The 71,437-nt window shown below is 43.9% G+C and overlaps 2 protein-coding genes across 3 annotated transcripts; both read left to right on the forward strand.

The window, feature by feature from the left end:
- The first annotated feature begins 13,930 nt into the window (after positions 1–13,930).
- PITX2 (paired like homeodomain 2) lies at positions 13,931–33,949 on the forward strand. 2 transcript variants are annotated; one of them, XM_055342473.1, is made up of 4 exons: positions 13,931–14,123; positions 17,956–18,011; positions 30,025–30,230; positions 32,737–33,949. In XM_055342473.1, the coding sequence occupies exons 2-4, from the start codon at positions 17,966–17,968 to the stop codon at positions 33,298–33,300; spliced, it is 816 nt and encodes a 271-aa protein (XP_055198448.1). In that variant the 5' UTR covers positions 13,931–14,123; positions 17,956–17,965; the 3' UTR covers positions 33,301–33,949. The 2 variants fall into 2 exon arrangements, with proteins under 2 accessions (XP_055198448.1, XP_055198447.1); XM_055342472.1 differs by lacking the exons at positions 13,931–14,123; positions 17,956–18,011 and adding an exon at positions 28,611–29,123.
- Positions 33,950–34,793: 844 nt separating this feature from the next.
- On the forward strand, positions 34,794–46,740 carry LOC129521174 (uncharacterized). The gene is made up of 6 exons (XM_055342447.1): positions 34,794–34,868; positions 35,078–35,168; positions 35,337–35,521; positions 36,023–36,150; positions 39,627–40,779; positions 46,231–46,740. Exons 1-5 carry the CDS (start codon positions 34,794–34,796, stop codon positions 40,195–40,197), a joined length of 1,050 nt encoding a protein of 349 aa, XP_055198422.1. The 3' UTR covers positions 40,198–40,779; positions 46,231–46,740.
- Positions 46,741–71,437: the final 24,697 nt, after the last annotated feature.

Below are 71,437 nucleotides of genomic sequence, written 5' to 3' on the forward strand. Positions count from 1 at the left end.
ACAGCTCTTATCCAAGAGTACAACAAATTAGATTTCTTGTTTCTTTTCATATAAATACATTTAAAAACCAAGTGGCAAAAGATACTGAATATAATCCAGGCCAGTTAATGTTTATATGGAACACTGTGTTTATAAGGAGAAAAAAAATCTTCATAAATTCTGAATTTGTTGTAGTTTCAATACAGTTTCAATACAGTAGCATAATTGGCCAGGCCTTTCGACATCAAGTATTAAGATGAATGAAAAGGGATTATTTTTATCTTCCCAGTGCCAAAACATTCTAGTGATTAGAATTGGCACAGGATACGTCATCTAAAAATATTCCAATTTGTCATTTTCTGCTATATAAGACCATGTCACTTTTTTTTAATTGGTCTGAGACAAGGAGGTTTTCATTAACTCTTACCAACATTATTCCAAAGAAGAGTTAGCTTCAGATAAAGCCATATACTTTTTTAATTATGTGTAACTGTGCCAAGATATTCTTGGGGAGAAAAAAAATAAAAAGCTCCCTCACAACCCTTACTAAGAATCTTACCATGGGGACTTTCCTCTTATTTAAATTAAGAGTCAATCCTTTATTAAATATATTCTAACTAGCTATTACTATTATGGGAAAATCACCTCTATGAATGAGGAGATTAGGGGTAGGAGAGGCAGGGAGAGTCTGAACTAAATTGTTTGTTCTTTACAATTCATCAACACTTCAGAGAATGCTTTTGTAAAAACATAAAGCATTACTTTTACATTTTAAGTATTATCCTTTATAGAATGTAGTGTGCTGTTAAACTTTGTGCTAGAGCTTAAGGACTTCATGAGTTCATTAGGGAATGAGAAAACACCTTTGGTAAATAAATTAGAAGTATTTAAAGTATTTATATTTCAGTTCTCTATATGAGTCGGAGAGTTTTCCCATTCTAGTTATTATTTATCCTATTCTTTATTAGTTTTTGTTGTCAAAATTATAAGCAGATAGAAATTATAGGAAATGTTGATATATTGTATATGTATATATGTGTATAAATGTTTATCACACATTTATAAAGGATGACCTATCTGAAATCGTAATGCTTTACATGGACCTCCTATTGGGAATATTTAAATATATATTAATTTTTCTATATATAGACAACAGAATATAGACAGAATATATTCACGATTATGTGACTCTTTTAAACTGTGTTTCTTAATTAAAAAGGGTGAAAAATTAAAACACTATCATAAAGTTTAATGTTACTTCTAACTAGATAGCTCTGATTTAGCTTATGATGACTTATTTGTTATAAGCTTTTTTTTTTTAATAAGTTGGAATTCAAGTATAAAGAATGAAAATCTGGCCAGAACAAAAACCTCAAAAAAAAAAAAACCCATTGTTCAAAATAATAATGACAACCACAATCAATGACTTCCAAAATAATGAGATATTTTTCAGTTCAGCAGTAATATTTATTTTTTTTTAACATTTTATCTGTTTATTCTTGAGAAACACAGACAGAGGCAGACAGAGAGGGAAGCAGGCTCCATGCAGAGAGCCCAATGCAGAACTTGATCCTGGGACTCCAGGACTCCAGGATCATGCCCTGAGCCAAAGGCAGAAGCTCAACTGCTGAGCCACTCAGGTGTCCCAACAGTAATACTTATCAACTAACACCTAACAGTTATTTTTAAAAAGTGACTATTACATCAGAGTCTGCTTGGTTATCAGTTTTGAAGATCTAGATTCACATCAATTTCATAGTTTTCAGATGTCTGGTAGGAAATGAGACATAATAAATCAATTAAAATCAATAAACTTTATCCAGATCAGCAATTCACTGTATTTTAGAGATAATTAAGTTTTTTTCATTTCACAAAAAAAAAATGTTGATTTTTGTTGTTTTCTCCCTATTCCTCAACTCCACATATCATATCTTTGTCTTTCACTATCTATATAGGTCATAGCAGGTTGGCAGGGGCCAATGACCCAGTAATAAATAGAATACAGAAGTAGGGGACACCTGCGTAGCTCAATGGTTGAGTGTCTGCCTTTGGCTCAGGGCGTGATCCCGGATTCCCAGGGTCGAGTCCCTCATCCGGCTCCTTGCATGGAGCCTGTTTCTCCTCCCTCTGCCTATGTTTCTGCCTCTCTCTTTCTGTGTGTCTCTCATGAATAAATAAATAAAATATTTTTTAAAAAAAGAATACAGAAGTAGGATCCTAGGGGGCAGCCTGGACTCTTGCACATGGTAACAGAGGGATAATTCAAGGGCTCCATTGCTTCTACCCCAGCATTATGGCTCAAATACCTCTGTCCTGGCAGACTCCTCATTCTGCATGGGCTGTATGACCACCAAACCTGGAACTTCTGGGGTATAGACTCTTTTGAGGAACTGTCACAGATATCATTACCTGTAGGAGTTTGCTGGTTTGATGGCAAAGCAAAATGATAGCAGCCTTGAACCTGATGGAAATCCTCATCTTTGCATTCCTTCAAATCCTGGGAGCCATCTATAGTCAGAACAAGCTTACTGATTGGCTTACAGATTTCCAATGAATCAGAGGGATCTGGAAATAATGTACTTGCCCAGTGTTTCCAAACCTCCAAAAGATATATTTAAAAGTAAAAACTAAGATAGCAACATTTAAACTAAATCACAGCATCTCATATGATACAAATGATTATAACAAAATGATTGCAGACTGTGAGAAATTAACTTCACCTGTGGATAAAGTAAATTTTCCATCTAAAAATGTAATACTGTTGAAATCCAACCTGGGAGACAAAAGCCTCAAAAAAAAAAAAAAAAACCAGCCTCCTAAAGTCATTTTGCAAACCATCCTACTCTCTACTCTCTCATCTTCCCCAGCCCTGCACCCTACCACACCAACCTAACCATTCCTCTTTTCTTTCCTTTTTCTGCGATCATTTGCATATAATTAAAAGATTTGGTTAGTCATTTTTTAAAAACTCAGTTCATGCCCATTGAAAATCTAGAAATATTGTTTCCATCATCCAGAACTCAGCCTCACAAATTACCACAAATTGAGTCTACTAAATTGAATGTATCATCTGGCTGAACCACAATCCTAAATGGTGAGTCTGCTTTTTTTCCTCATTTTTATTCTGTCATTCCTTTCCCTTTCTTGATTTTTGTCTCCCTACTCAACACATTCTTGTGCAGTTAGCAAAGTGGAGAATGAGGAAAACATACATGATTTGTGTGTACCCTTTTAACACATAAGAAGACAATAAATATTTCAAGATGAAAGGCATTATTTTCATTTTTACCTACTTTTGTAGAACCTACTTGATTTTTGTAAATCAGGAAGCAATAGAATGATATTAATGCTTTGGGAAAAGAGGGATGAGTTGTCCAAAAGATAACTGCGGCAAAAAGAATAAAGAACTATAAGGATACGGCTTTAACTTCTACAATTCTCAGCTGCTCTCCTATAGGAGAGGAAACTAATACTAAATATTCTCCATAAATACATCCCTGAGAGAACAGATATTTCAGGCGAGAGGGCATCCCGGATGGCTCAGCAGTTCAGCACCTGCCTTCAGCCCAGGGCGTGATCCTGGAGACCGGAATCGAGTCCCACGTCAGGCTCCCTACGTGGAGCCTGCTTCTCCCTCTGCCTGTGTCTCTGCCTCTCTCTCTCTCTCTCTCTCTCTCTGATGAATAAATAAAAATATTTTTAAAATCTATAAAAAAAAAGATACTTCAGGGAGAATGAAGAGAGCAAACTTCAAAAAAGAAAACAAGTAAGAATCCTACTGCTTTTGATTTGTACATTACATTCAGGAAAGAGAACTTTTTCACATAGTCCAGCAAAAAATGTTGGAATATGTGGATTTGAAAGAAGAAAGAGCATTTACATGCAGATAAAGATAATGATGAAAAAATCATATTTGTTCCACGATTACTCCAACATTTTCCTTCAGGACATTTAAATATCTTTCAGTGAATCAGTGATTTCAGTTCCTTGAAGTCAGACTTGGGAAACATACTAAACACACCTGTGAGAAAACAAGCTTCTGAACAGAAAGGCAGTTTTTATAACCTCAAGAGTGACACAGACAAAATGATCAATACCCTCCCAAGAGACAGTGTAAATATCCAAAGTGCTAATAAGTGGAGGCGGAGCCCTCATGACAGAAGGTGTGGTATGTGTACAATTTCCAGATAAGAATGAAATCATGGCACTTAAACAGTAGCCGCAGTGTTAGTTACATGTAATATTTGAAAAATATGACAACCATCTCAATCTGCTCAAGTAGCTCTCATGGTAAGGGTGAAATTTTATCAACATTGGTTAACTTATGGTGTGTTAGAAAAATAGCAAGGAGATAAATTGATGGATTAAAAGATAAGCTACTCACAGGCAGACAAACAGAAGGACAGATAGAGTTACAATCAAACATGTACGTTACTCAAAAAGATAATAACTAGCCCCAAGACGTGACGGGTCTGCTAGGAAAGCCTTGAACATAGAATTTTCTTTGTTTTTAATTTAGTTCTCGCAGTGTCATACTGCATAACTGAGGATAATGCTTAAAAGTCTCCAGGACACTGTTTTCCATCTGTTAAGTGAGTCTAATGATACTTTCATATAGTTTTTTGAGGGTAAAAGACTTATGAAATATTTGAAAGACTCTGGAAGAAATGCCCTGTATTAATTGGAGCTATTTCTTTTTAAGATTTTATTTATTTATTCATGAGAGACACAGAGCGAGAGAGAGGCAGAGACACAGGTAAAGGGAGAAGCAGACTCCATACAGGGAGCCCGATGCGGGACTCAATCCCGGGGCTCCAGGATCACGCCCTGGGCTGAAGGCAGGTGCTCAACCGCTGAGCCACCCAGGCGTCCCTAATTGGAGCTATTTGACATGACATTATTTTCTTTAGTAATTGGAGTTCAGCCAATAGACAGAAATGCAGTGTATATATGAAATGATGAAGCATCTGAATGCACTATGAGGGGATCTTAGGGGGTTCTTTGCTGAAAAGGGGACTGGCTATCTTTCTAGGAGTAATTTCGACATAAACCAAGGGAAAGGGTCGCCCTCTAGATCCTTTCCAATTCTGACGTCTATGGATCCTAATTTCTCCTGCTCATTAAAAAAAAAAAATGTTAACAAGAGACCCACAATATAGAGATGGAAAATAAGACTGTGCTTGCCCTCACACTTTACTTTCAAAAATACCATAGAATTTCACAAGAGATAGTCTGTATTACAGCACAGGTGGCGATCCCCTTTAAAATAAATTCAACTACCAGTTTTCATTATATGACCCACTCCTCATGTACCTTTCTCTACACACAGCACAAAGGAATAAGAGCGTTTTTGCCAGGAAACAGGAAACCATATTCTTCTTCCATTTCTTCTTCTCCTGTGCTTCTTAAAATTGGAAGCTTATATTTATCTATCCCTTCTGGAAAAGGTCAAAGTGAGTCCATTTTAAATCATTTTTGACAATGGGACAAACTTGAACTGGGAGCAACCTTTTGGACCAGCATGTGGTCTGCTATGATGAAAAGGACCTTGTAGATGACTCACTGGCATTCTCTCCTGGCTCACATTCCACCACCAACAACCAGTATATGGTCCTGCATTGGTACCCACAGACGACTGTGGGATCATTACCTTTCCCCTTTATTTGTCTCTTGACACCCATCCACTCAAGCTTTCTTTTTCAGTACAGGAAGTCAATTTCCTTCAAATCTCAAATGACTTTACTACAGTAATAAAGGCATTAGACTACAAACTTGACAGGGAGGTAATGATAAGTAAAATCTCATTTCTCCTTTGAGTTTGGCATAGTGTAGCACCAATAACCAGATTCCTAACAGGTTTTTCTACATTTCATTGTCCCACTCCATTTGTATGTTCTTGCAATGTGGATGGCCCTATTACTCAGTCCTTGTTTATATTTCTCTCTGGTTTTAGGATAAAACTACTCAAATTTCAATTTTGACATCTTATTCTCCCTCAGAATATCTAGGAAAGAGTTCTTGTAAACTAGATTCCTGAGATCTTATACCAGGCTTAGGCCAAACCTGACAATCTGAGCACTAAATTTCCTACTGTTCAGAAATATCCTAGAAATATCCCTGAAAGAATATTATCTTTCTCTTTCCTAGAATGACCTGCCCAGGACAAATAGTAGAGATTGGTTTTTCTGTCCTCTCTAATTTAATCATGTCTCTTTTCCTCCTCTCCAGCACGTAAAACTTTTCTAACTTTCTCTGTCCCCCAGGTAATATATTTGCTTTTCTTATCTCTGCGTTTTCCTTCTGTTTTTTCAGATGTTCCACATGGAAGGTCTATATTTCTCTCCTCCAGAGGATTCTAACCCTCCTGTTACGGTCACCATCAGTTCACTGTACTACTAAAGATTTGGGACTTTTGAGCTCGAAAATCCAGACTCAAATTCCCACTGTACCACTTAACACCCATGTGAGGGATCCCTGGGTGGCACAGCGTTTTGGCGCCTGCCTTTGGCCCGGGGCGCGATCCTGGAGACCCAGGATCGAATCCCACGTCGGGCTCCTGGTGCATGGAGCCTGCTTCTCCCTCTGCCTGTGTCTCTGCCTCTCTCTCTCTCTCTCTCTGTGACTATCATAAATTAATAAAAATTTTAAAAAAAAAACACCCATGTGATCCAAGGTAATCTCCCACTGACTCTGCACACCAGTGGCTAAAAGCTAGGTGACCGTGGGCCAATGACATGATCACTCCAAACCTCACTGCCACTATTTACAAAATGACAGTGCCTACCTTACAATGTTGGTGTAAGGAGTAAATGTGATAATCAACACAAAACTGCTCAACATGATTGCTAAACAAACGAAGCACTCTAGAGATACTAGTTATTACCATTATTACTAATGTAGACCCATACTATGTATACTGGGTTTCCTGTCTTCACTTTGTTCTCAAAACAAATGCTATTATTTCTTAAACCTAGGCTTCATCATACCTCATTAGCCATGAGAATTTCCCTCACAGTCCACATGAAGTTTGGAATAGTAAGCTGGGGGAGCTGCAAGCACAGCCAGACTTTTTACATAGTCAGAGCCATTTAAGCATATCTGAATTTGATTTTTGATGAGTCCTCACTTGTTCCACCTCTTCCGTGTGCTACAGCTCATGAACAGGGCAGCTTTCACCTAAATACACCAAAACCTAAACACAGATTATGATAATAAGAGAGCTGCAGCTACAAAACATCAATGAACTAGAGACTTTCCATAAAACCACACAGTGAAGACCACAAGGGAAGAATGGACATACACATCAAGAGCTTCAGGATCCCACAGTTGGGGGAGGTGGGCTCCAATTCAAGAGAAATGCTGGATGGGAGATCTGACCACTGCATCAGTCACTTCACTGACTCTGGGTTTTTTCAGCTACAATTTCCAATGTGTCCTTCCTCCTCCCTCACTCTGAAGGCCATTCCTCCAGACATGAGAGCCTGTCAAAGAGAGTATATTCTGTGAGAGAGCTTGTTCCTGTTGCTGCCAACTTTTGTGAGAAATTCCAAGAAAGTTTACTAGATCCTTTTACAGGATGATGTGAAGTACAGCATTTCAAGTGCCAATTATTAGACAAGAAAGAATTTAGCTTTTCGATTTTGTTGTTTGTGGTGGTGATGATGATGAAACCCAACCCACTTCCCCCAAAGGTAAAGAGAAGACATAGAATACTACAAATTATTACTTGTAACAATCAAAACGGAAGTTCTGAGGTGAAAACTGGGAGCTGCGTAGATTAAACTAACTGTTTTATGTTATTTGAAAACCAAGGTTATGCTGGCAGAAAGGCCAGCTTAAAATCAGACCAGAAGTTGAACTTTCCTAATAACAAATATAGACTCAGACAATAACCAAGTCTGGTAAAGGTGCACAAGCCCTCACAGCTTACCTGACACAAAACCAGAAACAACACTATACTCCTGAACTCACAGGAACAGTCAACTTAAGGGATTTACCCAGTTCAGGGTGCCTCTGCGGATTTATTTTCGGAGGTTGCCATTAGAAATTAAATTCTGTATAGCAACGTTTAATGGAAACTCAGATTAGTCAAAGTACATGAAATAGAGCAGTTTGTGTCTTAATTCCCACTATTATAAACGAAGTTAAACCACTGTAGACTTTGGGGGTCTTCCTTTCACTGATGATCCGGGGGTATTATCCTCCCTAATGCCAATAACCGTGTTGACATATCCTTTCCTGTCTAATTCTGCATGTACTGAAACTAGGTGGTTACAAATAAAACCCTGAGACATAATTTGCATTTGAATGAAATAATCCTGAAATTATTCTGCTTTTTCCTGTGGCATTACTTGTTGTTCCACAGGACAGGTTCCTTTGGGCCTCCCACTTGCCAAGACTCAATGCAGATGACGGCCAGAGCTGATTGAGGAATCCTGAAATTGAGGATTCTGATTCCTGATGCAATCTATATTCCCAGTCTACTACACTAGTTTCTCTTTATTCACAGTTTGGTAAAGAATGCAGGTGGAGATGGTGTGGGCACACTTGCACACATGTTCAAACTGCTTAGAAAAAGGAATGGGCAAGAGAGTGAGTATCCAAGGTTAAAATCAGGCCGGCATTTCAGATTTCAAGAGATAACTGAGAAGGGAACATCTGTTAGATCCCCTGGGTTGGAGGGCAGTCTGTGTAAGTCTTCATATCTCTTGAGTCTGTGCACATTGTGGAGAGGGTGGAGTCTTCCATCTTCAAATCTAAAAAGACTGAGCGATTTCGGAAGGCCCAGATGTGCCAAAGGTCAGAAGGATCAATATTCAGGCCTTACTTGGGGGGGGTGGGGGGGTGGAGGATACGAATAGAAAACCGCTACAAAAGGGAAGCCAATGAGAGGTAAAGAAGTTTCTGAATAATTAAAAAGTTAAGAATAAGCAAACTCAGTTGCCTTGGGGGAAGGAGGTGGGGTGGGGGATAAAAATTAAAAAAAAAAAAAAAAAGCAGTTGATGTGGTAATTAAGAATTTGGTGAGAGCCTGGGCAGGTCACCTCCTTCCTCAGATCAGAGCCCCATCAGAAATTCTTTCAAGTGTCCTTCTGCGTCGCCAAAGATGACAACAGCAAATCAATAAGTGCTTGAAATGAAAGGGGTTGTTGGCGAGCCCCCAGGCTACAGATTTCCCGCCGCCAGCCTTTTCTGAACTCCTAGCGTGCCTTTGCACCGCCTCTCTTAAGAAGAGCTACCTTTTATTCCTATTCTCAGGACGAAGGTAAGTGCTCAGTTAGCATATCTATTAAATGTCCGTTCTAGCTCCTGCTCTCCGAGCGCGCCGAGAGCGCGGCCGCAGCTCGCCCGCCCGCCGGCCCGGCGGCAGGAGTGGGGGCGGACTGGCCAGGCCGTCAGGGGGGCAGCACACCCCCGGGGCTGGCCCGGCGTCTCCCACGCTTTAGCACTGCTGGGTTACAGCCCAAGGGTCCCTGCCTGGCAGAGCAAAGGGCCGGAGCCACCGCGGCCACCAGAGCGCCCCTTGTACTTCACTTATTTACAAGCAAGCACAAAAATCATTAAGAATAGGAAAGAACCAGTGCTCCAAAATTAACGCTCGGGATCACCGGGATCTCCGTCCTGAGTTCCATACTCTGCTCCGTCACCCTTCCAATATTCATCCCTCCCCTAATATGTCTCGATCTAACAATCTTTCCAGAGCCCAACATCCCCGGGACGTTTTAATTAGGTAATTCATTAGTGAGTCAATACAGACATTTATATATTCTTTTAGCTCGAGTGGTTAAGTACTAATTTCGAAATGATTATAAAACACCGGAATAGGCAACGCATAATAATTTTAATTTATATGCAAATCAATTGGTTCATCTTAATGCCTTTTTGGGTTTTTTTAAATTATTGTATTGTAGCATGGGGGTACGGATCAAAGCGCCCGAGTGGACAATTCGGAAACCAGACCTGGACTAGGGAGAAATTTTAGAACAGCCAACAAATCAATAATGTTTGAGGCAGTTAAACATCTCTAGCCATTGGTATTTACATACTCGCTTGTTGTCAGATAAGGAGCTGGGGAAATTGCTTGCCAGGGTTGAGATCATAATCCAGAGTGAAGAAAGTAAATGATAGCACGCACCCCGCCGCAGCGGGCTCTAAAATAATACTGTACCTTTCCCAAATGCTGACTCTTGGGTGAGAGTGGGTTGGTGGAGGTCAGCGCACATTTGTTCTCGGTTTTGCCCCCCTCTGATCACAAAATTGTATATCCTCCCCCAGTTTCACAACTTGATCCTTGCTCTAACAGTTGTCACCTGCTTCAAAATATTAGGGACGGGTATAACTCAGAATCTCACTAAAAATTATATGGACCCATTTAGCCAGCACCCCTCTTCTTATTCTGATGGGGAGGGGGGGGCTGTCTAATTCCGGGTGTCCTCCCACATTATTACATTAGATAACTAAAAAGACAGAAGAAACGGCTGTGGGAAATGATCCAGTGCCCTGGCTTATCGGAGGTTATTATCTTTAGACATAGCTTAGAATTTTGGAAAAGGAAAAAGAATGTAGTCTTCCGGGGAAAACAAAAATTTGAGATATTCTAGAACAGTGAGTCTCACTGGGGATTACTAGAAGATCCACCGGAGTTGTTTACGTAGAAGTGTAACATCCTTGAAATTCACAGATACATAAGGTCAGTGTCTCCCCACCCCCCGGCTCCCAGCCCAGGCGCTCTGGCCCTTAAGGAGCTGGTACCTTTGATGCTACAATCTTGTTTACATCTGCAGGGCAGGGAATTGCTTGCTTTGCTTGGACGCTCCCTCCACCCCCTTCTAATTTGAAGTAATCGGAATCTAAATACAATCGCCACGGCCCCACTCTTCCATTTCTGCTCTGACGAGGGAAAAACCTGAAATCCATGTCTTAAGTCAGCTCGGTGGTTCGTAGCCCCCCCCCCCCAGCACCCTGCCTCTCCGCTGCATGCCTAATGTATTCCCTAGTGGTTCTGGGCATTAATTAGTTGTTTAATAGGAGTATGACTAAAAATGTAAAAGAAGGATTAGGAGCGTGAAACGTATGTCCAGCTCCTTCCACACACTCGAGGAGGGAATGAGAATCATTCTGTATCTTCTATTTCTCCAGGAGCCATTAGCATTTCCCACCAGCTGCTCACTTCAGCTGCACTGGCGCTGGGCGAGGCGAAGACCCAAAAGCTCCGCGCGAGGTCTGAGGCGGCCCGGACTGGGGTTAACCAGCCCCTGGCGGACGAGACTCCAGACAGAAGGTGGGGTGAGGGGAACATGAGCTTCCAGGAGCCCCCTCATCCCAGCCCGGGTTTGCAAACCTCCGAATCTTGAAAGGGGGAGGGGGTTGCACGCCCTTATCTGCGCGTCTCTCCAGCGCCTGCCCCTTTTCTCTTTCCCTCGTCTCTCCGCAAGTCTCTGAATCTTCCTGTCTCTGATTTTTTCACTCTTTTCCCACTTTTCCATGAGATTCCTCATCCTCGCCACCAGACGAAAGGAGGTCGTTCTGCTAGGAGCGTCTCTTAATCTCTATAAAATGAAAAGAAAAAAGGGGGGGGACATTAACCCATTACTCAGGGGATGGGGAGACAGCAAAAATCGTTGATGGATACAGATGAAAAGGTCCTTCTCTGACCGCACTCCCTGGTTTGCTGCGACTTTGGATTGCAGTTGTGGGACTTGTTGAAGAAATTTTATTTCCTTGATTCAGCAGGATTTCAAAAACCAGAAATAAAAATTCTCAGAAACGGAGGGGAAATAAAAATAAAAACAGCGCTTGGGCATTTCTCTCTCATTTCTCTCCCCTTAAATAAAACTGCCTTGAATTTCCAATGGGCAAAGAGAAAAAGTCTGAGTTTTCATGGATGTTAGGTGGAGGTTAGAAATGGCTTCAAAAATGTAGATCTCTCAGTCAGGTTTCTTCGTGGCTGAAGAGGCTAACCCTTTCCATAAAATGAGTCCATCTGTCGACTGTTAGCTATTTCAAAGTGAAGGGATTTAGCACTCAAAACAAATTGAGCAAGTTTGTTTGCCTGTTTTTACTGCTAACTCAAATGAATTCAAAACACGGAGTAATTCAAGAAAACACATAACATGTTCCAGACAGTCCCCAAATGTAGGGAAAGCCCAGCACCTATGTGGTGACCTGGGTTATTTTAAATGCCAGGCTTTTTGTAATGTATACATTTCACACATGTTCTCCCAACAAGTTATTATATTTTCCTAAAATTGAGAGAATTGGTATACTGATTTAGGAAGAGCAATACAACTTTTAGATGGAACTTTATTCTCTGTTGAGGACCAAGGGGGAGGGCTCTTTAATGGAGGGCCTGGGAAAGTGTTGTTCCTATGCAGGAATTAATACTGATGGGAAAACCAAACGGTGTGTGTGTGGGGGGGGGGGTATGATTGCTTTCCTACGCTTTCCAAAAACATTAACAGGATGCCCTTGAAATTCAAAAAAACTTTGTCTAGTGTGCCCGGCAGAAGCCTTCACACCTGGTCTTGCAGACGAATCGTATTTATAGTTCTTACGCCCAAAGGCAGGACAGAGCAAAAATATCCTGTTCGCTACCCAAATACACGCCCTTGCTTCCAGTCAAGAAATCGGAAAATCAGGGTTTAGAAGTAAGGCACACTTTTCGAGTGAAAATGACTCCTATAACTTCACGTGCTTTTCGATTTTTAGGAGCAAATGTGGATTTGAGGGTGGCTTCCCTTCCCACCCCCACCGCCATCCCCTGCAATTCAATACCATGCTCGCCAGGAACCTTAACCTCGTCATTTTAAAAAATGAGATATCCGTGACCCGGGGTGAACTTGTTGAGTGTAGGTACAGCAGAGGAAATTCTAGACTCTATGAACGCCCGAGCCTAGCCCAGCGCAGTGGTTTCGCGTACACTGGTCAGTGCGCGACCGTGCCCACCTGCGCACGGACACCGCGCGCAGCCTGCCCGCTGCACCCGCCTTGACCTCGGGAGCCGGGTCCCCGCCGGCAGCGACGGGCCCCGCATCTGGGCCTTCCCCGGCCGACAAGTCTCGCTCGCTCGGGGCTGTCGCCCTCCCAGTTCTCTTCCCCAGCCTCCCACCACCACCACCACCCACCCCCGCTCGCCCCACTTTTCTAGATTTCCCTTTAGTCATCCTCTCTCACCCCCACTCCACCTACTTTCACCCCAGCCTCCCGCGCGCCCCTCGCTTGCCCACCACCCCCACTCCGCAATCCCTCGCCTCTGTGACCTCTTCCTACAACCCCGCAGGCCTGAAAGGTCACGTACAGGCTCTCTCAGACTCACACGCCACTGCCTCGCCCCAAACCAGCCCAGGCACTCTGTCCTTTGTTCCATTCCTTGGGCCACTTGCCCCGTCCCTTCCTCCTGCTCCGTCCTGGCCTGCTCCCCGGGAGTACGTTCCTGCCTCCCGGACGCCCGGGTCCCCCCTCCCCACCCCTCTGATTTACTAGCGCTCCCGGTTCGGCACAGATTCCCTTTTCTTCTCCTCCATCCCCTCCTCCCCTCCTGTCCTCCTTTTCCGCGGTGGGAGTGCTTTGCGCCCGCTGCTCGTCGGCTCCGGCTCCCGGCCCGGCTCCCTGCCCCTGGTCGCTCGCCGGGCTCGCTCTCCGTCCCGCGCCCAAGTCTCCGGCCCGCCGGCCGGCGCTCCCTGCCCTGCCCCGCTCCGCGTCGCCCCCGGCCGCTCCCCCCCGCGCTCGCCCGAACGCCCCGCTCGCTCCCTGAACGCCCGCGGCGCAGCCGGGCTCGGCCGCCCGCCCGCCCGCCCGCCCGCCACTGTGCAGCGGAGTTTGGTGGAATCTCTGCTGACGTCACGTCACTCCCCACTCGGAGACCGAGCCGAGGGAAGAGAGAGGGATGAGAGCGAGGGAGGGGAGAGAGAGTGCGAGACGGAGCGAGAAAGCTGGAGCGGAGCAGAAAGAAACTGCCAGTGACGGCTAGTTCCCGCGGCCGCCGCGCACCCCTGGACTCCCTCGGAACTTGGCACCCTCGGGAGCCCCGCAGTGCTCTCGGGCTCGGCGTTCAGGCGCTTGCGGTGCAGCCTGCGCCTCGGCTCTCTGGAAACCTCCCCGGGAAGCGGTGGGACGCGGAGACCGCAGCTCGCTCCCGGTAGCCGGTAAGTGGAGGCCGTCTCTTCCGCAGGGATGTGAGATCATGCGAGTTTGGAAATTTGTTCCACTTTGGAGAATCTTCACCGAGGGTGATTTGTGGTTCTTGGGGCTGCCTCTCCCCTCACCGAGGTAAACTCAGTTGGCAAACAGACCTTGCAAAGCCCTGTTCCTCTAGCCCCCAGTCGCTGACACTAACAATCTATGGGTTTGCTGAAGTCGAGTGGGAAGTGAGACCATGGCTGGCATTTAAAACGAGGTATCTTCCCTTAAATCTCGGTGCCAACACTGCAGGGACAAATCCTCAGGCTGAGGATTAGCATTCTCAAGATAAAGGGCCGGGTACAAAGTTTCAGCTACTGGAAGATTAGCCCCCTTCCCATTGTTACCAACTGGAAAAAAAAAAAAAAAAAGATTCCATCTTAACTGGCAGTTAGTGACCTCTCAGGCCCAAGCGAATTACCTGGGAGCCAGGCCTGGATGCCAGGCTCACACAATTACTTTGGATTATAAATCCTTTAAATTGATCACCAGTCAACTCCAATCTTGCACTTGAAGAGATACGTTTTTAAATAGTAAAGAAGAGAGGACTGTTTTCCAAGTGTCGAGTAAGAAAAAATTAGGATTCTAAATCTGGGACTTACCGGTCTCCTTTCATTCCAATTCAATGACTTTACTTTCCCAAGTAATTAGAAATCATAGAGTGGTATGATTTTTACTCTTTTTTTGTGTGAGTACTATAAAGATATAGTAAAACTAAAGTAAAACTAAATGAAAAAAACCCTTACTATTATGAATTAAAATAATACAGGCATGCATACATTCTAAAGTATTTGTATGAAAAAAAATCTGATTTAAAGAGATTCCTTTGCATTTTCTGAGCCATCAATAAGAATTAAACATGGATTTAGAATAATTTTGGAGGAAATTTATCTAAAATCCAAATACCAATTATGTCAAGGAAACAAAGCACGTAAGTAAAATAGATTGAGGATGTTTATTGTTGTAACATAAAATAAGCATACAAGGTTTCAACAATCAAACAGTCTCTAAAAATTAAACAGCTACTTCATTTGCGAATATTTTACTTTACCTCAGCAAAACTACACTTAAATTATTCAGGTGCTTTGTTCCTCAAGTTGAGCATGTTTGTCTTCAAGTGTTCGTAAAGCATCAATATTAATTGGTTTAAAAGAAGGCTTAAACTGGTAAAATACAGAACTGTGTTAAGCAGTATTTTAATTTCCTTAAATGATTACCCACTGCAAATTAATTTACTGGCTAATCTCACCAATTTAGTTCATTTAAAACATATGTTCTTGTGCTGTTTATTTTTAAACTTTCCATTAAAGATTTTGTTATGGGGTAACAAAATAAATGGAAAGGGGAGAAATGAGAAAGGAGCTGGAATTATTAGAACTCTATTTTATCCTGCAATTTCCTCATGTGGCAATCATCAGAAATTATTTTTAAGAAAATTGTTTTATTTTCTTACTGCTTTACTGCCTGCCTTGGCCAGTGTGGTTCAGTGTGCTTCATTAACTATGTGGTGCTTTTTAGCATATTCACAATAGGAAACTCAAGCTGGCCAAAACAAGATTGCCTGGCATATACATTCAAACCAGGACTTGAACTTTTGGGGTGAGAACAACTTCCCATCAAGAAAAGTTGTGCATCTTAATTTGTGAGATTAGCGGCAGAAGCTAGTCCCTAAATCCTACAGCGAAATTTGTCTAGTAAGACTTGTCTTCCTTGACAGGGCAAGTTTAAGGATCAGCAGGCGGGAATTGGAGGTTATTTTTAAAAACTGTCTTCCCTAGTTACTTAGATTCATTTCATCTAGTAGGCCTAGTAATTATATCAAGCAAAAAATAAATAAGTAATGCAGGTCTCAGGGCACATTCTGACTGCAAAATAAATCCCCAAGTCACAAGGACACTTAGAAGTGAGCTAAGGAACACGCCTTGACCTTCTTTTCAGTCCTCAGAACAGAGTTCTTGAAGATTTGTTTTGTATTGCTTTGTTTGGTCTTCAGCACTGAAGCTTGGGAGTAGGGGGAGAATGTGTAATAATTGACTGACTTTACACTCAGCGACCCCATCTTTTTCTTTTGTATATTTCATTCCTCAATAAATAAATAAATAAATAAAAACTATTTGCAGTTACCATCTGCAATGCTTCGGCTACCCGCTAATAATGCAGCCGGTTCAGATGTTTAAAAAAAAAAAAAAGGAAAAAAAAAGATTATCGAGTTGATGATGACATGCAAATTTCCCCTGAAATTATCATAAGTAAACATTTGAAGTCTGGACTAATAAAATCCCATCTGTGTTACTTCATATCGAGTTAGTAGAAAGCTGTGATAATGAATTTTGTAATATCTCACGAACAGACATCTCAATCAGGGACTAATCCTGTGATTTTACTGCAGAATCACTAAATCTGGAGCCGCCAAACTGCTACTACTGGGCCCCCGGGCCTGCAAGGATCCGCAGAGCCCCCGCCCACGTCCCAGCTAGCCTGTGAGGGGAACCCCTGGGTCCCCACGCCGCCGCGCGGGGCAGCCCCTCCGCTAAGCAGCGACCTTGGCCAGAGGCCCCCGAGGCGCAGCTCGTTCCGGGAGAGGCCGAGGAGCCGGGAAATAGGGCCCAGACTAGAGCCAGACTCGCAGCTCCCTGCCCCGCCTCTGCTCTTGGGCCAAAGGGGCAACGCCCGCTCCCACCCTCAGCCCTGGACCCCAGCGAAGCGGGCCCTCCCGCCGCCGGCGTACCCTGGTGAGCGTGGAGAGTGCCAGGCGCCGAGATCCCAGGGCCTGGGGAGCCCGAGACCTTCTTTCCTTTCTTCTGTCTTTAAAGCAGCCGCGGCTCTTCTAACCCACCCCGACTAGGTCTCTCGCCACCCACCTCTCCCGGTTTGCCTGTGGCGGAAAAGGGGGCGCGCGTTAAACGCTTGGCTCGCTGCGCTGCGGTTGGAAATTTGAAAAAGATTTGGTTTGCCGGGGAGAATCGGGGGAGCCGTTCTCGGAGAGTTACTTCTACGTCCTTGGTGGGAAGAAAACCCTCCGGACGTTTGCCCCCGTCCTCCCTCGTCTCACCCAATTCACCCCGTTTACCTCCTCTGCGATCTTAAATCTTCACCTTAGGGTAAATAAATGGCCGGGTGAGTATGTCCAGGGGAAAGTGTGGCTAAATACGGATAAGCGGCTCCCGATGGATGAGAGGCCCGAAGCCAGCTCGCTCCCGGGGCACCCTAGGCCAAGAACCTGAGAGTCCCGTTCATTTCAGAATTACCGAAAATCTAGGGCAACTGCTGTCCAGGACAGTTACAAGTTGGCTCTGATATTCTATAAAGGTTTACTGAGCTCCTACTAAAGGAAAGCACCGTGCTTCATGGTGGCCTTCCACACAACCTCCTAAACAGAAAAGTCCTCCTCATTCACCCCCAAAACGTTGCATCTGCTTAAGTTTGGCCTCGTGTTCGGACGGCCTCTTAACCCTTGACACAAGCATCTTGTGAGTAGACTCCGCAGCCCTAAAGCCTCCCCCACCCCCACCCCAACACGATGCTTTTATCCGTTGAGAGCGCCAGGGCCCATTCACCGCAACCCCAGAGGAGAGGCCCCCCTCGGGCCCATCCAGACGTGCTGGACCAGGGGCTAGGCTGCGCACGAGGCTGGGCAGCCCGAGGCTGCCAGGGCAGAGAAACAGGCCCGACACCCAGCACAGAGTAGGCGCTTAATAGCGACCTTGAAGCCGTCCGCCCCACTGGTGGCCTCGGTTGAGCCCTGCGCACGCTGCGGACCGCCGCCACTCACAGCCCTCCTTGTCTTTTATTTTGCAGGTTACGGGGAATGGAGACCAACTGCCGCAAACTAGTGTCGGCGTGTGTGCAATTAGGTAAGACTCGCTTCTCCAGCCCGGGTCACCCGACGGGAGCCCGCACCACGCGAGGGCGGCAGGAGGGCACCGGCCCCTCGGCGAGGCGGCGGCGAGGGGCTCCTCCAGGAGGGGCCGGCAGGGACAGAAAGGGAATCGGAGCCAGGACGCCGGTGGCCGCTGGTGGCCTCCCCCGGGGGGAGTGGGGGGCGGGGGCTCTGGATGCGGAGCGACCCCCGGCCTCCTCCTCGTCCCGGGGGGTGGGGGGGAGCCGCTGACAGCCGCCCCACGCCGGGTTGCCAGAGGGTCCGGGGGACTGGAGTGCCCTCCGCCCTTTCCTCTAACTGGGTCTTTGCTCTTTGTCCCTCTTTCTCCTCCCGTCTTGCCTCCTCCCCCCGCCTCCCCAACACCCCCGCTTCTTTCTGCGGCGGTCCCGGGCGTCTCTCTCCCCGCCGGTGGGGCGGGCGCGCGTGGCCCAGGCGTGCAGCCGGCGGCCGTTGAATGCCTCTTCTCCAAAGACTCCGAAATCAAAAAGGTCGAGTTCACAGACTCTCCCGAGAGCCGGAAAGAGGCGGCCAGCAGCAAGCTCTTCCCGCGGCAGCATCCCGGCGCCACTGGTAAGGCCGGGAGCGAAGTGCAGGCCGCGCGCAGGGCACCCGCCTCCGGGCCTCTGGCCTTCGGGTAAGGCGCAGGCAGGCCAGGCCGCCAGGGGCGACGTGCCTGCTCCTTGACTTAGACACTTGGCCTCCGGGTGGGACGGGAAGCAGCCGTCCCAGGGACGTTAATTCCTTTCTCCAAATTATACTGCACTCCTGAGACCCAACACCTCTCCCTCTAGCTCTTTCTCGCTCTCTCCGTGTGGCCTGATCTCCTACGCACACCCCAACCTACCTCTGTGCCTCTAGCTGGCGCGGAAAAGTAGTCCAACAGCGACCTCTGTCGCCCGCCGTGTCCCACTGCGCGCAGCTCCGCCAAGGGTCCACCCCGCCCCTGCAGCTCTCAGCCGCGCCCCGCCCAGGCTTGTGGGCGCGGGGTTTACCGCGGAAGGCAAGCAGGGGACGCTGGTGTTGGCAGAGATTCGCCTGGCCGGGAGGGGAAGGAGCTGACTGGAGCCCCGCAGAGCCTGAGGGCAGCGACGGTGCGCCGCAGCCGAGGGTGTAATGGAGTGTGTGTGCCCCTGTCGACGCGAACCTACCTGTTGTGCAGGTTGCAAGGCCTCGGGTCTCGGTGGTGTCGTTGCTTAATTAGCTGGTTTCATTGTGGAAGAGTCAAGGGACACTGTTGCTCAAAGTCTGCAGACTTGTGTAAAAGTGAAATGTCTCCAACCCACTGCACAGGGCTTTGCTGAACTGAAAATTACCCTTTGGGTTTGTGTGCGTGCGTGTGTGTGTGCGTGTGTGTGTGTGTGTGTGTGTGTGTAGGGATGAAGGGACAAGCTTTCCCTTGGGATACATGCAAAACTCAAACTTAATCGTTTTAATATTCTCCGGGTTTTCCAGGTTGCTACAATAACAAGTGCCTAGCCTTAGGAAGTTGTTGACCTTTGATAGTGTGAGGAGATAAAGCCCCCCACCGCCCTCAGCCCCTAACCCCCTCTTTCCGGATTAAAGTGTAAGGACACAAATGTAATGTGTGCCAGAGGGGGGCGAATTGGGACCCCCACCAAGTAAACAAACCATATTACTAAGAAGAAAACAAAGGCTCTGCATTCGAGCTTCCTAGTGAATCTGAGAAAATGATCATTTGTCTAAATAAAACTTCTAAAGTGGTCTGGAGCGGAGCAGTCTCCACACCACAATATCGCGAATCCTCCTGCTGGGCCAGTTAAACGCTCACTTGTCCGGAATTAACCCCATGGGGTTAAATGGGGCCATGCGGAGATAACGTTGGATGATTTCTGTCATTAAGATTGTGTTAAATTCTTCCTCTGTTTGATAATCGGTCGTAAAAATAAATTATTAGACCGGAGAATGTTTGGGATATGGTTAAAAATCAAGAACAGCGATGACTCCCCGGGAAATACTTTGTGCGGGTTCAGCGGTGGCTCTGGCCTGTCGAGGGGAGCTCCCCAGTCTCACTTCCCACGGGTTGGGCTGGAGCCAGCGAGCTGAGGCGCAGAGGGTTCCCGCTGCCCGGGAGCAGGAGCCATACAGAATGTCTTCTGTCCCCACCGCCCCAACCCAGAGCACCTAGACCTTTCTGAGGACAGGTGGTCTCCATCCCAGTTCGGGAGAGCAGGGCCTTTTCTGCTCCTGTCACAGTCCCCACTCGGGCCACCGGGCATCCAGTTTTGGTAATTAGCAGGTAAATGAAGAACTAGAAATAACGAATGATTGTTTTCTTAACCATTACTTCCAAGCCAGGGTTATCTTAGTGCATGTGAAAGGCTCTTCCTCTACGCTGGCAACAATCTGTTTTCTACCTTTTGGAGGGAAGAAGAAAATTGCTGCCTAAACATGTTTGATGCCATTAATTAAGATTAATGTGATAGGGAGAAATGCTGAAAATCTTGATTTTATTGGCTTCTAGGGATGCGGTAGATTAAAAAAAAGAAAAAGCCACACACCAGTAGGCAAAACTACAGTGCCTGGGAAGGGATGTTGCCAGAGCCCCCTCTGCTGAATATAAGTAAATTTAACTTATGTGCTATGCAAACTCCTGGCATACCCTGCTTTTAAAAGAGAGATTTTTCTCCTCTATTTTTATGACCTTTTTTTTTTTTACTTTCAAAAAGAAAAAAATGTTTACAATGACATGCAGTTTTCAGAAGAGATCATGATGCTTTATTATTGGCACTACTCTCTCCTCAGCAACGCCCCCCCCCCAACACTGTGTCCTCTGTTGAAGATCGAAACTGGTCTCTAAGTAGACAAGGTTAACTTCTGGAAACCTCCAACTCTGCATTCCTTCCCAAAAGAACCCTCATCCCTTTGATATCCTTTGGGCCAACCCCACAGCCTGTCTGGAACCCTGAAACTTGAGGGGCCTAGAGGTCGACTGGAGACTCTTAAGGCCAGGGGTTTGAAAGAGGATTGAAAGAGGAATGGCTAGGCATCCAAGTGGAGGGAGGAAGAGTTGGCAAGTTCAACTGTACCCCCCAGAAAGAAGGGGCAGTGGTCTGCTGAGAACGGACCCCTAGACCAGAGATCCTTGACTTCTCCCTTTAGGTTTCCCAAAAGTAGCCTCTTTGCCGAAATCCAAAAGTGCTCCTGACTTTCAGGAAGGGGAGGCCCTGATCGTCCCCTGTCAGTAACCCTTAAAGTTCCGGGGCGGTGGCTCTGGTTTGCGGGTTGCAATCCGACCGAGCTGCCGCCCCACGGTCCAGGTCCGGGCGCCTAGCTTCCGCCACCGGGCTTGGGCAGGTACCTTCCCCGGCCTTCCCCAGAGACGCCATTAATTTTTAAATAGCATTGGCTGAGTGGAAGAGCTGAAAGAGTCTCACCCAGGTCTCCGGTGCGCTCTGACTTCCCTCCCTTGGGAGGGGGACTCCAGGGCCCTGGTGGCGCCCCCAGCCGCGACACACACTGCCTCAAGCAGTCGCTCGCCCCCATCTAGTTCAGAGGACCCGGGCAACCCCCGCCGCCTCGGCAGCAGCAAACCCTTCATTCATTCAATCAGCAAATGTTTGCCGAGCACATACTACGTGGATTCCTAATGTACCCCCTGAAAGCAAATAAGCCGGTTTCCCTTCGCCGTCATGAAGCAGCCTTAATGCTAACAAGGACACCGGCGAGAGCAGTCCAGGCCATCTCTAGCCAAATGCGGAGTGGGGGTACGTGCAGCCAGGGCTTGGGGCCTGGGCGTTTTCAGCAAGAAGGGGCGGGGTGTTTAGAGGGTAGAGGACTCTTAGTGGTGAGGCCCGGGACAAGGGACAGGGGCAAGCAGAAGGGGCATGAAGTTGGAGGGAGAAGCCACCGGGATTACGGAGAGGAGATTGCAATTTTCTTTTCTACTGCCCCCCCCCAACCCCGCCCCGCCAACTCTGTAGCTTATTGGCAGAAGCTGCCTCTGAGATGTGTGGGGGCTTTTTCCCCCGTCGGGGGAAGTCGTACCAGTTGTGCAATAAGTAGCCAGTCCCTGCGGATCCCCGCCCGCAGAGATGGCCTTTACAGGTCGTCGTGTTCCTCGCTACCGACACCAAAGCGCGCTCCAAGTTTTTCGTCTGGCTGGTTGGGCTGTTACTCCGCACCGCCCGCTGTTAATATATGCAGCAGTTGTTAGAGCGACTCGGGAGGGAAAAGGAAATGTATAACGAAAGCTTATTCGTGAGCAGGAATATACTAATGGAACAATCTGATGTCTTCTTAATCCTATGTAAAAAGCTTTGTCGTCTTCCTAATATTGACTGAATGGGTAATTAATGGCTCTTCATCTAGGCGAATACCCTGTAATCCAAAGATAGGCAAAAGACAACAAGCCCAAGGTAGAAGACAAAAGGCCCAACTGTGGCCGGCACCCCCCTCCCCCACCAGGGTCTCCAAAGAGGAAAGTTTCCCCTCAGGGGAAAAAAAAAAGCAAACAGGAGTGGGAGACTATAGGTACCTTTCCTACCTTTCCTAGGCTAGACTTAATGGCAGAAACTGGTGGCTCAGGTCAGTTCACTGCTCCGTGTGCCCACGCCACCCCCGAGTCCTGGTCTCTGCATTTCTTTCTTCTCCATTCCTCTAGGGAGTCCCCCCCATTTGGATCCTGACCACAACCTTTTCTTCCCCTCCTAAGCTCCCATCTTTCGTTCAGGGAAGTGATTGATAACAGAGGACCAACACACAAGATCCTCAGAAACCTCAGGCAAGGATGGAACCCTTTTCTGATCCAGCTGGAGAATCCTTTCTTTTACAACATAAGGCAGTGTCTGAGCGGACTAAGATGGTTGGGAGGGGAGGAAAGAAATTAATATCAGGAGAATGAGCAGCAAAATTGTGTATATGTGTTAAAGAGTGATCGGGAGCGATGGAGTCAACTTCATTGTAAGGATCCGACATGGGGAGTGCCCAGATTCTCCCAGCGTGTTTTTAACAGGCTGACATTTTAATTTAAACCTTTAGAAGTAATATATTACTTGGGTTACTACGATGAGGTGGGTTCCTTTTTTTTCTTTCTTTCTTTTTTTTTTTGTCAGCTGACAGCTTTTAAAATATTATTTCGCTAGGGAAATAAAAGCTTCATCTCAGATTATAGGTGGGTATTTTTGGATTTATGTGATTTATGGTCACCATGACAACTAATGCTGAATGTTAGCTACCAGCATGTCTGGGAGAGTGAAGACAGAAAGAAGGGAGAGCAAGAGAAATAGTAAAGGGAAACGGACAAGAGCTAGAGGGGAGAAATACAGAAAAGAGAAAAAGAGGCGCATTTTAATCCAATTTTTAAATGTGACTTTAGGCAGTCTCTTGCCAGTTCTCCTCTCTGGACCCAGATATTAATGAATCTCATTCTCTTTTATCTCTTTCTCTCTCTGTCTCTCTCTGCCCCTCATCTATCTCTATCTCTCCCCTTTGGCTGACACAAATTTATACCATTCTCTTTATATGACTTTTCCACAGCTCATTGTTTCCCAAGATTCAACTATGGCCTAATAAACCTGTAGTGTTAACAAACTACTGTGAAAAAGCATATAGCACTTGGGTTTCATTGACATCCCCCCTTCAACCGTCCTGCCTCCTCTAATCCCTGATTTTCTCTTCAGGCGCCAGTGTGGGGGTACCTCCTCCTACCACCCCAGCACCCCCGGCCAGTTACTACAAACCTCAGGTGATTGAGTGTGTGGGACTAAAATCTGGGGATCCCTGGGTGGCGCAGCGGTTTGGCGTCTGCCTTTGGCCCAGGGTGCGATCCTGGAGACCCGGGATTGGATCCCACGTCGGGCTCCCGGTGCATGGAGCCTGCTTGTGTCTCTGCCTCTCTCTCTCTCTCTCTCTCTATCATAAATAAATTTTAAAAAATAAATAAAATCTGGATGCCATTTGCAGGGACCCAGAGAATGTGAGTGTTGCTCAGTATATGCACAGATTTTCGATTCAGAGAAGAATCTGCCCCTTTTTACAAACTAGCACTTTTTAAATCCGTTTAGAGAATGGGGATCAGAGGAGTATCAGCCGCAATAAAGTTTTTAATTTCTGGGTGCTTTCAATTCATGACTGGAGCGGGGGATACGGAGGAACAACGAAAGGGGCCTTTACAGCTAGCTGTGTGTGTGAAGAAAGGGCAGGCAGAAGAAGGGGAGGAAAGGCCACTCCTTGGGCAGGGTGCAAGGTCTCCAGCTGACCTCTGCGCTTTACACCATACGCACAGGCACACACACTCACGCTCGCTCGTCACGGGGCTCTGAGCTGAGTCTGGGTGGCCGTGGCCTTGAGCTGGGACCAGAGCAGCTTCTCTCCCCTCTGTGATCTGACAGTGCAGGGGGACATCTAATTGAGCCATCTTTCAGATGAGCTTTGAGGACAGATTTTTTTCCCCAAAAGTTGTGGATCGCTTGGTTGGATAGCAGTTCATACTTGGGCCACCGCACCCGAGGGTTTGGCTGCGCAGTCCAACCAATCTCTCTACGGGGGCCAGAGGGACTTTGCACAACTAACACTAAAGAGTGTGAAATTAAATAAGACCTTAAGACTGGTAATCGGTGGCAAATACCAGCAGCTCAAAACATGCCTGACCCGGTGTCACACATTTCCCTCCTCAAGGGTCTTGCTTTGAAAGAAAGAAAGAAAGAAAAAAAAAAAAAAAAACAAGAAAACCCAAATGAGAATTCTTGAATGTTTTCAGATTCGAAAACCCAAACCTGCACTGGGTTTACTTCCATGGAGGCCTTACAACACTTCCAGTTTCCCTAAACTGACCACCTTGATTTTTTTCTGGACTGGAAATTTCTATGACAGAGGCAGGAAGTCCCTGAAATTTCTAGAGCCAGTCAAAGAAGAGTGTGTGAAGCATGGAGAACACAAGAGGAGTGCTCAATCTGCAAAATACATAGGCTTACTTTCAACTCCTTCCTTATCTATACTACCAATATCTGTGTCCCACAAGTTTTTTGTAGATTGTTTCCAGAGCTGCCCACCACCACCACCACCACCACCACTGTTTTCATTGAAAAGTGTTTCTTCATTGCCCAGCACTCACTTGCCTTTCTCCATGTAGACTTTTCATGTTGGTGTACTCCTACCATCCACGGAGTGAATTCAATTGGGCCTGAGAAGGGGGTCAGCCAAGCTCACCACGGGTAAACTGATCAGGAGAGGTTGAAACTCTGGTTGGAAAAATGCAAAGAATTGCCTAACTGGCTCAGTTGATGATGGGGCATTATATATTATGTATGTATGTGTGTATCTAGAAGGATGATAGATGATAGATAGATAGATAGATAGATAGATAGATAGATATGGTTATATTTTTACTTTAATCAGAGATCTCCAGATAATTGTCTTTATTCCCCACTTGATTTTGCAGTGGATAGATACAATTTAAGATTCCTTATCTTTTTAGGCTTTTAGGCTTCCTGGAGATCACCAGTGCTTCCAACGTCTCCCGCAGTTTTGGCACTATGAGGAGCTGTCACTTACCCTTGGGGGTTTCAACCACTTTGGAAGCAATTCAGAGATTAGATCTTTCATATGTGCATTTGCCATGATGAGGGTTGTGTTAATCAACAGAGACAAGGGGTTTAAATAAAAATTCTGTGGCTTTCGTGAGAGATGGGCTTCCATATCTATATGGTTCTGTGGAGCTTCTCAGCTCTCCTAAGTAGGGAGTTTTGAGAAACACCCAGAGCCTCCACCAAAAATTGCAGCTCAGGGGTTTGAATCTAGAAGAAACTAACACTAAGAAAGTATGCTCACTATGGTGGGGAGTTTTTCATTCTTTCATGTGATGGAGTTTCTTCACGAAATGAAGCTTTATGGGTGTGTTATTTTGGGGATCACGGCTATGCCGAGGTTTAAAAAGAAGAAACTGGAATATGATTAGTAAACACATTGGGCGTAAAAACTCCGGATTCATATTGACTTAGTTATAGGTCATCAGCTGGCAGTGCAATGGGAGGAAATATTTACTTTACACATATACTTTATGATCTTGGGGGAATTAGAGGAAATTCAATAAGAAAACGGCTAGAAACATTTAAAACCCTTATTTAAAAGACTTAAGCAAATTAGAGTCTTATCAGATTAAAAACCACTACAAATGTAAGAGCATTGTCTTCGGTGAAACGCTGTGGGGTCTGAGGAGATTCTCTGCCAAATCTCAGGGATAAAATGCGTCATTTAAGCACCAGATAATGAGCAGAATGTAAATTAATTTAACCTTCTTTACCAACATGCTGCTGGTGTAATATGTATAATTTAGTGATAAGATTGCAGGACCTAATATAGCTGGATGTATGAGCCTTAGCTAATGCAAACCTGTCACATGGGGATGTATTCTGCTCTGAGCAGGTGTGTGTATGCTTGAAATGGGGTGAACTGGAATAAAAGGTTAAAACCAGAAATGCTGATTTAAACCTTAGTATAAAGAAATTTCCTCCTTGCAGCTATATTTTTCTTAAAGTGTGATGATACTTCTGGGGGGAGAGATTGAAGAACAATTCTCATCTGGTTCTTTGGATGGCTCTCAAGCATGTTTAAAATGGGGGAGGAGCTGCAGATAGGGTTTGGCAGGGAGAGCCAGGCAAAGGAGAGACACATGGGTTACAAACATATTTGTAGTCTGCTTCATCAACACTGCCCCAGACTACATAAGTTTCCCAATCTTGTGAACAAGGACAAGGAGGGAGTTTTCTGAAGATACCTCATACTGGTGTTACAAATCATTGACTGTAATGTCAAACAAATACACATTCAGGGATGATAACGCTAACTCCACAATAAAGCAATCACCAATGCAGAAACCCAAAGAGGATTAGTTTGTGCTCTCCCGATGACCTAAGCAGAGGACAAAAGGACTTTCAAAAATTATTTTGAATGATATGTTTGTATTTCTTTATTTGAAAATTAATATTTTTTTGGAAATAGTGTTATAGACTTGGATGTCCCCAAGGTGTTTTTTTTTTCTTTTTAATAAAGTAAATGAATAAGGCTTAGCTCTTCCTAGCTGAGTGTTCTCCTAGGCTTTTGCCCTTCGCCCCCACCCTACTGCCTCTGCCTGCTTGGACTTTGAAGATTCAACAGCCTTGAGCTTCCTAGGAAAAGAAAATGTCTTAAAAATTACCCTTGAAATTGGTTATTTGGCAACACTCATAATTGTATGGAAATTCATTAAAGCATATTTTATATATAATTAGCTCAAGGTTGTTGATTCTGCAGGCTTTATGGATTTGAATCCGATTGATAATAAAGTAAACAAGAGAGTCGAATTTAAAGCGGGCTCTCTCTAGGGTTAGGACAAGCTTAATACAGTGTACAAGGAATTTGAAAGATCTAGGATATGTGTCTTAATCAACGCTAAGTAGAATGGATAAGCTTTCAGCATTTTGAAAATGCTGGGTTAGGGTTTCTATTCTATTGTGTATTTTCTGTCTGGGGACTAATAAGCATTACAGCGAACGTGATCTGAGGCGACTTTTATTCTTGTATAAATCCAGAGTGAACCACCAAACAGTTGTTCGTTTAAAGTCAAGGTAATTTTCTTCTGACGGGTCCATTTGCTTCTCGATTTCTAATTTATTAGCCTGCCCTCTCAGGGCTTTGTCTCCTTTGCAATTAAAGTAAAGCTTCTTCAGATTAGCACAGCATTCACTTGACAGGCTGTTTGGAAAATTTAAGCTCGGAGAGGCGATTTGTTGCTGTTTTCTAAATTTTTTTTTTCTGGTTTTAAGTAGCATGTCTTCTTTCCATCCAAGAAGAGAAAAACATCTCTCGATTGGAAATGGATGTAGTGAGATACAAAAGGAAGGGGTGGGGAGGCTTGTTGATGCTCGTACCTTTCAGCCCTCGACCTTTCCGCTCCTTTCTCCCGAGCCTTTTACTCGCGGCCTCACCGCTCTACCTCCCAGCTGCACTGAAAGCCGGACGGTCTTCGGCCGGGGCAGAGCGGGAGTCCCGGGAGCCGGCCGGCGTAGACCCGGTGGGCGCAGGGAGGTACTAGCCCGGCCCCGCACAGCTGATAGGCGCAGACGGGGCTGTCCCTCCGCCGCGGCTCGGGGTCTCCTGATTGGTGCGGAGCCACGTCACTCCCGCCGGGCGAAGGGTCTGGGAGGAGGCGGAGGCGGAGGCGGGGAGGGTGGGGAGGGTTGGGAGGGCCGCGGCAAAGTGACGTCTGGGCAGCAGGAAGCCCGCCTCTGGTTTTAAGATGTTGGGCCAACAGGGAAGCGCGGAGCCGCAGAGCTGGTCCGTCGCTCGCCTGCGTGCGGGGAGCTGAGCTGCTGCGAGGCCGTGCTCGGGCCCGACGGCCCGAGCGGGTGTGCGTGTGCGCGCCGCGGAGGGTGCGCCCGGAGGCCCGCGCCGCCGCCGCCGCCGCCGCCGCCGCCGCCGCCGCCGGGGATCCAATATCAGCTACCTGTCCCTGTCACTCTTGACACTTCGCTGTCAGGGCGGCCGCGCGGGGGGCGGGCAGATCGCGAACGCCGTTAGCCTTCCTTATTGGAGGGGTACTTGGGGGAGGGAGGGAGGGAAGAAAGGGGGTCCCTGCCACTCTGGTTTCGCTTTGGAGCTCGGAAGCCTGCTGCCCAAAGACGCTCCGAGCTGTGCCCTCCTGCCCACATCCCCATGCCTCCGTTTGCCCGCTGACTTTCCGCCGCTGGACCCTTTCGCTAGAGCCTGCCGGAGGAGACGGGGGCGGCTCGGTTCAGAGACTCAGCAGGGTTTGCCCGCGGCGGCCACGGCGGGGGAACTCCGCGCCCAGAGCGCAGCGCGGAGCAGGCGGCGGCGGCGGCGGCCACCGGGTGTCGGCCGGGAGGCAGCCCCGGACTTGCAGGGCGGCGCGCTCCTTCGTCCATGAACTGCATGAAAGGCCCGCTGCACTTGGAGCACCGAGCAGTAGGGACCAAGCTGTTGGCCACCGCCTCGCCTTCCTCCTGTCACCATCCCCAGCCACTGGCCATGGCTTCAGTGCTGGCTCCCGGTCAGACCCGCTCCCTGGACTCGTCTAAGCACAGGCTGGAGGTGCACACCATCTCTGACACCTCCAGCCCCGAGGCCGCAGGTAAGGCGCCGCGCGGCCCCGCAGACACCCCGGGGCAAGCCGCCCCCGGCCGCTCGGCCCCCCGCGCCCCCAAGGAGGTCGGCCCCTCCTGGGGGAGGCGTGGTGGGAGTGGTCGTCTCGTTTGCTCCCGGCAGAACTTCCGGAGCCAGCGTTCGTTTGGCCCCGCGTTCCTTTCGCCCCACCTCGACCAGGGCCTTAGGTGGCGCGAACGACGCGAGCCAGCCTACTCTTCTCGGTTCCTATCCTGGCCTCCCTGCGTTTCCTGGGTCACAAAAAAGTCCCAGCATCTCCATTCGAAGACGTTCAGAGGCCATCCCCCACCCCCACCCTCCACCCCCACCCCCACCCCCACCCCCACCCCGGTCCCCGTTCTCTCGGCTTCCAGATCCCGAGAAGCTGCGCTCCTTAGAAAAGTGTCTCTGAAACTACTACGCCGCAGAAGCAGCGGCATTTCTAAAAGGGTAGAGGAACTCGGGGTGGGTGGCCGAGTCCCAGAGTCTACCTTTAAGCAGCCTTCCGAAACCGCATCGAGATCCGAGGGGCCTCCGTAAAACGCGCCCGAGCGGGTGTCCGGGGAGATTTGGTGTGTCTGCGCGGAGGCGTATAAATATACTTGAAAGCAGAGGCTATAAAAATGAATGTGCCTTTGCTCTGAGATAAACATGTAAATAAAACGTGCGGCGCTGGGGGAGGGGAGCAGATGGGGCGCTCACACCCACACTCACGTCTGCACACCCTACAGTCGCAGCGCTCCCCGCGGCCCGGAGGGGCCGCTCACACCCTGCTCCCCAGCGTGCTGGCGGCCCAGCTCGATCCCCGGCCTCCGCCGCCCGGGCCCAGCTGGAGTTCGCGGGTAGCAGGTGGACGTGCTGACGGGAACCTTTGTGTGCTTCGCTTTCAGAGAAAGATAAGAGCCAGCAGGGAAAGAATGAGGACGTGGGCACCGAAGACCCGTCCAAGAAGAAGCGGCAACGGCGGCAGCGCACTCACTTCACCAGCCAGCAGTTGCAGGAACTGGAGGCCACTTTCCAGAGGAACCGCTACCCGGACATGTCCACGCGCGAGGAAATCGCCGTGTGGACCAACCTTACGGAAGCCCGAGTTCGGGTAGGACCCCTGGCGGAGCCTGGGAAGGCTGGGAAGGAGGGCACTGCAGACGCGCAGGCCGCGTAGCCCCGGAGGGAGTGGGGAAGGCGGCGTCTCCCGGGGGCGCGGGTGGTGTGGCTTTGCAAAGGCAGAAGGGCCTCTCTCGGCGGCCGGGGCTGCGAGGTTACAGCTCCCCCTTACGAGACCCGCGGTAGGCCCCGCTCGGCTCGGGCGCCCCGAGCGCCCCCGGCTCACTGCCCCGTCGCCCCGAGCCCTGCCGAACTGGGCCGCGTGGCATCCCCCTGCGCAGGGTATTGTGTTCGCGGCTTGCAGTCGCCAGGCGAGCGCTCATAAAATCCCCCCCAGGCCAGGAGGCGAGAGCAGGCTCCAACCTGTGCGCCTTTAACAAGGAATACCCGCCGGAGACAGGCAAGGTTTGGTCCTCCTTGGGGAACTTTCGCGCCCAGCCTAGCCCGGCCTTTTCTCTCCACCCGGCTCATCCTCCTTACATAGGCTTTGAGGTTTTTCGGCCATTCCGGTCTCTCCCACACCCTGTCCCTCGGTTTTGTTATCTACGGAAGCAGTTTTGTTACACACCTACTATCCTGTTAGTTCTCTTAGAAAGAAAAGGAAGAAAAGAAGAGAAAGGCTTTTCGGTTTGGTTTATTTATCTTTTCTCAGGAGATTGTTACTCATATCCTTCTTTCCAATAATAGCTTTTTTTAAGGGGGAGGGGTGGCTTACCTTTGTAGCAAATCGGTACTTTATGGATTGGCAAAAGTGAACATAAATGAATTACCCAGTAGCAACATCCTGGTTTATGCTGGTCAGTGGAAACTCCAAACACGTTAGGATTCTGGAAGCAGAAACATACATAGCAGGATCCAGGGGCTTTGCTGTTAAAAAAGAAAAAAAAAAAGCTCTGGATAGAAAAATAGAGCCCCCAGTTACAGCAGAGAAGAAAGAAGAAAATACTATATACAACAATAACGATGAAAAAATAAAGACCAAAATGCTTTCCCAAAGCAGAGGGAATGAAGGCACTCTCTGGGTGGCATTTGTGTAGGATATGAGGCTATGCTGGTGGATAACAGCCCGGATGAAGCTGAAAATGGTTTTAGTTTAACTGCTCAGAGTTAGAACTCTTGCTCTCAGGCCGCGTGGTTTTAGGCAAGGTCAGTCTTTCATTAGCAATCCTGCGCATCAGGGAACAGGACTTGCACGTACTCTTCTTGCCTGGGCAGAAGTTTAGACAGCGGCCTAGGGTGGAAATAGCAAGTAATTAAAATAACACAATCAGTGGGTTCTCTGGACTCCTTCGGAAAAGATTTCTTCCTATCCCCTGCCTCCAGCCCTGCGGCTTTTCTGCAAGCCCTCCCAAGTTCCCCCGCTACCACCGTGCTGGGCTGTCGCTCCCTCAGGCTGCCTCCTTCCAGGCCCGCCGCAGGTCCAGCCAAGTGGGAGTGGAGCGTGCTTTTTTATAACAGTCCGGCGCAAAGAGGAAGGGGGATAAAAAGGAAATCAAGAATGAAAGGGAAAAGGAAAAAAAGCGGATTAGGCGGCTGGGCCCGGCTGAGACGTGTAATGTGAAACATCACCGATGTCAGCTCTGAAATCTGGGGCCAGGCCTCGCTCCAATACACAAAAGCCGCAGTCTGCGGCGGCAGGCGGGCCGATGTGGATTGAGAGAAGGGTTGCGTCGGGGCCACCGGACGCGGGTGGGGGCTGACCGGGTTAGGCGGCTGCTTGAAAAGCCCAGCAAACTGTCTGGACCCGGCTGGAGCAGCGCCGGGTGAGGGGCCTGGCCTGGAGTGGGTGGAGGGTGAGAACGAGCCGAGAGGAGGGAGGAGGAGGCTGCCGAGCGACCTGGGTTCCCAGAGATTTCCCAGCCAAGCTCGTGGAGTTAGGAGGCTGAAGGAAAGGCGGTCTTTTGCTTTTTAATTCGTTATTTTGCTAGGCGAGGATGGGGGTCGCAGCCTAGCGCCAGTTGCCAGAGCGTGTAGTGTGGAGTGGGGGGGGGCGGCGGGGGAGGTCTGAGACGGGAGGGAGGAGCTGTGTGACAGAGAGCCCCCCTCCGGTGCCCTCTCAGCTCCCTTGTTCTCATCACTGTGTCTATGGGAAACAAGTTTGCAAGGCGGCCTGGTAAGGGTTGGGCAGAAAACCCGCTGAACCGCGTTTATTTTACAGTAAGTGTTTTTGGATCTTGAGGAGGGCCTGGGTTAGTGAACAAGCTGCCCACAGGCCGCCAGGTGTTAGACTGGGGTTTGTGGCACAGTTCAGAGCCTGGGCTCGCAGGCCTCACCTGGCCAGGCCGCCCTCTTTTGGACGAGATTCAGGCAGCCCGGCCAGCGGGGTGGTAGGGGGTTGGAGAAAATGTGGAAGCCTGAGTGAGTGCGTGTCTCCCCCTGCCCCCCACATACGTGTGTATGTGTGTCTTGGTGGCCAATGGCCTCTGGTGTTCTCTGGGATCAAGATTTTACTAATCTGTTCTGTGGCATCTGTTTGCTCCCTTGCCTTCCACCCCCAGGTTTGGTTCAAGAATCGCAGGGCCAAATGGAGAAAGCGGGAGCGCAACCAGCAGGCCGAGCTGTGCAAGAATGGCTTTGGGCCTCAGTTCAATGGCCTTATGCAGCCGTACGACGACATGTACCCCGGCTATTCCTACAACAACTGGGCCGCCAAGGGTCTCACGTCAGCCTCCCTGTCCACCAAGAGCTTCCCTTTCTTCAACTCTATGAATGTCAACCCCCTATCGTCGCAGAGCATGTTCTCCCCACCCAACTCCATCTCCTCCATGAGCATGTCGTCCAGCATGGTGCCCTCAGCTGTGACCGGCGTCCCGGGCTCCAGCCTCAACAGCCTGAATAACTTGAACAACCTGAGCAGCCCGTCGCTGAATTCCGCGGTGCCCACGCCTGCCTGTCCTTACGCGCCGCCGACTCCTCCGTACGTTTACAGGGACACGTGTAACTCGAGCCTGGCCAGCCTGAGACTGAAAGCAAAGCAGCATTCCAGCTTTGGCTACGCCAGCGTGCAGAACCCGGCGTCCAACCTGAGTGCTTGCCAGTACGCCGTGGACCGGCCGGTGTGAGCCTCGCCCACAGCACCCGGATCCTAGGACCGTGCCGGATGGGGCAACTCTGCCCTTGAAAGACTGGGAATTACGCTAGAAGGTCGTGGGCACTAAGGAAAGGAAGAGAAAGAAGATATAAAGAGAAAAGGAAACCACTGAATAAAGAGAGCTCCTTTGATTTCAAAGGAATTTCCTCAATGTCTGACATCTTTCACTAAAAGTATTTCCAACAGTTGCAAGGACACACACAAATGTTTGACTGGATATGACATTTTAACATTACTATAAGCTTGTTATTTTTTAAGTTTAGCATTGTTAACATTAAAATGACTGAAAGGATGTATATATATCGAAATGTCAAATTAATTTTATAAAAAGCAGTTGTTAGTACTATCACAACAGTGTTTTTAAAGGTTAGGCTTTAAAATAAAGCATGTTATACAGAAGCGATTAGGGTTTTTCGCTTGTGAGCAAAGGAATGTATATACTAAATGCCACACTGTATGTTTCTAACATATTATTATTATAAAAATGTGTGAATATCAGTTTTAGAATAGTTTCTCTGGTGGATGCAATGATGTTTCTGAAACTGCTATGTACAACCTACCCTGTGTATAACATTTCGTACAATATTATTGTTTTACTTTTCAGCAAATATGAAAAATGTGTTTTATTTCATGGGAGTAAAATATACTACATACAAATCAGTCTGGATTCTTTCTGCCCTCCTCTGTCGCCTGGCCAGGGTTTCTCAGTCACTGCTTCCTAAACAAACCAGTACCCTCTGCCTGCCTAGTTAAACACACAAGGCAGCAGGACTTATTTAAATTTGGTAGAAATAAATTATAGTCATTCATCAGAAACTAAAAAGAAAAAGAAAAGCCACTCCCAGGGAAAAAAAAGGGGGGGGGCTGCAAAGTCTGGTCTTGTCTCCCTGATTTTTCTTTGGTTTAAACCCAGAGTATTCCATTATTGCTAGCAAATACTATAAGAGAAAAAGAAGAAAGGAGAAAGAAATTTAGAAAGTATGTCAGGTTGGAATGACTCTCAAATATACTTTTTTGGGGGGAAGGTCTCCACATCCAGTAAATTGTTCTGGAGAATTATGTGTGTATGTATACATGTACAGTTTATATACAGTCCTCTCAAGACGAATACATCTATAATAAGTTTACAAGGAAACACCTCCAGTTCAAAATATTTAGGCCTCCACGTTTATCTTTCAGGCTTAAGTAGAGAGATTCTTCATGTTATATTGCATTCTATTTCCAAATCCTTTCGAGACATTAAAAGAAACAAAGGCCATTTCTAATAACTACAGCCCTTTTAGTTTCCCAAAGAGCCCAGGGGTTGAGAGGTTAGAGTGGAGTTTCCTGAGTCTTGTCGAGCAATATGTAGTTGAGGCAAAGGTCATGCTCCCCGTGTTTTGTTTTAAATAATATTGACCCATTAATTCTAAACCTGCTTGTTCCTGAAATTATACAGGATTATGGTTTGCAAACTGCGGGACAATGAAGCAAATCAAGATGAATTACAGCCCTGGCCCTCCCTCCCATCCTCTGACATCTAAACGGGGAAAGAGATCGGTGTGAGTGTTTAAAGGAACTTTAAGCACCCGCTCTTCCTTTGTTGGTGGTTTTCAGCTTTTTTTTTTTTAATGTGAAATTTGATTTCGTAACAAATCGTAGCAAATACGACTTAGTCCGAAGGAATTCATTACTGAGGCTCTGGGGGAGAGGGGGGTGAAGGGTAAATCCTGAGGTCCTTTGCAATTCTGGTCACCTCCTCCCCCCAGTGGGCGAGGACAAACACAACCCTGGGGAATAAGGAGCGAAAAGTAGCCAGCAGTTTTCTGGAGCCGAGAAAACCTGTGTTTTTGCGCTTAGGTTACTTTTATCTGGCTGAAACTTTACCTAGAAGCTTTTGAGGCTCAGACGCGGAGTCTTTGTTCTGCATGGGACTGCTGCTGCCACTTACAGAGATCGCAGATAACGTCCCCGATGTGAGATCAGTGCGCAATGCACATTAACTTTTTTTTTTCTTTCTTTTTTAAGCTCTGCCTCTAACCTACCGAGGGATCACGCGGCAGTGGGGGGCAGATAAAAGCCCTTTGGCCGAGGGTCACCTCCGTCCTTGTTGTTCACTTGAGAGCAGTGGAGAGGAAAACGGTCCCCACGGGCGGACTTTGGCTTCTGGAGCCGCGCAGCCCAGCGGGCCGGGCCGCCCGGAGCTCCGCCCGGTATGGGGGGGAGGGGCGGCGGGGGGCAGGGAGGGAGGGGACGGGGAGAGGGGATTTGGGGATGGGGGCTGGCAAGGCTAACGAGACCTGCTGGGAGGATTTGCGTCTCCTGCAGGTCCCAGAGCGTCTTGGGAGAGCTGGATGCTGAAGGCGGACCTCGGCCTAGTTCGCGGGCTGAAATAGAACTCGATTTCGAGGAAATCAATCAATCTGCAGAAAACAAAACAAAACAAAACAAAAATGGAAGTCGAGGTTTGGGAAGGGTTGTCTCATCCCCATCCCCAACTTGAGTGGTGCGCGCTGGGGGGCGGAGACTCAGGACTGCTCCGAAGCCCTGGCTCCCACCTCAGCTCCTCTCCCTGGACTTCCCGAAGGAAGAATTACCCTCATCACCCCCCAACCCCCCCGCCCCCCACCCCCCGCCTTGATCCTCACACCCATCCCCGCTGGCCCGCTGACCCCTTCCCGCACCTCTTTTCCCTTCAAGTGAGAAAAGCCTAGCTCCCGAGCCGGCGGAGTCGTTCCTCTCGCCCCTCCCGCTCCCACGCGGGCCCCCCTCCAGCCATCGCTCCTGCCACCACCTCGGTTCCACTCAATCGATTTTTGCTGCATGTCAACACTTATTACCGGTGAGTGTGAGGGTATTTTTTCTCCTTCTCCAGGTCTCTTAATGATTTCTGAGCTAGTTGTGTATTAAAGTGCTTAAAGGAACCTTTAAGGTAATCTATAGCGTGAACAGCAGCCTCCTCCGCGGGGGATCAAAGATGGCGAGCGGGAGGTCGGGCCCCCAGGAGCCCAGGCTCGCAGGCCTCAGCCCCCTGCCGCCCTCCTCTGCGCCCCGGGAGGCTGGGGACGCGGTGCAGAGGGCAGAGGCCCCACACCGCCAGGTCGCCCTGCCCTGCCCTCGCCGCGCTTTCTGCTCCCTCCCCCAGCAGCCCCCCTCACCTGTCACTCGAACCCACCCTCCCGCCAGCCCTGGGCTTTTTAAACTTTCCAAACGCCTAAGGCCTCCAACTCCTCATTCCCCGAACAGCGAATTCAGATGGGGCGGGGGGGGGGGGGGGGGGGACCTGGGAAAAGGTGCCTGTGGCCCACGTTTGTCTCCATTGCCTCCCAGTTCCTGAATCTTGAGTTTTCACTGCCCATAAGTTGGTTAGAAATTTAATTTTAAAAACTCTGTTAGGCAACCTGAGCCGCGTGGGCGGTTTGATTAGGAGGCAAATCCTCCCCTTCGCCTCCCGGCCCTGCTCTTTCTTCCACCGCCCACCCTCGGGCCCCGGGAGGTGCTGAACCCCGCGAGTGCCTCTAGGAGCGTAACAACAACAAAAAGAATGGGAGAAAGATGAAGGGCATCTTAAAAGTCCCAGTATTCCTCGAAAGCCCCACAAATTAACCCTGTGAAGAGCAGCGGACCCTTTTAAGGCGAGTCTAGAGAGACCTGGCGGCGCGTTGCCGAAAGATACCACCCGCCCCCCCCCAGCTCCCTCCACCCGCGTCGCGAATGTGACCAAACAAAGGTCCGTCCTGCAATCCACATCCTAATCCACGGGCGCCTTCGCCGCCGTCGCCGGGGCTCCCCAGCCTCCCGCCCGCTGCTGTCCGTCGACGCGGGCTACTCTGGGAGTCCCGGACTCGCCGAGCTACATATATTTTTTTTTTTTTTTTTTTAGAGAGAGGGACCAAAAACAAAAACAAAACAAAAACAAAAAGAAAGAAAGAGAAAAAAGAAAAGAGGGTGAAATCAGATCAGATGTCTTTCTGAATATAGAGTCCGTATTGATTGATTTATTAACACCCCACCCACCCTCCACTCCCGGCAAGCAGCAGTTAATTTAAGCACAGGGAGAAGCAAGATACGCAGCTGATTGAGGTAGGAGAAGTAAACACGAGAAGTTTCTTATAGCAGATTTTCAGAAGGAAATTTTTTTAAAACTACCCTTCCTGGCCCAGCGTCCCTAATCTGACAATTCCATTTTAACTGAATTTGAGAAAGTGATAATTGAAGAAGAGAGTCTTTAAAAATAAGAACATGGTTCCGTAGAAATCTGATTTTAGAGACATAACTAATTTTCTCTTTCAGATTTTAGCAGATGACACCAGGAAGATTTTTACTCTAATCTTAAAAGTTTATTTATCACCCTGCTTCCCAACCCCCCCTTCCCCGCCCCCCACGAAGGGGGGCCTTCTCATTGTTGACATTCTATCTGAAAAGATAGAATTCAGCATTTGTTGTGTTTGAGATGTATAACTTTCATTCACTTCTTGCTGAGTATTTTATGCTCTTATCTTATGTAAATGTAATGTTATAGATTTTGTTTGAAGATTAGAGAAGGCTTGGAAAACGTAAAATATGCCATTGAAGATGTATTTAATTCTACTTAATTGCCTTTAGAAAAAATCATTGCTACTTCTGTTGTAACGTGTATTATAGTTCAGTGGCAACTGTGGAAAACAGGAGATAGTAGGAACTTAAATTACTCAGTAAAAAAAAAGACAAAAAACTATATAAATTCCTTTCTAAAAACTTCAAAAAACATTTAATAAATGTACGGTAAAGGTGTTTATTTTTGGAGGGTTGTATGAGGGATTGCTTTTTTTTTCTTCCCTTCTCTCTGAAGGGCTAAAAGAAGTGGAGAATCATTGGGTCCTGGCTGAGCAGGGTGTGTGTCTGCAACTTCTGACTTTGATGGATCTTTCCAGACCTAGTTTAAGATGCTCCCCCCATCCTTGCCCTGTCTTCCTCCCTGCCCCTCATCTTCTCCCTCTTCTGTTTTCTTTATCCACTCCAAAGTTTTCTGTTCTTTTTTCTTTCTTCTTTTCTTTCTCTTTCTTTCTTTCTTTCTTTCTTTCTTTCTTTCTTTCTTTCTTTCTTTCTTTCTTTCTTTCTTTCTTTACATGTTCTATCAACTTAGAAAATGGGCCTCTTATGCTGGGACCTCATATACCAGGGCTAAGGCTTAGTTAGCAGAGTTAGCCCTTAGAGCCCCAGGACACTCTTCTATCAATGCGTCCTCCGTCCAGAAGTAGCAAAGCTTTTCTGTCTTCGACAACAGTTTGCAGCAGCGCTGGACCCCCTGGCACGCAGTCCTGGGCAGGAACCCTTATCTTTGTAGCTCTGGCGAGATGAGACCTAGAACAGTCTCAGCTGCTCCTGAGAAGGCGAGCGGGGCAGCATACCGAATGTGACTTGGTTCCCGAACTAGCGGCAACCCAGTTCTTGGGCTCTTTCCCCATTCTGCTTGTGTTAGCAGCCCCCTCAACTCTGCTGCTCTGAGTATCTGGGTGGGATTGCTGCACCCAGTTGAAGCTCCATGGTCTCTATCTCTGTCCTACGGAACGGACTAGCGGGGCCTTCTCAGGCGTCACTTAACGCGGCTACTTGCGTTTGGCTAACGAGTGTGTCTGATTTCACGCGGCAGTATGCGGGCATGGGTTGGGGGACGCTGATGGGGACAGAAGTAGAGACCCTGCGGGCCATCCCCGGTGCCCAGGAAGGGGCTTTACCTGCCAGAGCCCAAGGCGACAGACGACAGGTGGCTTTGTTAGAAAATCATATAATATCAAGCAAAAAGTAAAATAAAACCCTTCTTCTGGAGGCCTCGGGCAATGTTCATTCACAGTATTCTACTAATCTCAGCGCCTCCAGCCCTCGCTTAAAAATCCGTGAAATCGTAGGAGCCACTCTTATCTGATGAGGCAGGGTCTTGTTTGTTTCTTTGACAGAAAAAAAAAAAAAATCCCGCCTGCGAATTCTAGGCTGCTTGCTCAGGGCACGAAGCTCTCCTCCCCAGCCCGGAACCTCCTTTTCCCGTGCAGCAGCCCCCTCCACCCCCGCCGGGTCAGCTGCGCAGCTCCAGGGCCTGACAGTCTGGACATCTGGCCAGGACCTTCTGGACCCATCCATTCCGCGGGAGTCCAGCTCTTGGAAGGAGCCGAGGTGCCGCCGCTCCACCTGAACTTGCCCCCGGCGCAGGTTCGCCTTGGGCCTCACTGAAACGCCTGACACTGTAGCTGGGCCACCACCGTGCCTACCGCCTTCTACTGACCGGAACAGCTGCTTTATCTTAATGTTATTTTTTTTTTTTTTTTTTTTTTGGCCCGGCAGCAAAGGAGAAGATGGTGCAGCCGCGCATTACCCTGAGGATATTTTCAGAGGCTCCCGGAGAAGTGGTGGCTCAGAAGGCAACCTACGCACCTCCGAAAGGGGACCCCTTTCGTGTCCCCGCACTGTTGTCTGCACGTCCCTTGGGACAACCAACCCGGAATCTGATCCTCAGCTGCCGCCACGCGCCCACCTCCCTCTGGCATCCCCACCCCGCTGCTCCTCGCTAGCGTCGAAGCCGCGGCGCTGGGGCAGCACAGACCCGCCCCGGGGTCGTTCTGGGGCGCAGCGCCCGCCCCCGCGCTCCCGTCGCCCCCGCACGCGACGCTCCCGGGCCCGGGCTGCGGCGTCGTGGGCGGTCGCGGCTCCAGCCCGAGCACTGCCTCTTGGCTGCGCTTCAGGGACGCCTGCCGGGCCCGGGCCGCGGACCCGCTGGCTTCTCCGCGGTCTCAGAGGTGGCCTGGGGAGGCCCAGGCCGCAGGAGCGCCCAGTCCCCGCACCCACCCCCGCCACATCCCTCCTCACCCTCTCTCGGGCTTCCGCGCCTTCATTCCCGAGCGGCCATATACCTTGAATGGGTCATCCCTGCCTGCCTCCCTAGAGCTGCCTCTCGAAGCCCTGGGGTTGAACATTAACCAGCCGGAGCTATAGAGTGGGGTAAAACGTTACATATAAAAATGAATCATCTATCCGATCCTGGGAGAGAGGACCTATAGCGAGCTCTGCGCCTAGAGCTGCCCCGGCAATGTCCCCGGCCCAATGCACAGACCCTTCTGGCATCCACTTCCTAGGGACCTTTCGGCCGCTGGCGGCTGAAGTTGGGTGGAGGCGGGGGAGATGGAGGTTTTCGAACCAGACGTTCTCCTCGAGGAGCCTGACGTTTAGGCTTTCTAACGCAAGTGCATTTCCTCTCCTTTCTCACTCGAGGTACACACAAAGGTCTGGAACAGCCTTTTGTATCTTAACAAAGTTAGAGTAGCTGAAGTTGTTGGAGGAGAGGCTGCCCACATGCTCGAGAACCCAAGCTGATCCGTCGACTCCGGGGATCGGCCGCGAGCCCTGGCGCTCCGGATGCACCCTGCGAGGCAGGGCTGGGTGTGCAGAGAGTGGAGCCGGAGCCCTGCAAGGCGGGCTGGAGCCTGAGCGGAGGCGCAAGGTGGGCGGTGCCGGGGGCGGGGGTTGGGGGTGCCTGGCCTCCAGGCTGAGCCGCTAGGCACGCCCCGGCCAGAGATCCGGCCGAAATCCGAAGCTCCGATCGCACCTCCACTCCCCTCGCCTGGGCCCAGCCTGTTTCCCACTCTGACTTATTTCTTTCAACATAAGTACTGACTAGACCACACTGGCCAGTCAAATATGCAGAACTTATGAAAAGATAACAACTGGGAAAGAATTCAAGATAGTGCACCTCCTGAGTTCTTATGCCCTCACCTGAAAACATTGGCAAATCGTGGTGCTCAGCAGATCCCTGAATAGAAAAGTGATTCGGTTTCTGAATCTCTCACTCCCTCTGTCTAACCTCTCCTTTCCCTCCCCTACTCCATTCAAGAAAAGGGATAAAGTAGGTGCCAGCCAGAGAGAGATGTAATGTTCTATAAAGCTTTCAGAAGTTGCCAACCAACCTGCAGAATAATTGTCGTATTTCTTAAGAAGATTGGTTTATTTCTACCCAAAATATCTGCTTTACTCAAAACACAGTGCCTAGCCCATGATATCCTCTTAGTAAAGATTTCTTAAACAGATAACACCCCCGCTCCCCACCTCCACCTTGAACTATATCTCTGATCTGTTTATTGAAGCAGCATAATTTTTACTGAGAACATTCACTCAAACCTTTGTACTTAGGGGTGTGAGAAAGTGGCTGTGGTGGCATATGTCATGTCTTAGCTTCTTTAAAAACCACTTCTCTGGTATGTTTACAGCCTGTACAGTGATTGAGAGAATTTCTGGCAGAAGGTAGAGGATGGCAACAGGGACATTCAGGGAACAAGTTTTCAGAGCCTCAACAGGCATCAAGTGTGTGGTGAATACCATGTATTTGTATTAGTTGACTATTAATCAGTTCCAGGAGAAATAACTTTGAGTGTAAGATGTGGTTACTGGATATTCATCACTTGCAGTAGTTTCAATGCTCTAACTTCAGAGCATACAATATTCATGTGATTCTCATAAAGCAACACAACCCACGTTTGTCATCACCCAACTTCATGTTACCCCACATCCCCAAGAAAAATAGAATTGACTCAAATGTTCTACCAGTTAGCTCCCCAGAGGGAATGAACACATCAAATAAATTAAAAGATATGAGTCACACTCAGTTGCCCTGCAGTGACTTAGAGACACCAGAGAAACATAGGTAGGGAAAGGGCATTTACTTTTAAAGGTGCAGGTAGCTAGGGAAAGGGGTAAGATAAAGGGTATTTCAGTGCTCGCTCAAACGGTCTTCTCCCCCACCAAATTACTGTGTTATCTGACACTCTCAATCTATTTGTGTCCTGGGTAACAGACAGTTTGACCAAGAGGTCATAGACTAGAGAGCTTGGGTGATTGGAAACAAGTTTGACAAGAAAGGAATCTGGGTGAGGTGCCACCGTGGAGGTGGAAAGAAGATGAGGCCACATGGCTGGAGCAGCTGGCAACCCCAAGTCTCTGCTGGACTCTCTATTCCCATGCAATGCCTTGTCAGAGAACAGAGGGCTAGGAAGAGCTACCAAGACAACTTCATGGATGGGAGACAGTCATGTCTCTCTCTTCACATCCCTTTTCTTTACCTTCCCTTTGTTTCCTGCTATCCCCATGTCCTCCTTTCATTTCACCCTTCTACACCTTAGTAGGCTCTCTCCATAATTCTGGCTGCCCCTGGATTATCCTCTACTTGTCCCCTCTTCTGAATTAAGGCTTCACATTGTAGTGTTTACTCTTTCAGATATGAAAAGTTGTTTTATCCAGTCTACTTGTAAACCATTTGTATTCATAAATATGGAGTGCGTGTATGAATGATAAAGGTGTCAGGGCTGATAAGTAAAGCAGGCAACGTCGGAATATGTCTTTTCATAGCAACAGAGACTGTGAACATTCTTTTAACAAGGGCCCATTGCAAGCAGGATATCCCAGAAGGGTCAGTGAACACACTCCTTTCATCCCAGGCAGAGTTACCCTTGGCATTATGCCCCCCAATGTGGTAAAAATCTCAGTTCACTTTTCTGTTCTCAGCTTGGAAGCTCCTCTTTGCCTGAAACTACCAATTGTACACATTGTCAAAATTATGTGTTCTAAAGGAACACAGGATACAGTCCTATGCAGAGTTCATATGCTAATATGAGTTCCTTTCTGCTTCTCTCCAAACAAAGGTACTTATTTTTCTTGTGCTATATCCTATTGTTATTGGCTCAGCTGTACCTTAATGGTGATTTTTGTTCCTTTCATGGTTGGAAAACACCTTCATTGTCATCTTGCATTTTCAGATTAGAATTTAGAAAGATGTCTTCCTCCACAGAGGAGTTGCCCCATTTCCACCCTTCTTTGATTCCTTTTCCTTTCTGACTTCTTCCAACATCTCTTTTAGAGATAATTCTACTCTCACAATTCTCTCCCTTTTTACTTTTTAAATTTCATTTCTGGGCACTCAGTTGTTCCCATACCAGAAAACTATTTCTTGTCTATATTACTACTTTGTCAATTACCATATGGGATGTATTACTATGAGTTAAGATTTTGGGGTCATTTTTCTTTTTTTTTCAGATTTTATTTACTTATTTGACAGAGAGAGAGAGAGAGAGAGAGAGAGAACAAGGGCGCTCATGCACAAGCAGGGGAGTTAGGGGGGCAGGGAGAGTGGGAGAGGTAGAAGCAGGCTCCCCACTGAGCAGGGGGAGCCTAATGTGGGCTCCATCCCAGGACCCTGGGATTATGACCTGAGCAGAATAGCACTTAATCAACTGAGCCACCAAGGCACTCTAGGGTCATTTTCTTTTAAGCTTTTAGAGCCTGGAACCATATTTGCTAAATAGTAGGTGTTCAATAAATGCCTATTGATCAAATGGCATAAGTAAAACCTTTGTTCACTAAAATCCAAGTCCAAAGATATTAAATTCTATTGAATTAGCATGAATTAAATCTCAGATAAATTCTAATTCATTTCTAATTTTCTCTCAACAAATCAGATATGTAAAAGAATTCCATAGTAGAAATTTCATCTTAATCTTTTTTTAATCATCTCTACAATCATTTTTTATTCTATTAGAGCACTTTTAGGATAATGAATCATATCATATTTTTAGGGCGATGATGATCAGAGTTCATAAGGTACCGGACACATGGTAATATTTCTTAATAAGTAGCTTGGAAAATGTGTGTGGTGAGGGAGACAAAAAAGAAATGTATATGTGGAGGCTGGAGGAGGGGGGCACATAGGTAGGTGACAGAAGTGTCCAGCTTATAATATCAGAACTTAGGATCATTCTAATAGTTAAGAGATTATGATCTCCAGTCTTCACCATTATTTTACACTCTTAACAATTTAACTGTTAGTAATAAACAGTAAAATATAGTGCATCACAATATATGATGGGTAAAGTTGTTTTTTTCATTTTTGTGGTTAGCAATAAGGAACTTGAAAAGTTGAAAATGTTAGTCAACCCCAGAAAAACAAGAGTATTTTTTTAACAAGAGTATTTTTAAAACAATCAGACTTTAAAGTCATAGACCAAACAAACATTTTTATTTATGTTAATTGTTGCCCCATAAACCACTGATATTTTTTATTAATTTATCAGTAGCAAAATATTCCTTAGATCACTTACCCTATCCACTCCCACTTTCCAGCTGCTATCATAAACAAAAAACATATTTCACCAGAACAATGGGAAGATTGACATTACTTTTGATTAAACAAGTATGAAACATTTAATAAGTCTTGTTATATACCAGAAAAAAATGTTTTACCTTATTATGCTGAATAAACAAACAAACGAATACATATATGAGTAAGTTTATGTATGTAGGAGCTGGAATGGTAGAAAGTTACAATGAGGTAAATTTTGCAGTGCCTGTACGGTTTTCAAAATCCCATCTCTACTGAAGAAGCTCTAGTCCTGGCCTTGCTGTTTTTTAGAAGCCACTCTAGATTAGGCTGAGGATTCAAAGAATCAAGGAGGAGGATGACTGGGAAATTGCAAGATGTGACAGAGTAAATAAATTATCTTTGATTGGTTCAGGCACTGTAATCATCAATTAAAAAATTATCTACATACTTAAGAAGCAGTGGGCCAATATTATTTTCACAGCGCTCTAAATATATTTTTGCCATTATATTTGATCTGATTTTATGCATAATCTTTCCTAAACATAACTATTGAGTGATGCAAAAGATGTGACTTATTGAATATTTCTTTGAGCCAAGCACTGTGCTAAATGCTGTTCACGTATTATTTCAATCAGTTCTCACAACAATCCTATAAAATAGACACCTTTTTTTTATTTGACAGATGAGAAAACTGATACTCAATGGTGACTTGCTTCAGGCTACCTGGCCAATGGGTGGCAGACTCAGGTCTAGAATAAGACTCAAATCAGAAACAATCTGACAAGTGGTTCTCTCAACCACTCAACGAATGGCCACTGTGAAAGAATTTAGTGTTCTCTACCATTTTTGTTGACATTAGAAAATGCCATTCATAAAAGACATATAAAGGAAATATATTAAAAGTGCTATGAAAATCATGTTCCCTAGTTATTCTTTGAGATGATTGGCATTTGAAAAAATGATAATTCTAGTAACTGATACAATCAAGGGCAGATTTGTTCTACTCTTTCACATGTGTCTCAAGGTACATTTCCTAGACTGACGTAATAGGCATAACCTCTTAAGCTAATTTGAAATGTGACGTTTTATTTTATTTTTTAAAAAGTAACCTCTACCACCAATGTGAGGCTCAAACTCATGCTCCACGCTCAAGAGTTGCATGCACTTCCAACTGAGCCAGCCAGACATCCCTGAAACGTGATATTTTACATATGATAGGAAAAGGAGGAACCTCTTGCTAATATTAAAGAAAGAATTCACACACACACATACACACACACACACATCAGTTGGTATATGATCAAATGATTTTTCCTTGGTCTTGTACACTATGACCTGCTTCCTCCTTTCTTGCCTCTCCTCACCCTCCATTGTCCCTTTCGATACTAACTCTGTCAGCTTAGATATCCCTACACTGGAAAAGGATTCTCTGACATCTTGGCATTGATTAGGTCAGGGTGTCCCTCCTGTGTGCTCCCATAGCCATATCAAAACACGGGACACAGTTCCATGAACTTAACACTTTTGAAGATTATAGGTAAGTTATTTTGTAGAGTGTTTTTCAATCTGGTAGGTATGTGTGTGATATTTTTACGTGGTTAGATTCCAATTATGTATCTTTTATAATATTCAGGAATATCATAGAAATGATGATGCTGTGTTCTAAGCCACATAATGTACACTTAATATTTCACGATGTTACATTGCTTACTTGATTTAGGTGGCATCAACTAGCTTCTCTACTATATTATTACACTTTCTCTTATTGTAGTTAGTATTTCACAAGCATAAAATATTTCTTTATAGTGAGAAACTGAAGCCTCCTGCCAACAGCCATGTGTGTGAGATTGAAAGTGAATTCTCCAGTTCTCTGAATGACTGCAGTCCTGGCCAACAACTTGACCCGACACCTAAGCTGCTCCCAGATTCCTCACCCTCAAAACTGGATGAGATATAAATATTTATTGTTTTAAGATGCTAAGTTTTGAGTAATCTGTTACATTGCAATAGGTAACTAATTCGCTATGTATGTGCTTCCTGTCTTCCAAAACTTTTTGTCACTTTTCATCTGTTACAGTCTTGCCTCTTCTTTGCTCTTAAGGGTTCTCTCCTCCACTCTTTCTCTCCCTCACCCCCACCATTTTAATAGCATTTGGGAGAAAATAGAGAGAAATCTATTCAATTAGTCAAATTTTACCAGAAGTCCGAGGAAGTGAATCTTAAGCACAGATTTGAAGGAGGGAAAGGATAGGATTTAATGGTGCTGTTTAAGAAAAACATTTGAGATAGAAGAAATTTAATATAAACAGTAGGAGACAGAAAAATAAATTTATAGAAAATAATAAGCAACTGAAAAGATATTTTATTTCATATATAATAAATAAAATTCTGAATTTTTAGAAGTATAATTTTAAGAATATTTCTTTCATCTGCCCAGCATCACTCTCCTTTTTGAAACAAAAGTGTCTTCTTTTTGGAGGAAATGCTCTTCTCTTAAACTATATTGTTTTTTTGGTTTTGTTTTGTTTTGTTTTGTTTTTTAAGACTTCATTCATTTATTGGAGAGAGAGAGCACATGAGCGGGGTGAGAAGCAGAGAGAAAAGCAAACTACCTGCTGAGCAGGAAGCCAGATATGGGGCTCCATTCCAGGATCCTGAGATCATGATCTGAGCCAAACGCAGACACTTAACCGACTGAGCCACCCAGGTGCCTCATTAAACTATATTGTTTTAGTGGAGGCTGCCAATTATAAAACAGATCTTTTTGTTCATAAAAAGTGGTATACAACCTAGGCCGACCCTTCAGTTCCTCTCTGGGAATTTTCAAATAGGATTTAGAGAGAAGTCGTCCTTTTCTTTTTTAAATATTTTATTATTTATTCATGAGAGATACAGAGAGGGAGACAGAGACATAGGCAGTGGGAGAAGCAGGCTCCCTGCAGGGAGTTTGATGCAGGACTTAATCCTAGGAGCCCAGGATCATGACCTGAGCCAAAGGCAGTTGCTCAACCACTAAACCACCCAGGTGTCCCAGAAGTTGTCCTTTTCATGAAGAGATTTCTAAAGCAAAATTCTCCAGGGCAGAAGTTTGCAGTGTCTATAGTAAGATAGAAAGCTGACACAGAGAGGAGCACAGGTTATGATTGGATGGGGAGAGACATGTCCCTGTTTCTGTGACCCTTGAGGTCCATGCCCTTCCTGAGATTTTGCTACACATGTCAGGATTTATTTCTGTTTTGCTCACGGTAGTTAAAATTGGATTTCTGTTACTTGCAACCATAAGAGTTCTTGCTTTCAATAGAGCTTCCTTTTTCCCACTCCAACAAATAGTCTTCTGCCCTGAGAAGCAGGAAAAAAAGTCCTTTTGAAATTATGATTTGAGATTGTCTTTTGGGATCCTCAAAGGCATTGGTGTAAGAAGAAAAATCTCATCTTGTAGTGCCCTCTGCTAACACTACCGGGGAAGTATTGAGGGGGTGAAGGAGAGTTGTGTACACAAACATATATACACACCTGTTAAGCTTTTTTGCCAACACAATAATATTTATCGAAGGTCTATTATATTTCAGGCACTTTTACAAACATCTTCTCTGCATTAGTCCAAGAAAGTAGATTTTCAGACTGTTCCTAATTATAGATGAGATAATACCTTTAAGATAAAAGATGTCAAATATTAGTTTTTCCAAAATGGAAAAGTTATGAACAAAGACTCTCACTTTGTGCTCCTTTCTTTTTTAAATTTTCTATTTCTATTTAATTTAGTTAAAATACAGTGTGTTATTAGTTTCAGGGGTAGAATTTAGTGATTCATCAATTGCATGTAACACCCAGTGCTCATTACATCAAATACCTTCCTTAATATCCATCACTCAATTACCCCATCCTTTCACCCTGTGCATCTATGTCTTCTTCAGGTTTAATCACCATTTAAATGTTTCTTTTGCTTTTATAATGAAAGGTTATACCAAGAAACTTAAAACAAGATTTCTGGTACAAATGCTGTTACAGTTTTACTATTTGAATGACTTGTTTCTAAAGACATTTTGAGAAAGATGATAAAAAAAATGAGCAAAAATCCAAATCAACTATAACTAAATAATGTGACTTGCCTTGAAATTCTAGCTTTATTCATATAAGTTTGTGTCCTCTAAAGAAACGGACTAAAACAAGTCAGCCCAAATCCATATAAACAGACTTAAGTTCAGGAGAGTTGTGGTGCTAAAGGCATTAATTCCACTTTTGATTATTACTTTGAAACATGGGAAATTAGTGTTTGTCCGGTAATTTCTCATGTGTTTTTCCCTCTTGTCTTCTTGGGGGAAATGGTTACAATAGTTTAGAGCTCTCTTCTGAAGAAATTTCCACACTGGCAAAAGTACCAACTCTTCACTTTCATAGTGGGTGGTCTGGCATAGAAATTCCCCAGTGGCTGAGAATCTGGAGCCTGGCTGGGCCTCCCATAAGCTGCAGTATTAAACATTTTTATATGTAATTTAAGATGTGAACTGTAATAATTAAAAATAGGTAATTAGGTTTTTCCCATTAGAAAATTGTAAGGAATTCCCAGCATATTATGTAGAGTTAAGACTATAAGTCTGTTTCATAAATTAAATTTCTTCTTGCTCACTTAAAAAAAAGTAGTATCTTGATTATTGACTTTGCTCTTCCCTTTTTTATCCTGTCTTCTATACCCTTCTAATGTTTTTTCTTAATTATTAAATATACATACATATTTAAATTATAATTCATAAAATGTTTTTATTTTCTAAATAATTCATTTGCTTAGTAAAAGGTTATCAAACACTGTGCCAGGAAAAACAGAGGCTAAGAAGGTAACAATTATTTATTAAGATAAGTGTTTTATATCCAACAGCTCATTAATGATGACAAAAAATCTATGAAATAGGCATTCATTGCCATTTTTCAGATGAAGAAACTGAAATGCCAAGAGATTAATTTGCCGCAAGTCATATAACTAGAAACTGGCAAAACCAAATTTAAATCTGGGATTGTTTGACCTTCAAAAGTTTTTCTCTTGATCACACTATACTATGTTCCTGTTCACCACCCCAAACCAATGTAGAATACTTAACCCAACTCATTCCATGGTGGTTCCAACTTAGGATCAACCACTTCTGAGTAAAGAGGATGTGCTAACTACTATACATGGAATGTTCTCAGGAAGCTTAAAATATATAAGAAGAGATAAATCAGGGACACCTGGGTGGCTCAGTGGTTGAACATCTGCCTTCGGCTTAGGGCATGATACTGAGGCCCTGGGATTGAGGTCTGCATTGGGCTCCCTGCAGGGAGCCTGCTTCTCCCGAAAAAGAAGAAAGAAGAAAGAAGAAGAAGAAGAAGAAGAAGAAGAAGAAGAAGAAGAAGAAGAAGAAGAAGAAGAAGAAGAAAAGAAGAAGAAGAAGAAGAAGGAGAAATAAATCATGTAAGCATAGAACTGAAACCTAAGTCAGAATTCACTAAGTACCTTAAGAGTGCTACAAAGTACCCTGGACTTTCAGAAAAGAGTGAAAATGCTTCTGGCTGAGAGGATTCTTTAAAGCATCTGTCTGAGATTCCTTTTGATTTTGGTCCTGAAAGATGGGCAAGGTATTAATGGAAGTAGAGGGAGAACATTTCAGGCAGAGGGAAAAGTGCTATAAAGACTTAATGGTAGATGTAGGATGAGTTTGGCAGACAGAATAATCCAGTGGGTCAAAGTAGTGGAAAATAAGGATGGAAAGCTAAATTGTGGCTAGAATGTGGCAGATATTGAAAACTAGTCTAGAAAGTTTGAAATTAACTGTGTAGGCACTGAGTAGATGGGAATGAGGTTTTTGAGCAGAATAATGAATAAATAGATGCTACGCTTTAGTAAGTTAATAAAGCAAGGATGTATAGCTAAACTGTAAAGAGAAGTAAACTAAAAGGTATGGTAGAGATAAAGGAAAAGGTAGAGTTGAGAAAGAGAGCCGAAAGACTACATTGGATGAAAGGGTTTAGGGAAAGGACAAATTCAACAAACTTAGTTTTTGAGTTTATGTGATAGATTGAATGATGAGCCCATTACAGAAATAGGGAAATGCCTTTCATTTAAAGACTAGTTTCCTAAGGTGAACAAGAACAAGAATCATGGTAAGTTATATATAGTGAGAAATATAGTTTTTGAATCCCAATATTAGGAAGACCAGATTTTCCTGGTTGAGAATTCACCAACTGACCTGTTCAACCAAGACTAATCTTACTGAGAAGGCAAATTGATGGCAGCCTATTATGGTTGTAAGGCAGCCAAAAGCTTGCCCAAAACTTTTCACTTATTTGTCAACTGTATCAGAAAATCCACATCATTAGATGCTCTAATATGTATTAAATCATCGACAACAAAAGGTCCCTAAATGTTGTTAGACTGTCCAACCTCATCTTTATTAAAAATAGTCAACTTCTGATTGAATAGAGGGAGATTGAAAAAGATTCGCATCTTGGAACACTTCTTGGAAGTCTTGGAAGACTTCGGTAAGGTAACTGGTACAGGCAAGAGGAAGTGGGTACCAAGAAACTTGGAGAGGGGAATTCATGGCCTGTCAATAATTTACTAAAAAATATTTATTAAGGATCTACAAGCATAGAGTATTTTGCTAAGTCCAATGGGAAAAAGTAATGACAAAAACATTGTTTCTATTCTTAAGGAGAGAGCAAAGGATGATGAATTTATCCTACCTCATAATTTTGCCAAAGGCTAATATTTTATGTACAGCTCTAGCAAATAAGTTATGTTTCAAGTTTTCACACTAGAGAATTTAAAACATAGTAGTCTTCAATACTCATTTCTTGAGGACTTTGTCTAATTCGTTAATCTTTCAAAATATATTAGAAATCCTAATGAAGTTGGAGCTGGCTACCGTTTAGCATACTACATTTTTATATGAATAGGAAAAGTAGATCTGTATTTATATATGACAGAAAATATTTTTTTTGATAGAAAATAAATCTAATGCATCATTTCTAGAATGTACTTATTTTATCAACTAAATAGTCTAGGTCTAGAAACACAAATGTTTAGCAACATTTTAATCAGTAAAGTCATTTTTTAAAAAATTCCACAACCTATCACACTTAATAATTCAAAGCTGTGGAGTGTTGTTTATCTGACAGAATTAAAATTCAAAAAGATCAGGCATCTGGGTGGTTCAGTTGGTTAAATGTCTGACTCTTGGTTTCGGCTCATTTCATGATTTCAGAGTTGTGAGATTAAGCCCAAACCAAGTCAGGCTTCACACTCCACAGTAGAGTATGCTGAGATTCTCTCTCCCTGTCCCTCCCCTTGCTCTCTCTCTTTCTCTTTCTAAAATAATAAACAAATCTTTTTAAAAATTCAAAAAAATCTGAAAAGGCTGAGATGCTGAATTGAAACTACAATTGCAATTTCATGATAAAAATGGGTAATCTTTAGATTAAAAAAATCAATAAATACCAAAGGGGATGACCTAACAGGAATAATAATACCAATAATAATACCAGGAATGGCTTAACAGGAATTCCTAAAAATTCAATTATCCAAGATTTTAGTTGATGTAGTAGCCAGCCTTCATGAACCGAATGATTCCAGGGTTCTATATCTTCTTGCAGTTCCCTCCCACAATGAATATAATGAACCTATGTAGCTAATAGGAAATTGTGGAAATGATGATGTATGGCTTCCAAGGCTAGAAAAGGAGAATGGTTGTTTTTTTTTATAAATTTATTTTTTATTGGTGTTCAATTTGTCAACATATAGAATAACTCCCAGTGCTCATCCCGTCAAGTGTCCACCTCAGTGCCCGTCACCCAGTCACCCCCACCCCCTGCCCACCTCCCCTAATTTGTTTTCCAGAGTTAGGAGTCTCACATGTTCTGTCTCCCTCTCTGATATTTCCCACTCATTTTAAAGAGAATGGTTTTAATAGAGTGGCAGAAAGTTGAGCAACATTGTCACCTGAAGTGACGTGGGAACTAGAAAATATATCTAACACAGTGGGTGACTTACCTAAGGGATTTTCGGTTACAGTTTTGAAGTTGCTGCTTGATTTCTTCTCGCTGTTTATAATCAAATATGAGGGGTAAGGGAGAAAAGCTAAAGGAAGGGCTGTCAAACCAAAAAAAGCCAAGATTTGTTAGTCTTAGAAATTGCCAGCTTCTCAAGATGGGAAACAATGCTAAAACAAAGAAATGATTTCTGAACAAAGATCAAATCCAGCCTCTGCCAAGTAATTATGGTATAAAAATGAATCTGAGGGTAGAGCAGTAAAAACCCTTGCTAAGATCTTAGGAAGATCTAAAGTTATAACTCAAGAGAGATATCCAGTCAGACACAAGGGCTTCTGGGTTAAAGGTACTGTCCCTCAGTAATCTCAGCAGAAACCTTGAGTAGAGGAGTGCTTATCTCCAACGTATCTGTAGATGTGGCTTTGGATAATGGAAGATTACCCAGGAATATTCCCAAGAGACTCACAAATTTTTTTTTTAATATTTAATTGTTAGAAACAGCAGCATCTTGGACTGAAAGAAACAGAAGTATAATAAAAGGAAAAGAAGACTTTGGACCTGAAAACTTCTATAGACAGGAGCCAGACTCAGAAAACTACACAGCTACAAACCTAGGCTACCTTTCATAGAAAAACTGATTTAGAAAGCAAAACCAATGGAGCACATGGGTGGCTCAGTCAGTAAACATCTGCCTTTGGCTCAGGTCATGTTCTGGGGTCCTGGGATCAAGCCTGACATCGGACTCCCTGCTCAGAGCCTCTCCCTCTGCCCTTCCCCACCCTGCTCGTGCTCTCTCTCTCTGTCTATACTCTCTCTCTCTCAAATAAATAAATAAAATATTAAAAAAAAAAGAAAAAAGAAAAGAAAGCAGAACCAAAAGCCCAAAGATCTACCCAAGAGTCATGGAAAATCTTCTAGGAAGCAAGAGGAAGTTCTAGTTAAAGGACTAATATTCGCCTAGCTGGACTACAGAATCTCTATGGACCAGTGATTCCTGTAGTCCTTGTTTCCCCCTTTTTGAACAGGGACATCTATAGTAGTCATCCTATTCTTTCCCCACTATTGTATGTTGAGTTGTGTCATTGGAGGGTGGGAGGCAGATATCTTATTTCTTCAGTTCACAGGTCTTCAGATCAAGGAACTGTTTTCAAAGACCTAGGCGCAAAGAGCCACACCCAGAGAGCTTCATCCACATTCGGGCCTGGTTAAAATGACACAATTCTAGACTATGAGATAATGAATGCTGTAATGGGATGAGACTTTTGTGGCCTTGAGAAGGTGAGAGTTTATCTGTGGGAGAGAGTTTAGTTTAGTCATTGGGGAATAGAAGAAGGATTCTAGTGTTAGTTTGGGACATGGCCCCCAAATAATCCTTGCTTCCTGATATTCATGCTTCTGTGTAGTCCCTCCCATACTGGATAGGGATAACCTGTGTAACCAATAGTATATTATGAAAATGACAATATGTAGCTTTCAATACTAGGACATAAAAGATTTTGTAACTTCTGCTTTGCTCTCTCCTGGATCATTCACTCTGGGAGAAGTCAGATATCATGTCATGAGGACCTTTAAGCAGCCCTAAGGACTGGTCCACGTGGTAAGTAACTGAGCCATAATGAACTTCACTGCCATCTAAGTGAGGCATCTTAGAAGTAGATCCTCCAGTTTCAGCCAGATTTTCAGAGGACTGTAGCCCTAGCTGAGATTTTTTTTTAAAGATTTTATTTATTCATGATAGACACACACACACACACACACACACAGAGAGAGAGAGAGAGGCACAGAGACATGGGCAGAGGGAGAAGCAGGCCCCACGCAGGGAGCCGGATGTGGGACTCGATCCCGGGACTCCAGGATCATGTCCTGGGTCAAAGGCAGGTGCAAAACTGCTGAACCACCCAGGGATCCCTCTAGCTGAGATTTTAACTGTTATCTCATGAGAGGCATTGAACCAACTACCCAGCTAAGATGTTCTCAAACTCCTGAGCCACAAAATTGTGTAAGATAATAAATATTTGCTATTATCTTTGGCCACTAAGATTTTTTATGATTATATTGATTTATTTCTAATATTTTAAATTTTTTTTTTTTAGGAGAGAACATGAGCATATGGTGGGGGTGGGCAGAAGGAGAGGGAGAAAATCTTAAGTAGACTCTGTGCTGAGTGCAGAGCCTAACACAGGGCTCAAACTCATGACCCTGATATCATGACCTGAGCTGAAATCAAAAGTTGGACACTCAACTGGCTGAGCCTCCCAAGTGCCCCTTTTAAGATTTTATTATTAAGGAATCTCTACACCCAATGTAGGGCTCAGATTTGCAACCCTGAGATCAAGAGTCACATGCTCCACTGACTAAGCCAGCCAGAAGCCCCATTCAGCTGCTAAATTTTCAGGTAATTTTTATGCAGCAAGAGATAACTAATACAGTGAACTACAATCTTATGAGACAGTAATATGAAATGACTGCTTAAAAATGTTAGGTGTCTTTCAACTGCATCAATTACATAAAGTTTCCATATCAACTATGATAATAGTCCATTTCTAGACTTACATCAATTTAAGATACTATATATAATCTGAGTCACATACTTTGAAAGACATTGGCAAAGTCACTGAGAATACTAAAGGCCAATCAGGATAATGAAAACAATATAACATAAAGAGGGTATGAAAACAACTGGTGATACCCTGAGTAGACTTAGAGGTGACATAGCACCTCTACATGATTTAAAGCAGTAACATAGGAAACATGTAATATGTATATCCTGCATATACTCTGTTCCTTCAAAGGGGAGAAAAAGAACAAAAAGCTAAAAGTTATAGAATGGCAGATTTTAAATAGCATATTAAAGCATTTTTTGATGTTTCCAATTCTCTAAAAAAAATAATGGTTTCATCATTGGAAGAGTTGAAACACAGGCTAGATTATCACCTATAAAAAATGCAGTACAGAAAAATCCTGGACTAAGATGTTGGATAAACTGAAAAATGTCTCTAAGGCTGCTTTCCCATATGATCTAAAATATATTTGTTCAGTTACCTGAAATAAATAGCAGATTTTTAGGAATTCCCTTATACAAACCTCTAAAGTCTTACAGAAGTTTCATCATAGATAACACAGTGGACATGTTGCAGATCCATGGAATATCATTAGTGTTTTCCCAATTACATGGCCATCTAGAAACAAAGCAGAAAGACAACTACAGAGGAAGAAACCTCTTGTTCTCCTTATTTTTTTAAAAGATTTTTTAAAATTTATTAGAGATACAGAGAGAGAGAGAGAGAGAGAGAGAGAGAGAGAGAGAGAGAGAGAGAAACAGGCTCCATGCTGGGAGCCTGATGAGGGACTAGATCCCGGGTCTCCAGGATCACACCCTGGGCTGAAGGCAGGGTGAAACTGCTAAGCCACCAGGGCTGCCCATGTTCTCCTTATATTATGTGAAGATTTAAAAAAAAAAAAAGACTTTTCTGGGATAAACATATTTTCTGAAGCTAAGATTCAGACTCAGCTTTGGCCTCATTTTAAAGCAGAACGTCGTAGATTTTCTAAGATTTAAAGTCAACTTACATATCACAAAATACAAAGAAGGTAAGCATAAATCATTTTCTCCACTGGGAGTCATGTCATTACATATTGTTGGAGGTTCATCTAGAGGGTCCGTTACATGCCACGCATGTAAGGGTTAAGCTTTTAATCAGCTAATCAAAGTCCTATAATTGCTGATGACAGAGTTGTAGAAAGAATGGATGATACATAAGTCTTAATTCTAAATTCACAATTTTGGGGTCTCTTAAGAGCTATATTATTTTTTCTTGAATGATAACCATAAAATACATGGAAGAAAGATGAGTTTATATCCTTATCCTTAAAAATAACTTAGGAATCATTACTACAACAATATAATGATAAAAACAACAATATGTAATACTTATTAGATAATTGTGTCTAATGTAATAATTTTTAAAACATAAATGTGAAAAACAAAACCATACCACATTACCAATTGGCTCTGAAGTTATTAGAGAATGCTTTTTCAGTTTTACCATCTATAAATCGGGATTAATATTTATGTACAACATATAAGAATGTTATGCAAACATTGATTTATCTTTTGGGCTTTGAAGATGACTATCCTGATAATTTTGAAATATTTTTAAAGGACAGTTTCATTTCTCAAATTTATTAAGACACAAATCATATTTCTTCTAGAATAATGCATATTAAAATGCCAAACTTAAGTCTGAAGTAAACATTTTTTTTTTTTGATGTTACACAGGCTCAGTGTTCTGAGCTCTTCCCCAAGAATGTAAAAGCCCATTTGTAAGTTGCTGTCTTAGAAAAATTTTTATGTTCAAGGTCTTTTCTTATCACTGCTCCTCCAGGCTAAGCCTCCTAAGTTATTTTTCCATCATCATTATTTTTATTTTATATTACCAGTTAGATTAAGGAGAAAAATATGTAAGGCAAAGTATTCATAAATACATCAACATTCAAATATGGATACTTGCCTTTCAAAATGTTAGTTAGCATGCCAAGATTTTTAGATTGTAGTTCAAAGTTCTTCAGTTCTTTGCTTTACAACTGAGGGGGAATGGCTGCTCTTTTCACTTCTTACAGAATATGTCCCTAGTCTATAAGCCTACACCAGTCCCTGGGATCCTCTGGGATTAACATTTACAAGCTGAAGATACACAAAAAGTGAAGGCCAAGGCTTTCCAAATAGTAATAAATTTCTTTTCCTTGCATTGGTAAAATGAGGTGATTTTAGTTACTATTGAGGAGAAGAGAGAACACTCATTTTCAACACATATTGCGATTAAATTCAGTTTCTTGAAAAACTGAATTGATCTGAGTTTAGAATTTGGAAAATTTATAAGAAAGTATATTTCTGAAAATGATAGGGGAATCCACTTTTAACATTGGCTATTTATGTGTGTCAATATTAAATATTTAAAATACTGAAAAATTAATATATTTAGTTTCCTTCTTGGAAAGGCTAATGGCTTTTTAATTCTAAAGCCACTGTTAAACTATGTTTGAAGATTTATTTTAAGGACATTATAGCCTAAACTAAGTAAAACATGATCAGAATGTCTTGGAATATGGAGCATAATTTTTTATTGCTATGTATTTATTTTCTAGGAGGGCTAACCTGACATAATTTTAAAAGAAAAATAAATTTTAAAATGTAGAATGAATGGATTCCTATTTTCTCAACTGTCTCTAGAAATTATATGCCCATAACAAAATATCTCATTGTTATTGGGATACACGATATTTATGAAAGTTCAATATTCGTGTTTTTTTTTTTTAAGATTTTACTTATTTATTCATGAGAGAGACACACACACAGAGAGGCGGAGACACAGGCAGAGGAAGAAGCAGGCTCCATGCAGGGAGCCCAACATGGGACTCGATCCCGGGTCTCCAGGCTCACACCCTGGGCGGAAGGCGACGCTAAACCGCTGAGTCGCCAGGCTGCCCCAATATTCCTTTTCTTTACGTCATAGCTTAAACTGAGTTTTCAGTATTTGACTTCAAAGAAAATTAATACATTCTCAATGTGTCTAATCATTAGCCCTATCTTCCTTAATGACTCTGATATTTATACCTTATAGCATGATATTTGAAATGATGCTATCAGTACAACAAAAATATACATCTTCATATTTTAGAATATAATTTTTGTAAAGACTTTATTTATTTATTCATGAGAGACACAGAAACAGAGACAGAAACATAGGCAGAAGGAGAGCAGGCTCCTCACAGGGAGCCTGATGTGGGGCTTGATCCTGGACCCCAGGATTATGCCCTGAGCCAAAGGTAGACACTCAACCACTGAGCCACCCAGTCATCCCTAGAATATAATTTTATAGACACTTTGATACACTATTATCATTCAAAAAAGTCTATAGTTAACCCAGTACATTATAACATTGTAGAAATATATACTATTTTAGATGGTGCAATGGGAAAGAAGAGAGATTCAATGTAGAAAACATTGACCATTACCAGGGGTTCATTGGACACCTATCCTTTTTCTTCATTCTTAAGTAGAAAAAAGATTAAAACCATCAATTCAATAGCACAAATGTTCAGGTTGCATTTTTTGAAGAAGTGTTTTAAGGAAAACAGTTCAGGGAATGCAGTTCGGAGAACATCTGGCCCATCCACATACAAATAAATAGTAGTAAATACTTGACTTGGAGCTGCCAGAGTTGACGATTTATATTCTAAACATGCCTTATATATTGGAAGACTAAAGCTTTTCGTTTAAAAACTTTGAGTTTTTGTGATGGTTTTCCAGAAATTAAAAAAAAAGGCATGCCACTCCTTTCAGTAAAAGACTTTAGTTTCTTAAATATATAGTTTTTTAAAAAATGAAGATAATTATTGTGGAAATTTTTACTTTAAAACGATCACTAAATTGTGAGCTAACTTGGATCTTATTTATCTTTGTATTTCCAGATCCTAACAGTATTCAGTACCAGGTTGAAATTCACTAAATATGCATTGCATGAAATGTTTCACACACACAAAAAACTTTCATTTAAAAAATTTAGCATCTTTGATATTATTAAAATATGACATAGATTTCATAACAGCTAAATTTTATTTTATCCCCAATGGCCAAATTTGTATCATTAAACGTTAACATTTAACAGGCAATCAAAACTTAATATAATTAGGCACAACTGTATAAATACTATTTATTAATTCCACATTAAAATTTGCTTAAAAATGTTTTTCTGGCTAAAATCCCAAGTATTAAATTTGTCAAATAGTATGCAAATCTAAATGAATTGAGGTTAAGTCACAAACAGCCAAAATATAAAATGTATAGCAAAAATGTGAGTTGGTCTGAATATCTGTCACTTATGTTGCTAACTAGAAGAAGTTATCTTTATTTCATTGAATCTGGAGTTTATTTGCATTTATACCAGATACTTTTAAACTAGCTCTTGTTACTATGATGGTTGATAATGCTGTGCCAATTTTAGTAGGCAGTAATTTCTTGTCTAAAAGTATGAATGCGTGAAAATTAAAACAAAATGGGAATGCTGATAGATGTTCAAGTTGAGTATTACTACCTTGGCCTTAGTCTGTTTTCAAATTCTTTTTTCCCCTCAAGTTTTTTTTTTTAAGATTTTACTTATTTATTCATGAAAGACACAGGAATAGAGGCACAGACACAGAGGAAGAGGGAGAAGCAGGCTCCCCTCAAGGAGCCTAGGGTGGGACTTGATCCCAGGACCCCAGGATCATGCCCTGAGTCAAAGGCAAACACTCAACCACTGAGCCACTCAGAGGTCCCCCTCCTCAGGCATTCTAAGAGAACCTCCAAATAACCCTTGAAAGGATAGTACATCTTTACTGGGATCCCTCTCATGAATTATGCATATTTTTATTCTCAAATTATTTTAAAGATCCAGATCTACTCTAGGACCACTGAATATATAGAGCTGTGATACTAGTTGGCTAAAAAGAATTGCTCCCTCTAGTGAATTCACAATATTACTTCACTTTCTGGCACTGCTGCATCGAGTAACTTAATAAATGATATAAATGATGACTATTAGGCTGATGATAGTGGTCTGGCCTACTTTTGTGATATTACATTTTAATGTTTTCTGTACTTGAATATAGGGAAGTTTTGTAATGATTGATTAGAGCTGCTTGCTAGATATTGTAGAACACTAGATTTAAAAACCCTACATTGAAAAAAAATTACTTCTGAAATCCTTCAGATTACTCTTGAAACACATTTGGTACCATGTTTTTTTGATGGCTATGGCCCTATTGACATTAGCGAAGTAAAGAGGGGGAATCAGAGCAATTGTCCTAATAATTAAAAGTGTGTCCTGATGGAAATCAGTTTAACTGGAAATGTAATTCTAGACACAATGCTCGTCTTTGCTTTGGTTACCATATACTTCAGTAAAATCATACATTATTAACCTTATTCCTCTCTACTAGTCAGAAATGCTGTGCAACTAATGATACAGATATACACATATTTGAAACTTTCTGGAGTTTTATTTTAATTTCTATTATAGCACGTGAAATAAAAGTAACTTAGTGGGGCTCTTATGAAAGGAAGAGCATTATTTAATTCCCAATCTGTTGATGCAGACCTTGCTTAAAATACTTCATTTTAAATCATAGGAAGGAGAAATTAAAATCAAGAGGTTGTTCAGGTGGCTACACTGATTCAACTGATTAAATGTGACAATAATAATTAAACAAAACAAACGACATGGATCAAGACTCACTTTTTCTTCAAAAGCAGAAGCCCATTTTCTGGGGAATTTGAATTATCTGGTTAATCATTTCTGCATTGGACCACTCTGCCTGGCTAGGCAAAGTCTTTCTACATTGTACTTTCAGTTTAGATAGCAGATGGCACGGATTACCAATCCTACCGAGTTACTGTTTTTACTGTTTTTCTGTATCAATCACAGTAACTCCATCAAGTTTTATGTAGTTTTCACCTTCCAAGCGCTTAGCAAATATTAATTCATCCTTGCAGCACTCCTATGAGGAGGTAGGAATTTTTAATAAATAAAATATAATAAAATATACTCTAGATTAATTTACTTGAAAGCACCTGTGAAAGGCAAGCAGAGTAACTCTAAAAAATTAAATGATTATATTAATTATATGAAAGAAGGTAATATTGGTTTATGATTCACTCTCCCTGGAAGTAATTTCAGGAGGAACTCATGGGAATTAGGGGCTTGCCAAGGTTTAAAACATTTTGTCTGCACTCCTCTTTCCCCAGTGAGGGAACAATTAGCAATACTTCCCCGGGGGACGTGACTGGACCCGGGCTAGGAGCAGCCCTGGCCTCCCGCAGCGCCCCGCCCCCGCCCCCGCCCCCGCCCCGGGGTCCTGGCCCCCGGAGCGCAGAAGCCCCGCCCCGGGCGCCCCGCTGCGCCGCAGGCCTGGTCGGGGAGGCAGGGAATGCGGTCGCCTCCGCGCCCGTCCCGAAGCTTCCCTCCTTCCTCTCCACGCCCCAGCGAGCCGTTTATTTTGAGAAGCCTGGAGCTTCGCGCTCGAGCCCGGGGCCTCTCCGCGCGCACCTCCCCGGCCGCCCGCGCCCCGCGGGGAGGATGCGCCCCACGCGGGAGGCTCGCTGCGGGGAGGGGCGGCGCTCCGAGCCGGGGAAGGAGGGGCCCGTCCTGCGGCAGAGGCCGGGGCGCGGGGGCGCGGAGCCCGCGGGGGCACCTCGCCGGCGCTAACCTGGCGGCGCGTGGCGACCCCAGCGGGGCCGGGCGGAGGAGGGAGCCGGCAAGGCCGCCCTCGGAGGCCCCTGGGGGCCGGGAGGCGGAGCCACACACCCTGAGGACCCGCGAGGTTTGCGGCCTTGGTCGTTTCCCACGTTCCCAGAGGGTGGAGCCCGACGACTCTCGGCGGGAGGGGGCGACGCGCTGAGAAGCTGCGAGCTTGGCCTCACTGGTTGGTGTCCTCCATGGGGTGCCCAGTTCGTGGATGTTCCCAACTCCCTGGCGCTGCCCTTCCTGCGAAGTTAAAAAACAAACAAACAAACAAACAACAACAAGCGTCCTGGGTGTTGTGTTCCTAGGCTTTCTGGAGGTTCCCAAAGACAGCGTTGCTAACCCCATAGCAGTAGAGCTCTCCGTGCAGGCCGGCCTCGCATCCCAGCACCTCCGACTGAGTTTCAGCCAGAGGTAATATCCGTGTCTTCGTAGCAGTAACAACAGTCTCTTGATTCCTTCATTTTCAGTTTCGTGAGTGGTGAGAAATCAAGACTTTAAGTAGATTCCAATTCTGCGGAAAGAGAAGTGCAGGGAAGAAAACATTTGGTACTTCCCAGCCTTACTCTTGCACTGTTGGAGACAGGGGCCCACTTTGAAAAGATGACCTGAGATTCAGGAAAGTTCATTGTTTCTCTGTTTGGAAGAGATATTTCTATTTTCCTGTATAGTATTTCTACTTTGGGTCACTCCTGATTTAGACCGACAGACTGGGTGGCTCAATTGGTTGTGTCTGCCTTCAGCTCAGGTCATGATCTCAGGGTCCTGGGATCGAGTCCCGCGTTGGGCTCTCTGCTCCGTGGGGAATCTGCTTCTTCCTCTCCCTCTGCCCCTCTGTTTGTGCTGTCTCTCAAGTAAATAAATAAAATCTTTACAAAAAGAGAAGAAGAGTTGCACTTCAGTTCATCAAACCTATTTGTCTTCATTCAAGTTTTTGTCAGTGATTTCATTCCTTAACAATAAAATACTCCCCCTACCCCCATCCCGGGGTTCAGATAATAGCTCATTCAGTTAATAGCCTATCTCTGTCTAAAAAGAATTTGAGGTGGTTTTTAAAATTACGTATGTAGAGAAGAAAACAAAATAGAACTATTACTAAGAGCACTCAAGGTGGGGTGAAATTATGTATAATTGCTAAAATTTACTAACAGACTTGGCTCTGAGCTTCCTCAGGTTCCTTGGATGAAATGTCTTTTCTGCTCATAGCAAATAGTAAAAGAAATAAAGGCAGTTTGGTTTCTGCAAGGTCACTTTGTAAAATCCTTAACCTGCCACTAGAGGCTGCTCTTAATTCTTATTATGTGAGGACTAATCTAGTGAAAAGAGCTTTTTTTTTTTTTCCCCCATAGCCAGTAAGGAACTGGAAATTACTTTGGAAATTGCATTGTTTTGCTACTAATATTTTCATGTCTTTTTCTCCTTGACAGTTCTTTTTAAGAATTTGTTACTGATATTGTTAGTTTTGGTTCTTATCAGTTCTGTTTGATGGTTTATTTTCGGTATCCAAATAGAGGATAAAGGTACTCTTGCTTTGGCTTATGCTTTTGTATTTCAGCACAGTATGCAGTCCTGGGATGCTTTTGGTCACTGTTATGAATTTCCTTCTTGCTATCAGAAAAGGCACTTTTATTAAGGCCCAATTCATGACTAAAATGCATTGTGTCTGTTGCTTTTCTTATTAACTGTTATAGTGAATTAAATGGTTGTTCTCTTTTACTACTCTCTTTTTAATAAAATAAGGGATATTCAGAAAGGACTTTTCAAATAGGCAAGACATAATTAGATTTCAAGCAAATACAAGGTGAAGATTTATGAAAAATTCTAACAGCTGATACAGGGTTTATCCCTCATCAAAGGCATATTGCATTCAAAATATTTTAATTTCTGACGAGTGATACCAACCCAGTAAGTGTCGGATAGCAAAATATTAATCTGCAGCATGAGACTTAAACAGTCAGCCTTCTACATAATATATAAGACCTGCCCTTTTTGACTTCCAGATTTCACTGTAATTTGCAAAAGGGACAAATTTTAATACTTATCGAGCTCTTGCTATGTGCCAATTATGGTGCTAGGTGTTTTATGTATAGTTATCTCATTTTTATCCTTACAGCAGTCTTATGAAGAGACATTAGCACCTTTTTAAAATGAGGAAATAGGCTTTGTGAAAAGTAACTTGTTTAGGATTCAACAGCTATTAAGGAGGGAGAGTGAGATCATATCTGGTCTGGTTGATGCCAAAGCTCATCCTCTTTCAACTTATCACAATCGAGGAAATGTGGCAAGAACAAGGGTACTAATAAGAAATCACTCATACATTTGATAAGTAGTTATAAAAATTTGTTTTTACTAGCTAAATTACATACTTTATTCCGATTTCCTTAGTTCTTATCAAATGTGCTTTTTTTCTTCCCACATCCCATCCAAGAAATGATATTACATTTAATTGTTATATGTCCTTAGGCTCTTCTTGGATGTAACAATTTCTCAGACTTTCATTATTTTTGAATTTTTATTTTTTTATTTTTAGGAAACCAAAGACACCACTTATTTTTTTCTTTTTTAACTTGATATTAAAATGTTTTAATTTGTTTTTATTGAAGTTAGATTTGCCAACATATAGTATAACATCCAGTGCTCATCCCATCAAGTGCCCTCCTCAGTGCCCATCACCTAGTTACCCCAACCCCCCACCCACTTTCCCTTCCACAACCCTTTGTTCATTTCCCAGAGTTAGGAGTCTCTCATGGTTTGTCTCCCTCTCTAATTTTTTTCCCACTCAGTTCCCCTCCTTTCCCTTATAATTCCTTTCACTATTTCTTATATTCCCCGTATGAGTGAAACCATATGATGATTGTCCTTCTCCAAATGACTTGCTTCACTCAGCATAATACCCTCCAGTTCCATCCACATTGAAGCAAATGGTGGGTATCCATCCTTTCTGATGGATGAGTAATATTCCATTGTGTATATAGACCACATCTTCTTTATCCATTCATCTGTCGATGGACACCGAGGCTCCTTCCACAGTCTGGCTATTGTGGACATTACTGCTATGAACATTGAGGTGCAGGTGTCCCGGTATTTCACTACATCTTTATCTTTGGGGTAGATACCCAGTAGTGCAATTGCTGGGTCATAAGGTAGTTCTATTTTTAACTCTGAGGAACCTCTACACAGTTTTCCAGAGTGGCTGCACCAGTTCACATTCCCACCAACAGTGCAAGAGGGTTCCCCCTTCTCCACATCCTCTCCAACATTTGTTTCCTGTCTTTTTAATTTTTGCCATTCTCACTGGTGTGAGGTGGTGTCTCATTGCGGTTTTGATTTGTATTTCCCTGATGGCCAGTGATGCAGAGCATTTTCTCATGTGCGTGTTGGCCATGTCTATGTCTTCCTCTGTGAGATTTCTCTTCATGTCTTTTGCCCACTTCAGGATGGGATTGTTTGTTTCTTTGCTGCTGAGTTTAATCAGTTCTTTATAGATCTTGGATACTAGCCCTTTATCTGATACGTCATTTGCAAATATCTTCTCCCATTCTGTAGATTGTCTTTTTTTTTTAAGATTTTATTTATTTATTCATGACAGACACACAGAGAGACAGGTGGAGACGTATGCAGAAGGAGAAGCAGGCTCCTTGCCTGATGTGGGACTCAATCCTGGGTCTCCAGGATCACATCCTGAGTCAAAGGCAGAGCTTAACTGCTGAGCCACCCGGGCATCCCTGTAGATTGTCTTTTAGTTGTGTTGACTGTTTCTTTCGCTATGCAGAAACTTTTTATCCTGATTAAGTCCCAGTAGTTCATTTTTGCTTTTGTTTCCTTTGCCTTAGATGTATCTTGCAAGAAGGTGTGAGGTTAGCTTGTGTATTTGAGTTTTTTCCAATTTTTTTGAGGGAGGCTGGTATTATTTCTTCTTACTGTGGCCAAGTTCAAAAAAGTTGTTGCCTGTGTTCTCCTCTAGGATTTTGATGGAATCTTGTCTCACATTTAGATCTTTCAACAATTTTGGATTTATCTTTGTGATGGTGTAAGAGAATGGTCTAGTTTCATTCTGCACGTGGCTGTCCAATTTTCCCAACACCATTTATTGAGTAGACTGTCCTTTTTCCAGTGGATATTCTTTCCTGCTTTGTTGAAGATGAGTTGACCATGGAGTTGAGGGCCCATTTCTGGGTTCTCTATTCTATTCCATTGATCTATGTGTCTGTTTTTGTGCCAGTACCACACTGTCTTGATGATCACAGCTTTGTAATACAACTTGAAATCTGGCATTGTGATGCCCCTGGCATTGGTTTTCTTTTTCAATATTCCTCTGGCTATTCCAGGTCTTTTCTGATTCCATACAAATCATAAGATTATTTGTTGCAACTCTGTCAAGAAAGTCCACAGTATTTTGAAAGGGATTGTATTGAGTGTATAAATTGCCCTGGGTAGCATAAACATTTTCACAATATTCTTCCAATCCATGAGCATGGAGTGTTTTTCCATCTCTTTGTGTCTTCCTCAATTTTTTTCAGAAATGCTCTGTAGTTTTTAGGGTATAGAACCTATGCCTCTTTGGTTAGATTTATTCCTAGGTATCTTATGCTTTTGGGTGCAATTGTAAATGGGATTGACTCCTTAATTTATCTTTCTTCAGTCTCATTGTTAGTATATAGAAATGCCACCAATTTCTGTGCATTGATTTTGTATCCTGCCACATTGGTAAATTGCTGTATGAGCTCTAGCAATCTTGGAGTGGAGTCTTTTGGGTTTTCTATGTACAGTATCATGTCATCTGCAAAGAGAGAGAGTTCGATTTCTTCTTTGCCAATTTGAATGCCTTTGATTTCTTTTTGTTGTCTGATTGTTGAGGCTAGGACTTCTAGTACTATGTTGAATAACAGTGGTGGGAGTGGGCATCCCTATCATGTTCCTGATCTTAGGGGAAAAGCTCTCAGTTTTCCCCCATTGAGAATGATATTTGCTGTGGGTTTTTCATAGATGGCTTTTTTTTTTCCATAGATGGCTTTTAAGAGATTGAGGAATGTTCCCTCTATTCCTACACTTTGTTTTTGTTTTTTTAAGATTTTACTTATTTATTCATGCGAGAGAGAGACAGAGACAGAGAGAGAGAGGGGGGGCAGAGACATAGGCAGAGGGAGAAGCAGGCTCCATGCAGGGAGCTCGATGTGGGACTCAATCCCAGTACTCCAGGATCACGCCCTGAGTCAAAGGCAGGTGTTCCATAATTGAGCTACCCAGGCATCCCTATCCCTACACTTTGAAGAGTTTTAATCAGGAATGGATGCTGTATTTTATCAAATGCTTTCTCTGTATCTATTGAGAGGATCATATGGTTCTTGTTTTTTCTCTTGTTGATGTGATCCATCACGTTGATTGTTTTATGAGTGTTGAACCAACCTTGCATCCTGGGGTGCAAGTGGGACCAATCCCACTTGGTCATGGTGAATAATCTTCTTAATGTATTGCTGGATCCTATTGGCTAGTATCTTGTTGAGAATTTTTGCATCCATGTTCATCAGGGATATTGGCCTATAATTCTCCTTTTTGGTGGGGTTTTTGTTGGTTTGGAATCAAGGTAATGCTGGGCTGGCCTCATAAAATGAGTTTGGAAGTATTCTGTTCCTTTCTGTCCTCCAAAACAGCTTTAGGAGAATAGATATTATTTCTTCTTTAAATGTTTGATAGAATTCCCCTGGGAAGCCATCTGGTCCTGGACTTCTGTGTCTTGGGAGGTTTTTGATGACTGCTTCAATTTTCTCACTGGTTATTGGCCTGTTCAGGTTTTGTATTTCTTCCTGTTCCAGTTTTGGTAATTTGTGGTTTTCTAGCTTCTAGATTGCCTAATTTGTTGGCATATAGCAGCTCATAATACATTTTTAAAATCATTTATATTTCCTTGGTATTGGTTGTGATCTTTCCTCTTTCATTTGTGATTTTATTAATTTGAGTCTTTTTTCTTCTTAATAAGGTTGGCTAGGGGTTTATCTATCTTATTAATTCTTTCAAAGAACCAACTCCTGGTTTTGTTGATCTGTTCTTCAGTTCTTCTAGTCTCTATTTCATTGAGTTATGCTTGAAACTTTATTATCTCTCATCTTCTGTTGAGTGTAGGTTTTACTTGCTGTTCTTTCTCCAATTCCTTTAGGTGTGAGGTTAGCCTGTATATTTGAGTTTTTTCCAATTTTTTTGTGGGAGGCTGGTATTCTGATGTATTTCCATCTTAGGACCTCTTTTGCTGTATCCCAAAGATTTTGAACAATTGTATCTTCATTTTCATTAGTTTCCATGAATATTTTTAATTCTTCTCTAATTTCCTGGTTGACCCATTCATCTTTTAGTAAGATGCTCTTTAATCTTCATGTGTTTTGAGCTTCCTCCAAATTTCTTCTTGTGATTGAGTTCTAGTTTCAAAGCATTGTGGTCTAAAAATATGGAGGGGACAATCCCAATCTTTTGGTATCGGTTGAGACCTGATTTGTGTCCCAGTATGTGGTCTATTCTGGAGAAAGTTCCATGTGCATTTGAGAAGAATGTGTATTCAGTTGTGTTCAGATGTAAAGTTCTGTATATATCTGTGAAATCCATCTGGTCCAGTGTATCATTTAAAGCCCTTGTTTCTTTGGTGATGTTCTGCTTTGAATATCTGTCATTTGCTGAAAGTGCCGTGTTGAAGTCTCCTACTTTTAGTGTATTATTATCTAAGTATGTATTTACTTTGGTTATTAATTGCTTGATATACTTGGCAGCTCCCACATTAAGGGCACAAATATTCATGATCATTAGGTCCTCTTGTTGGATAGACCCTTTAAGTATGATAGTGTCCCTCTTCATCTCTTACTACAGTCTTTGGGATAAACTTTAATTTATCTTATATGAGGATTGCTACCCCAGCTTTCTTTTGAGGACCATTTGAATGGTAAATGGTTCTTCACTCCTTCATTTTCAGGCTGGAAGTGTCCTTAGGTCTAAAATGAGTCTCTTGTAGACAGCAAATAGATGGGTCTTGCTTTTTTATCCAGTCCAATACCCTGCCTGCGTCTTTTGATTGGGATATTTTAGCCCATTCACGTTCAGAGTAACTATTGAAAGAAATGAATTTAATGTCATTATGTTACCTATTCAGTCCCTGTTTTTATGGATTGTTTCTTTGGACTCCCTCTTTCTTTTACAGGGTCTGCCTTAATATTTCTTGCAGAGCTGGTTTGGTGGTCATGTATTCTTTCAGTTTCTGCCTATCCTGGAAGCTCTTTATCTCTCCTTCTATTCTGAATGACAGCCTTGCTGGATAAAGTATTCTTGGTTGCCTGTTCTTCTCATTTAAGACCCTGAATATATCCTGCCAGCCCTTTCTGGCCTGCCAGGTGTCTGTGGAGAGGTCTGCTGTTAATCTGATATTTCTCCCCGTATAAGTTAAGAATCTCTGTCTCACGCTGCTTTAAGGATTTTCTCTTTATCTTTGAAATTTGCAAGTTTCTCTATTAAATATTGAGCTGTTGAATGGTTTTTATTGATTTTTTTGGGGGGTCCTCTCTATCTCTTGGATCTGAGTGCCTGTTTCCTTCCCCAGATTTAGGAAGTTTCAGCTATGATTTGTTCAAGTATGCTTTGTGGCCCTCTCTCTCTCTCTCTCTCTCTCTCTCTCTCTCTCTCTCTCAGCCTCCTCTGGAATCCCAATTAGACGTATATTCTTCCTTCTCAGTCTATCATTTATTTCCCTAATCCTTTCCTCATGGGCTCTTAATTGTTTTCTCTTTTTTCCTCAGCTTCGTTCCCACCATCAACTTGTCTTCTGTGTCATTCACTCTGTCTTCCACCTCATTAACCCTAGCAATGAGGACATCCAGTTTGGATTGCATCTCATTTAATCTGTTTTTACTTTTGGCCTGATTAGATCTCAATTTTGCAGTAACGAAGTCTCTAGAGTCCTTTATGCTTTTTTCCAGAGCCACCAGTAGCTTTATAATTGTATTCTGAATTGAATTTCTGACATTGTATTGAAATCCAAATTCTGTAACTCTGTGGCAGAGAGTACTGTTTCCAGTTCTTTCTTTTGTGGTGAATTCTTCCTTCTAATCATTTTGTCCAGTGCAGAGTGGTTGTATGAGCAGGCTGAGGCAAAAATATAAACCATGACCTAAGTAAAACACACCCTTGTTAGAAGTGAAAACTTTTCTCTCTGTAGCATTCCAGCATTCCAGCTGTTCTCTCTTTAAATCTCAGGTCAAATTCGTAGGTGTTCAGGATGTTTTGAGAGTTATCTAGGTAAGTTGGTGGGGCCAAGTGAGTTGAGGACCCCTATTCTTCTGGCATCTTGCCCCCCCCCCATTTTTGAATTTTTATTTTATTTATTTTATTGTTTTTTAAGATTTTATTTATTTATTCATGAGAGACACAGAGAGAGAGGCAGAGACATAGGCAGAGGGAGAAGCAGGCTTCATGCAGGGAGCCTGATGTGGGACTTGATCCTGGGACTCCAGGATCATGCCCTTAGCCAAAGGTAGATGCTTAACTGCTGAGCCACCCAAGCGTCCTTATTTTTGAATTTTAAAATTCGTGTTTATGTCATTATTTTTGACAGTTCTGAGTCATGGTCAGGTATTTTATAGAATATTCTTCTATTAAAGTTTGATGTTTTTCTCATGATTATGCTGGGATTATGGGTTTTGGGAGGATGACCACAGAAGTGAAGTGCTCGTATCACATCATATGAATGGTACATACTGTCAATATGACTTACCACTGACGTTGACTTGGAACAGCTTGCTGAGATAGTGTTTGTCAAATTCTCCACTTGATTTTTTTTTTATTTTAAATTCAGTTAGCCAACATACTTAGTCTCAGATGGAGTATTCAACAATTTATCAGTTGTGAATAACAGTTGTGTATAACATCCAGTGCTTATCACATCACATGCCCTCCTTAATGCCCATCACCCAATTATCCCACCCCACCCCCATCCACCTCCCTTCCAGCAACCCTCAGTTTATTTCCTTTAGTTAAGAGTCTCATGATTTTTCTCCCTCATTGATGACTTCCCATTCAGTTTTCTCTCCCTTCCCTATGATCCTCTGCACTGTTTCTTATATTCCACATATGAATGAAGCCATGTAATTGTCTTTTTCTGATTGACTCATTTGCTCAGCATAATACCCTCCAGTTGCATCCATGTCAAAGCATAGGGTAAGTATTCCTCCTTTCTGATGGCTGAGTAGTATTCCATTGCATATATATACCACATCTTCTTTATCCATTTATCTGTTGTTGGACATCTGGGCCCTTTCCACAGTTTGGTTATTGTGGACATTGCTGCTATGAACAAGTGCCCCTTCAGATCACTACATTTGTATCTTTGGGGTAAATACCTAGGAGTGCAATTGCTGGATCATAGAGTAGCTCTGTTTTCACAAGTTCTCCATTTTAAAGTTGACTTTTATCTCCCTTTTCCTACTCTTTGGAGGAAGTTATTGTGCATAGCCTGCACTTAAGGAGGGGTAGGGAGCTATGCACCACTTCCTTGTGGGCATAATATCAACATCAATTATGTGGACTTCTGCACAGGATATTTGTTTACATTTCCCCCTTTGTCAATTTATTTAATCATTTGTTCATATCAGTGTGGACTTGTGGATATTTCTTTTATACTTTGGGTTATAATCCATTGTCTTCACTTATCAAATTAGTCCATCTTTGGCCATTGGGAGCTC

This window comes from Nyctereutes procyonoides, unplaced genomic scaffold (assembly GCF_905146905.1).
Source record: "Nyctereutes procyonoides isolate TBG_1078 unplaced genomic scaffold, NYPRO_anot_genome, whole genome shotgun sequence".
Classification (NCBI taxonomy): Eukaryota; Metazoa; Chordata; class Mammalia; order Carnivora; family Canidae; genus Nyctereutes; species Nyctereutes procyonoides.

Bases quoted from the DNA above. Each gene is read 5' to 3' on its own strand.
- LOC129521174 (XM_055342447.1), top strand. From the start codon at position 34,794: ATGAAGCAAATCAAGATGAATTACAGCCCTGGCCCTCCCTCCCATCCT. The intron at 34,869-35,077 runs GTGTGAGTGTTT...TCCTCCCCCCAG, and splicing joins CTAAACGGGGAAAGAGATCG to TGGGCGAGGACAAACACAAC. The intron at 35,169-35,336 runs GTTACTTTTATC...TTCTTTTTTAAG, and splicing joins ACCTGTGTTTTTGCGCTTAG to CTCTGCCTCTAACCTACCGA.
- PITX2 (XM_055342472.1), top strand. From the start codon at position 28,916: ATGAACTGCATGAAAGGCCCGCTGCACTTGGAGCACCGAGCAGTAGGG. The intron at 29,124-30,024 runs GTAAGGCGCCGC...CTTCGCTTTCAG, and splicing joins CTCCAGCCCCGAGGCCGCAG to AGAAAGATAAGAGCCAGCAG. The intron at 30,231-32,736 runs GTAGGACCCCTG...TTCCACCCCCAG, and splicing joins TTACGGAAGCCCGAGTTCGG to GTTTGGTTCAAGAATCGCAG.